The following is a 72,089-nucleotide window of genomic DNA, read 5'->3' as shown; positions in this document are numbered from 1 at the left end:
GCATTAGAATTCATTAGACTTCTAGAGACATTTGATTTGAAGCAGCACGTGGGCAGCTCTACCCACAATCTAGGTCACATCCTGGATCTGGTCATCACTAAAGGTTTAAAAACAAAGGTGTCTAAAATCTTGGATGTTTTCTTATCAGATCACTTCTGTATTTTCTTTCAAATCAATTTAGAAGTAAAGAAGAAAGTGCCTGAAAGTTACTTTAAAAAATGTTACATTGACTCAGAAACAGTTGAGAAGTTTAAAACTGTTTATAATAGTTCAGTGAATGCAGATACGACTCCTTCCTGTAATGATCTAGTCTCCGATCTAAGTGCTAGATTACAGGAAAGCCTTGACCTTCTCGCCCCAATAAAAAGGAAGAAAAGCTTGCGCACTCTTAAAAATCCATGGATGAATACGTAAATACGCCAGCTTAAGAGAAATTGTTGTAAATCAGAGCGCTTATGGAGGAAAACTAAACTGCAGGTACACTATGATATTCTCAAAGAGCAGATCTCAGTCTATAATAATGCTATGAAAATATCCAGACAGTCATATGTAATCAATAGACACAAAAATAATACCAAAATCCTTTTTTCCACTATAGACCGACTAATTAACCTTAACTTCTCTGCTAGTGCATTTAATGATGATTTATATTGTAATATCTGTGAAGAGTTTGCAATTCATTTCCAAAATAAAATAGACCTGATACGACAGGGTGTAGCTCAGCAGACGCAAACAAGCTCCTACAATGTTCCCGATAGATAAGCCACATCAGTAATGACATCCTTCTCCGTTATCAACTATGAGGAGCTCACAACTATTTTAAACAAACTAAGTTCATCCGCATGTGATCTTGATCCTGTTCCTACTTCATTCCTTAAAATGGTTTTTGATTGTGTTCACAATGATGTTTTAACTATTGTAAATTGTTCTCTGTCAACAGGTGTTTTTCCCAGATGCTTTCAAAACTGCCCTGGTGAAGCCTCTGCTAAAAAAGAGTAGCATGGATCCTTCCATACTAAATAATTTTAGACCAATTTCAAACCTACCTTTTCTAAGTAAAGTCTTAGAAAAAGTTGTTTTCAAACAACTAAATACGTATCTAATATCAAACAATTTATATGAGAAGTTTCAGTCAGGTTTTCGTTCTAACCATAGTACAGAGACAGCATTGATTCGCGTTATGAATGACCTCAGGCTCAGCGCTGATGCACAAAATCCTTCTATTTTGGTTTTATTAGATCTTAGTGCAGCCTTTGATACCGTTGACCACAAGATTTTACTCCAGCGTCTTGAATGCTGGGCCGGCCTCTCAGGCACAGTTTTAGAATGGTTTAAATCATATTTAGATAATAGGTAGTTCATGTTTTCACTTGGAAATCATTCATCAAAACGATTTGCCGTTTATTGTGGAGTCCCCCAAGGTTCAGTCTTAGGGCCTTTGCTTTTCTCTTTGTACATGCTACCTCTAGGTGATGTTATTAGGAAACATAGTATACATTTTCATAGCTATGCTGACGACACCCAGCTATACATTTCTATTCCTTCTGAAGATCAAGACTCTGTAGACAAAATTTTCTACCATCAAATCATGAAAAAACTGAATTACTGATTGTTGGTACAGAAACTCAGAGAAAAATGATTTTTGAGAAACTTGGTTCTTTAGCTTCATCTACCAAACCTGAAGTACGAAACCTGGGTGTGATCTCAGACTCTGAGCTCTGTTTTACCCCACATGTAAACACGGTCACTAAAGTAGCTTTTTATCATTTAAGAAATATCGCTAAAGTTCAGCCTTTTCTATCTCAGAGCGACGCAGAGAAACTTGTTGACTTGACTACTGTAATGCTGTTCTTGCTGGACTTCCTAAGAAAACTATACATCCCTTACAACTTGTACAAAATGCAGCATGGCGCATCCTAACAAAAACAAAAAAGAGAGATCACAACACTCCCGTTTTGAAAGAACTAGACTGGCTGCCTGTATCATTCAGGATAGATTTCAAGGTTCTGCTACTAGTCTTTAAAGCTCATAACAACCTAGTACCTACTTACATCACAGAGTGTCTGTCTGTTTACCTTCTGTAAAATACAGAAAACATGGAGAGGCATTCAGTTATTATGCTTCTAAACTGTGGAACTCACTTCCACCTTTTATTAGACAGTCAAGCTCAGTGCTCACTTTTAAGAAGCACCTAAAAATGTATCTCTTTAACTTAGTATTTAACTAAAACTGAATGATTCTTCTGATTCTAATTAGGTACTAATGATCTTTTCTATAACTATGTTTATCACCTGTCTGTAAAGCACTTTGAGCTGCCACTGACATGAAAAGTGCTATATAAATACAATTATTATTAAGTAGTATTATTATTATTAAAATGGAAAACTATCAACCTTGAAGCTATTGGAGGGGGTTTCCTTTTCAACTGCCCAAAAACCATCTTCTGGTTTATTTTCTTGTATATTGATCTGGTGAAATTTATGGTTTGCAAGTATGTTGAGTGTGACACTCTATTGATTGGCTGTTTCAATTTCTATTGCTGGGCTGAGTTTCAAATGAGTTGCAGGGTGGTTTATGTTACAACTAAAAGCAGCTTTAGGATGTAATAAGCATGGAGTTAAACAGAGCTAGCTAAAGTGCTATAATAATACAATAGCTATAGTATTAATATCTGTACTATTTACACAATAGCTATACTAGTGTCTTTACCATTTAGGCAAGAACCTGATTTATTGCATAGCTGTAATTGTAAGGAATTATGTTAAGCACATAGTCGTTGCTTAAATAATGACATTTACATTCAATTTACATTCTATACCAACAGGTTCAAGTCAGCACTTTTTTCATTTGTTTCATTGTGACCAAATGACAGTTGTGACAAAAATGTAACCGATTTTTCACTCTGCAAAGCAAGATTCTTTGCCCAACGATAACCATTCAAAATTACATGATCCAAAAATATCTCATCTTCTACTTAGGAACACAAATGTGGTACCTATTACAAAATTAGAATCCACATTTCCAATAAAATTCCTTGTTTCAGAGCTAGTGAGAAATCATTAATATACAACCATCCATCTTTTAAGCTGCTTATACTTCTGAGTTGTGGACGGTGCTGGAGCCTATCCCAGCATTCATCAAACATAAGGCAGGAAACACCCTGGACATGTCGCCAGGCCATCACAGTCATTAATATATATTTACAATCAAATAAAGATGCTAAAAAGATTTCATTAGATGATTAGAATTAGAAGCACCGTTTTTGTAAACAAGATTCGATTCTATGTATTATATGGATGTATCCCTGAACACATACATCCAAACCAAGATGCATTTCACTTTTAAGAGTGTAGCGCATGCTTTTGTTAAGGTACCTTAACTGCAAGGGTTCTAAGGATTACTCATGCTTCTTTTGTCCATTGCCTCTTCTACCTATTGCATGTCAACCATCATGCAAGATGCTACTGTCCACGCCAGAAGCCAGTGTTTTCCATAGCTTGGACTAGAAATATGTTCTTGAGCCCAGGATCTTAAATAGAGCAGAAAATGTCAAAGTAGTCTTAGAAGGGCAAGGGCATGCTCAAGAGTCACACACAAGTCAGAGTTCAAGATCAAACAGGTTCAAAAGACACTGAAATGGAGGGGACTCTCATGTACTTTGAGCTGTTAAAGAATTCAGAAAGAGCTTGAACATTTACCAAACATGTCACATCAGAGCAACCAAAGCTCTACAAAAGAGGCTGGTTTTGACAACTTAGTATGCAGCGCAGTCAGCCCATTTTGCATTATTTATCTCTTTAGAGGATACGCCAAGGAGGCCTGAAATACCCACTACCCCTCATAACCCACTTATACTGAGCAACAGAGGGGACTCAGAAGTGTACTTGCACACGGTAGATTTAAAAAATAAAGGTTACTCCTGGCCTTCTCGGATCCTGAGCATTGCTCCCTAACTACTTAAACACCTGCCTCAGGTGCTGACTGTACCAAAGCGGGAACTCATTTCCAGTCCCCAGATCCATAGTCCACATTTCCAGCCTCCATATAACTACCATTGCTCCCCGTTTTTTATTACTCCTCTTTTGTCCCAGACACACACCCACACTCATGTTTCTCACAGATGTGCCATCAAACCAGTCAACTGCATTCATTTAAACGGCTAAACCACTAGAATCGCTCAGCCTGAGCTCGATTGCATTTAATGGTAATTCACTTGAGTGAAGTGGAGCTTAGAAGGAGGCAGTCTTCTTCACCATGTGTGGCTGACACTCGCACACTGCCTGCTTCATGCTAAAGCCTCTCGTATATAATGTAGCATGTGAAATGTAATGATGTGTAAAATTTTGCATGTATAAAAGGTCCAGATTATGCGCAAGTCTTAATTAGCAGCGACAAGGTAGATCCAGTTGAAGAAACAGGCTAGAGCTTTGAACAGAAGTGCCAGCGAAGCACGCTCTAGGACCAAGAGGGTTTTTTATTTTTAAGGCATGACCCATTTAGATGTCATAAGAGGTTTTGTTATGGCCCTCAGACCTAAACATTTGACTGCTTTCCTCGCGTATCCTGGCCCTTGCCTCTAAATATCCACATGGCTGTGGCTAGGCGATGCATTTTTCAGTAACGCGAAAGGCCGAATTCTGAAAACATTAAACGCTGACAATAACCGTCTCTGACTCTCGCTCAGGCCTGCGGTGCGTTTCCATGGTGATGCTCTCACCTCTCTCCCGCTGTCACGGTTAGGCTGCTGAAACAGAAGTCATTCACATGTTTAGCATAGTTAAAGCTCGCAGGAACACAGCCCTGCCAGTACAGAGCCCAGCAGACAGAGGAGGCCAGGAAAAAAAAGCCGCTCCGGAACGAGACTTAATTTAATTGTAGACATCGTGCTCTACCCTCCCACTTGTTGAACTTTTCATTCCATTCTCCAACCAAATGTGCAACAACTCACGCAGGCTTTTTGAGGACTCACTGCATGGCTGAACTCCAAAGCATGCTCTTCTCCAGAATCGTGACTGGAGGAGTGAGATGGAGTCAGCAGAAAGAGTTTCTTTATTTCAGTTTCCTCCTTCATTTCTCTTTAGCTCTTAATTTACAAATTACATTGTTTAGATTTAAATTAATTTTCTAAATCAATGTTTGTCTTACTTCTATCTTTTTTTAATATTTCCCAGAATTTATATCCAACAGAAAGTCTAAGGATTATGTAAACAAGCCATGGAAATTGACGAGTAAAGCAATACAGAAAAAGAGTGTGGGGTGTGTGTGTATGTTACAGGATGTGTATAGGGGATGAGTCAAGGATGCCAAGTTTGCTGGAATGTATGCAATTGTAAATTAGCAGAAGAAATGTTTTTTCCATTGAAATGTACTTGATGTCAAAGTCGATCTGTTGTCTAATGTCGTTTTGCGACTTTGGCCACGCCTTCACCATCTGGTTGTGGTGTGAGAGGAGACTGTTTGAATGTAGGAAGGGAGAGAACACTGAGAACTTAGGCTGGAGTTGTCGGTTCTTTTGGCTAAGAAGACCCAATACCTTCACTTTTAAAGAGAACAAACATATTTTTATACTATTTAGGGAAGAAGAAGCCACTCAGGGTAAGATGTTCCCCTACCTTATTTTCTCCTCTGGTCAAATGATGGGGCCTAATATTATTCAGAACCACATGCACTGAATGTCTATGGTCTAATTAATTCTGAAAGCACTGCCTTGCTGGGATTTATTCACCCAGAATTTTTGGGGTCATTTGGTTTATTTTGTGTTATTGGATGCATTAATATTAAGTTATACAAGAAAAGTTGTTAAAAATATATGGGTTGTGGGGTAGGGGGGAGAAGAGAGCAGTACATTTGGTTTTTGAAGGATTTTTTTTTTTCTTTTTGAGGTGAAAAAGAAATCCCCCCAGACCTTTACAACACTGCCCCAAAATTATTTAGTTACATTTTTATCAGAAAGTCATAAAGTCACTGACTGTGGGCTGTGGGCTGGCAATCTAGCATTAACATTAACTTGCTAACTGCTTTGAATGTTACTGCTTTATTTAAATTGTTTTGCTACTATTGATGCAATACTACTACTACTGTCACTCCTAATAATAATAATAATAACAATAATAGACATTAAATACAAATACACATCAATATGTATTATGCATTATTAATTTAATCAGAATATCTCTTTAATTAATGAACAAAACAGACATTTCAAATGTTTTTATTTTACTGTCATTTGTCTTTTTTTAATTAAGCACAATTATTAAGACATAAATACATGAATTGAGGAATTAATTTTAAAATCTTACATTTTTAATGCTGTACTTCTGTTAATAACCCATCCATCCATCCATCCATCATCTAAACCGCTTATCTGTCTGGGTCGCGGTGGGGTGCTGGAGCCTATCCCAGCTGTCATTGGGCGGAAGGCTCTGTTAATAACACAGTTTCTAAAAAATGCGTGACTTAACAGGAGGGCTTCTTTCCCCCAGGTAGAGGGGCTTCTTTCCCTGTCTGACATATGTGTGGCTGTCTGTTGTTCCAGTTTATTTCTCCTAACTGTGCATAGGTTTATGCAGCAACATTCTGTACATGCTAAACTCATGTACAGGTATGATTAAGCTTTACAGTAAATGAAAGGGGCCATCTTCACTTCTTTTCCCTTGCTAAAATTCTAATTACTTCTCTTTACAATTTTTTACTTTTAAAAATTGTATTTTTTAAGTATTTTTCTTACAAAATATAGTGTAATGTAAAACTTGATTTGAAACTTACATACCTTCTTTATTTGCTGTTTTGTGTTTTTGGCCTTCGGCCCACCACAAGAAAAAAAAACATAAGCACCCCTGGTCTTAAGTAATGTTGTATAGTTATGCCTTGGATGAACATCCAACAGTATCCATTAAATATAATTGCTGTACTTTTATTCACAATCAAATTTTTATTTTCTATTCTTATGTAAACAACTGTTGTCCCATGAGGCCAGAAGACTAGATTTAATATGATAAATGAAGTGATAAAAACTCCCTTTTTAGCCGTCTGCTTTGATCTATTTGAAAAGATTCTTCAGATGCGAGGCAGGCTCAAAGAACATATGGACCAAAAGAAATTTAAAATTTTAGATATGAACATTAATGTGTTAAGCAAGATGGTCTTTTTGGCAATTGTCAGACAGAAAGAGTTTATATGGCATTCGGAACCGATAGATGAAAAAAACAAGCACGATCTGTCTGTTTACTGTAAAATAGCACTTCGCTTTGGCTCCTGCAGAGAAGCTCACACAGCAGAAAGCAGCGGCCTCCCACTAAGAGGCAAAAGGCAGTTCCCTGAGCGAGAAGAGGGCTCCTCAGCCAGGGACACAGAGCACTGAGGCGGAGAGCATTGAGCTGCACAGGGGTGGGCCTCTGCCTGAAAGAGTGGTCTCCAAACACCACGTCAACACACAGACAACGTCTGAGGCCCTGACATTTGCAAGCGAAGAAGCTCCAAATAAAAACCTATTGACATGCACGTCGGACCCCCGCGGGCCTGCCGTTGTCTTACAGCGGCCAGCAGGTACAGATGAAGTGTTTGACAAAGCTGTTGCTCCCTTTTCACTCATATTATTTATTTCATTTCAAGTGCCAATCACAGCACAGACAGTATTGGCAGGTGGACGAAGGTGGTGGGAGGCTATCAGGAGGCGTTCTCTGAGGTAGGAGGATACTGGATGCATCAGTGAGCAGAGCAGCAAAGAGGAACTGAGCTGTAGCCTCTTGGCTGGAAAGGGCTGATTTTTGAGGTTAAGCTCCACAGGATTGCGAGAATATGGGGCTGAGTTATTGTGAGGTCACCGGTGTGGTGTAAGCCATTCATATTTCATGCATTCTAAAGATATGATTCTCGAGCATGTTCACACTAGGCTCAAGTGTGAAGCTGTGAAACCAGGATACTTCTGTAAGCCTTTTTTGTCCTCCATTATGAATGAAGAAGAAGGCAGACGCCATAAACAAAAATGCAAGTACAGCCACAGGCCTCTTTCAACGGATCATTTCACTCATCATACACTCTTTTCAAAAAAGGTTCTTAATATGTGGCTATGGATGCAGTCATTTCAAACAGAAAATCTTTTTTTTTCCTAATGAATGGCTCCTTATCCACTCTCTCATCCTTCTCTCTCCAAGTTGGTAGCAGAAGCTACAGTGGCCATCAGGTTTTATGCCGTTGCCTGTCCCGATTTCGTTTTGCTTCTTCATGTTTTCGCTTCTTTGACGATGAGGATTTAACCTCCCTTGCTTTTTCTTGTGGTAAATAGTAAGTATAATCCTCCATATGTCAAAATTTGGCTCTCAAACTTCTCACAACACAAAATGGTTAGCGAGCACTGGCAGCCACCACCAATTCTTCTTCTGTATACATCTTTCAACCAGTGCTATAGCGCCACCAAATTCAAGCTGCTGCTTTGACATAAAACACACGAAAGACACTCTCTAGAGTCAGTGTTTGGTTTGTCCATTCTGGGCTACTGTAGAAACATGGTGGCCTGTGTTGGAAGAGAACCCGTTCACTATATAGATAGGAAGGCGTCATTCTAAACTATTCATAGTTACAGGTCATTATACACTAATATGTCTACTATATTCCATTTCTGCTAATAGAACCTTCTAAATCTTACACACTGCACCTTTACTGAAGACATAGAAGTGGTTTGAGCTGATGGATTACATTTTGGGTAATAAAGATGTTTTTCACCAAATTATTCCTTTAAAATCACAGCACACTGGCCCAACATTCATCAACAAGCCACAACATTCTAATGTTGACAGCTGGCTTTAATGGGGGAAAACATTCTGGAGTAGTGAGCATAGAGGGGAATATTCTAGAATGGTGACATTTAAAGGGAAAACATTCTGGATAAATGTGCATAGACAGAACATTCCAGAACAATATGAATACGGAGAACATGGAGGAGAGCATTCTCGAACAGTGTGAAAGGGTGTGAGAACATTCTAGAACAGCAAGAATGGATGGAACATTCAAGAACCATGTATATGGAAGGAGAAAAATTTAGAACAGTGTGAAAGAGGGTGAGAACATTCCAGAACAGCATGAATGAAGAGAACATTCAAGAGCAGTGTGAATGGAAAAGAGAACATTCTAGAACAGTCTTAATGGGAAGGATATTCTAGGACAGTGTGAATGAAGGGGAGGGAATGTTCTTGAACATTGTTAATGGGAGGGAGAACATTCAAGAACAGTATGAATGGGGATAGAACATTTTTGAACAGAATGAATGGGAGGTGAACTTTCCAGAACAGTATGAATAGAGGGTAGCAATCTAGAACAGTGAACGGGGAGAGAACATTCTAGGATAGTGTGAATGAAGAGAACATTCTAGAACAGTATGAATGAGGAGAGAACTTTCTAGTACAGTATGACTGGGGAGAGAACATTCTAGAACCGTTTGAATGGGGAGAACATTCTGGAACAGTGTGCATAGAGAGGAATATTCTAGAACAGTAACACTGGGAGGGAAAACATTCCAGAACAATGTGAATAGACAGAACATTCTAGGACAATACAAATGTGAAAAACATTCTAGTGGATAACATCATTCTAGAATAGTGTGAAAGGAACATTCTATAACGGTGTGAATGGGGATAGAACATTTTAGAACAGAATGAATGGAAGGTGAACTTTCTAGAACAGTATGACTGGAGGGCAGCAATCTAGGACAGTGTTAATGAGAAGCGAACATTCTAGGACAGTATGAATGGGAGGAGAACAGTCTAAAAAAGTTTGAATGGAAGGAGAACATTTAAGAACATTGGAGGTGAATGGAGGTGGGCATCCTAAAGCAGTGTGGATGGGGAGAACAGTGGAGAGAACATGCTCAGAGTAAATGGAGAGCAGTGTGATTGGAGGATTACATAAAGGGTAACATTCTAGCTCCAAAATGCTTATAAAACAGGACACCAAAACACATTTGCATAAAGAAGTGAGCTAAAGAGCTCTGATACATTTCTACTCTGAGTTTATCTTCTCAAGAGAGGCTGTAATAAGACGAGCTTGATGCAATCCCAGCAGACCCTCTGAGCAGGCCTGGGACAGGTTCTCTCAGTGGGGAGCAGCCACTTGCCCTTGTGTGTCACATTATGTGTGCAATCACATCACAGATAATTGGAAGTGTGGGGTGAATATAGAGTGTGATATTGAGGGCAAAAATGAGGAGGGAGGAGGAAACACAGCAGCTAAGCACCTCCTGTCAGAACAGCCTCTATTTTCTTAGCTTCAATTAACAAAGCATATGAAGGACTCCTGATGTTCTGTGGATACTGTTGCTCCCCTCAACTTATTGCATTCGTTGCAAGAAAAGCAGTGAAAGCCAAGGATTTTCAAGGAATTTAAAGGAATATACTCCATCGTTCTTCAACCTAATCTCTATCTGCATATGTTTGTTTAATATGGACTGCTGTACTAAGAAGAGAAGAAAAAAACTCTTAAAAAACTTGTCAAAAAAGACAAAGGGCAGTTGCTTCAGCACCTTCCCATTGGTTTCCATTATAAGTGTGTTTAGAGTCAATGCTTTATCAGTTTTTTGGTGGGACAGGGAAATTCATCAAAATTGTATTATGGTAATTGACTTTGTGCTATGAATTTTACAGACAGGCATTAAGTTGAAAAAGACAGAGTATTCCTTTAACCCAATATGAAAGAATTTTCCTTTAACTCATAATAAAAGCTTCTGTGTTGTGAAACGAGTTATTATGTAAGTGAATTCTCCCTTGGATTTCAGATATCACTTGTTATTTTCAATGGCTTTTAAACAGAATACATCAGGCTATAGAGAACAGAGAGCTGATTACACAGTTCACCGTCAGTCAAAAATGTCAGCAATACGCAATATCAACAACTGTATGTGCCTAGTAACTAACAGCTAAGGAGAAATTGGACAGGCTGTGAATAGGGGCATATGGGAGATGTCTCCTTGCATCATAGTTACTCGTGATAGGAATGCAGATCCAATGCCACATTGTACAACACTGCCATCTGCTGGTGTTGCACCATAGCATCACAAGTTTCCAAGGGTGTGAGGTGGGAAGAGGTTGTTGTTTTTTTTTTAAAGACATGAAAGAAGAAAGGGACATGCTGTATATCTCAATATATCACTTAAAGAGACAGGCCTGGAGATAGATCATGATTGCATCTTGCAGCAGAGCGGTGGTGGGATGCCTCTTGTCTCAGTGGGGTGTCCGTTTAAGGCTGCTGGAGGAGTCTTTTCTCAGGCAGCAGGATGCCACTGACAGACACTTGCAGCGTCAGATCAGTTTCTGTCTGTGTCACAGGCCATATACTGAACTGCATTAGATGCAAACAGTCCTCGGTGATAAAACCTGATGCATACTGAATATGCAGTGGGGTTGTACAATATATTGTTTGGTCATTGTTATCGTGATGCTAGGCCTTTGTCTAGTGATATTGCAAAAGGCTGCAATATGCAAATAAGCCAGTTAACCAATCCCAGCATGTTTTACTGTGTGCTGGGGGCATCTTCACCAATCACATCTCCAGATGAGAGTTTCTGTGCGTGTTCTGATGAATCAAGGTACTAATTTAATCCAAAAAAGTAGCTATCTTGTGGTCAAAAAAAGGGACACCAGTCTTTAACCATGTCACATAATTGATTCACCAGTGTATATATATATATATATATATATATATATATATATATATATATATCCCAAGGTGTATCACAATTGTAGTGTGTAGTACATATAAAACACCCCTAATATGCAACTGACAATCAATGAATGCAAATTACTTGCTTGCTTTTACTACAGCTCACAGAAAAGTGTTGGCTTTCATAAAGGGGTCATGAACAAAATATGAGAATGTATTATGTATGTGTCACACATGAAAGCCTATGAAACAGCTTCACTTTAACGACTACTGAAGATGTTTGTTTCTCTTGGCAAATTGCTAATCAGAGCATGGCCACTAGGTGGAAGGCTATGTATGCTGGATATGTGGGGCACGTTGCTACAGTATCACAGCTTGGCTGTAGACTTCAGCTGAATTACTAAAGCCACACACATGGATTTTAGCACAACAGAGTGGTAACCTTGTAAGCAGATTGACTGAATTTGGGATCATGTTCTCTGAAAATGAACAGTGAATGTGAGAATTAGCATCCAGTGCTAATTGCAACACTCTACAGTCTTAGCTCACACTGGAATTTTATGTGTTCTTGATTTACATACACTCTAGTGAGTCAAAAATTCCAGTTCCTGGCTGGGACAAATTGTTCTAGGAAGAACCTTTAGCGTGTTATGAGGAGGTTCTTCAAATTTCAACTGCTTAAACTCCCAGGAACCCTGGTCAAGTTAACCTGTATAGTTTTGTAGTAATTACCGAATAATGCAGTTTACTACATTGTACGTCTTAATGTTAATAAGTGAATAACAAGCCTGGAGTTTAAGAGGTTTAAAAGGTTCTTCACACTCCCCCATCTCATTAGGGCATTTTTCCACTGCACAAAGTGCTTTTCCATGCTTTTCTGAGGTTCCAGCACCAAAGGTTTGAGTTATATGGGTTTGGTACCTGCTCAAAAGTGTTACCAAAAGGGCCTAATGATACTCAAAGATTTTGTCCTTTGGCTTTAGTAATACTTGCAGCTGAAACCAACAACAATTCAACAAATTCTTTACTCTTCAAGGTGACGATAAAGATACCAAGCACTATTACATCACCAATAAATTCACCAGAATTGTGTGTTGATGTGTGGATTATGACGGTAGCATTTTTGTTCATATTTTCACACTGGACAGAGAAAAAATTGCTTTGCTTGATTCTACACATGATTCTGTTTAATTGTAGACATTTGTGTGAGTTCAGTACATCACTTCATAATAGCCTATAAGTTAAACTAACTACTATCCAACTTAGATACTTTAGACTACCCTAAAATGAAAAAAAAAAAATACAGTTATTAGAACAATGTTTTTTTGCTCAGGAAAACAATAAATATTACAATAAAAACAAATAACATTAAACCATTTGTAGCCATCATCCAATCTATAGTTTGGCTAATCAATACTTCAGTAAAGCTACACTGTGTAAAATCTGTGAATTTGGAGACCTCTGTGGTGGAATTGTGGAATTGCATGTACCATGTGGAAGAGCAGTTTGTAACAGTGCTGTGCTTCAGACCCCTTCCCTAAGTAGATAAATCCCATGATTGCTAGTGTGTTGAAAGAGTATTCAAAGAGAACTTGATGAAGGATGTGAATTAGTTATCTGCTATTGTTATCATCATATACTGAGTTATCATGACTTAAACATTAATCCAGACCTTTCTGAGTTTGTGCATGTGACAGTAATATGTAAAGACGTATGAAGTGGTCAGAAAAAGGACGACTCACAGCACTGCACACATGCCATTTTTATCCTCCTGACTAAGTAATGCTATTTTTTTCAATTTTAACAAAAGATCTTACAGAGTGCAGCTTTAAGTTAAAACGTGTGTGCTATCAATGGATTTGAACATGTACATGTCATGTCATGGCAGGGGATGTTGAGGTGAAATCTAGAACCGATCTTGTGTTCTTCTAACCAGATCATATCAGCTATTTTTTTTTAAAACAAGTCAAAGGATTTTAAGGTATTTGCTTCAGTTGCATAAGATTAGAATTAGAACTACAACCATAAGTTTAATTGGTTTGGATCAGTTCTTGTTTTTGAATGCGCAGTGGAAAAACAACTTTGGAGAACCAAAAGTGGTTCTTCTTGGGATGCTCTCTGTATAGGTAAATGTTAGACACAAACACTCTACAGTCTTAGCTCATACTGGAATTTTATTTGTACTTGATTTACATTCTAATAAGTCAAAAAATCCTAAATGGTTCTTGGTTGGGACAAATGGTTCTAGGAAGAACCTTTAATTGGTTACAAGGAGGTTCTTCAAACTTCAGCTCTTTAAACTCTCAGGAACCATGGTCAAGGTAACATGCATAGTTTGATAGTAATTACTGAATAATGTATGTTACTACATTGTAAGTCTAAACGTTCATAGGTTTATAATACGCCTAGAGTTTAAGGGGTTACAAAGGTTCTTCACACTCACCCATCTTATTAGGGCATTTTAGTACCATAAACTTTGGAACCGTAAGTTCCATTGGTTTGGGTGAGTTCTTTTTCTGGAATATGCAGTGGAAAAACAGCTTTGGAGAATCAAAAGTGGTTCTTCTATGGCATCACTCCAGGAAACCTTTTCTGGCATATTGAACAATGTGTAATTACACGTAGAAATCAGCTTCAGTCAAAAATGAAACTATCAATAATTCAATCAGTGGTAAATTGTGATAATTAATTTGTTAACTTTTGCTGCACTTTAGTCCATTAAAAAAGCAGCTCTCTGTATTACAAAACTCAGTGTAATTCCTTTGTATTAAATATTCCAGTGTTGTGAAGTCAATTAGAGAGGCAACTAAAAGTGCAGCCGATTTGTCTTCTACAGATTTGATCGTGCATCAAAAAGCGGCTATCAGAGACTGCAATTACTGTTTCTCGAACGTAATTGCATTAATTACACACAATTTGCTTTTACGATCGTACAGGACACAACATGAAAAAGGAAATTAATGGCATTTCATCTTTCCCTTCGAATTAATACATTTCAGCTGGATCAAAGAAGTAGGTCTAATAGGCTCCACTAAAGGCCAGATGTGGTTACACGTCGATCCGGAATTTGAAACGAGCGATCAATTAGTTATACAGATGATACAGTTCAAATTACTTTGAATCGATATTGCCTGAAAAAGTGCCTGCTCATACAGCACACGCTTCAAAGTGTGATTAATGAGAACAGCGCTGAAGAATTATCCTCGAGAGCCGGGTCCTTATGCCCATTCCTCTGCAGCGGACGCTGAAGACCCAGCGAGGCCTAAGATTTGTGGGTTGGACACATGCAGAATAGCCCCTTCCCTTTTATCGTGCCTGGATAATTGAAGCACTATATATGATACTTCCTGCCACAAATCTGCCATTGATTTTCCTTTTATCAACCCAGCACTGTAGCACTCTGTCTGATGAGACTGGCTGGCACACGGGCCTGGCACCGCGTTATTGGATGTGTGGGGACATCAAATTTGTATAATGTGCTATTGAAGATTCTCAATCAAATCACAATAGCCACAATGAATGACTAAATACAGGCCACTGCACAAATGACTGAACAGTCCTCATCACTCTTTCTCTTTCTCTCTGCCTTACACACACACACAAGCATCATCTGCCAATCTATATGTCAAGGAAGTGTTTAGATCTTCTCAGTGCTCTCCGGAACACATAAATTAGGATGTTAATGTGTGCTGTCTTACTTAAACGTTACACATCCCACATAAATTACAGCACGACACAAGAACGCTCTCGCTTATTACTGTACTAATGTAATCCAGCGGATACACGCAATTGATTTTGCACTCAAAGATCCGCAATTGATCCATTTGGTTTTAAATACAGTTGGCTTTCAATTAGCCTAATTATTTGCTTTTATGAAGCCAACCAACCTCTTAACAGAAGACATCAGTAGAATAAATGCATGCTGGGCTTTGACTGACATGATGACACGGCTGTTTGGTTAGGTTTATGAAAGAAAACATCCCAGTTAACTGAAATTCAACAGTATTTGTGCTGAGTAGAATGGATCAACTGCAAGTGTTTCCTTCTTGTTTACATGTTTTTCTATTGTGTGTGTAATATCGGGTGATAATTACAACCATATGTGCATCATTATTTCCAGCACGCCCATGTGTTTATTATAGTGCACAGTAATGAGCATCTTTTTGAATCTAAACATGAAACAGACCATTTTTACACACCAACATGCTGTGATTGTGTTTGTCTTTTATGACATGATGATGAATAACTCGTGCTTGAACATACATGAGCAGCATGCATTATCAACATCATGGGGTTTGTAGGCCAATAATAACAAAAAATGAGTGCATGCGTGAATTAAAAGAATGAGAATCTTTTAGAAGACTATACTAATTGTTCAAAAACAAAGCAGCTGCTAGCAAGAGCAAATTTAATTCACTTGTGTTTCCAGCACTCTTTGTTCTACCGTCTATTGGTGTCTTCAGCAATGTTTTTGATTCACAGCGTGACACACTTCATTTCCTAGATGGCATTACCATCAGGAAGACATTCACTTCCCTGACTGACTTTGAGTATTGATCACTTATCGACTTTTCAGTCAAGCTCAGTGTGTTCAATGAAATTTCATTTGCCTAATTTATCACATTTGAAGCCATCAAGTGATATGCATATTAAATCATAAATGCTTCATGCTATTTGTACATTTTATAAAACATGGGAAAAATTGATCTTGGATAAATTTGAACTTGTTAACATATTGTTGAGAAGCAATCAGAGCATGACTGAAAACACTCGCACACATGGATCGAACTCAGAGTCTTCATATATACATGTGTCTATACCCTGAGTAAAAGTTTGGGAAATTTAGATTTAAAAAGCTGTTTATCTGTGTAGTAAGCATTTATTTGCTCAGAAATACGACAATATTAGAATTAATACAAATACTATTAACACCATAGATAGTGACATCTCTTTGTGGCAGCCCAGTATTAACTGTAGTTATCATCCAATACCTATTTTGGTATCAAGTGTGCTGGTGATGGAATTTAACTCTATGAGGCTGAAGTCAAGTCGAGTCAATGTTTATTTATATAGTGCTTTTTACAACAGGCGTTAACACAAAGCAGCCCCCCACCATGAGCAAGCCAACGGTGACAGTGGCAAGGTAAAACTCCCTAAGAACAACCTTGAGAGGAACCAAGACTCAAAAGGGGAACCCATCCTCCTCTGATCATCACTGGATAGCAAAACAATAGCATAGAAGCAAAATGAGCAGATATTAAGGTTTGACTATTAATATAAAATATTAAATACAAAAAAGGGGAAAAACAGGTGAATCAATGGTAGTGAATAAAAGGAGAAATCTGTAACCAAGCTTCGTTCTGTAAACTAAATCACAACAAATCGACATTCTTGTTACTTTTACTATATTTATGTTTATGTGCATGTTTTCTAATGAGATATAGTATTTTACAAGTATAAAATTAATGCTGTGATAAATGGTTTAAAAAAAAAGTGCTTATATGCCTAATATTTTGCACACTAGTTTAGATAGTTATCATTTAATGCCTGCTATGAAATGTAAAGGGCAATGTAAAAGGCAGCTGGAGATTTCAAAGAAAATAAATAAATAAATAAACAAGGAGATTCATGGTTATATGGATACAACAACAATTTATTGTCTCCCAAAAAGAGGTTTTCAGTAACGTGAAGGTCTCAGCACACAAATATTTTCTTCAGTCCTGTTTGAAAAGTGTCTCAGGTGGCTCCTCATGCAGCTGCTTGAGAGAACAATAAAACAGTGTGTAAAGCTGCATCAAGGCAAAAGGAGGACTCATGTCTAAAAGCGTCTAAAACATCTAAAGACAGTTTGACACTTTTTGGTCTCCGAATAATTCCAGTTGTGTTATTTCATAGCTTTAATGCCTATAAAATAAAACAGTACAAATGAGGAAAACCGGTCTACCTGTAGGTGTGTCCAAATGTTTGACTGGTATTGTAAACACAAGGCACAGCAGTCCTTGGGTGATGCTTTCTCACACTGATTTGACTTGCTGACTTGCTCACCTAGTCACCCAATTCATGAAAAGAGCACACGGCCTGGGACAAAATCCTCTCAGAGTTTCTGGTAGACGTCCTGGTCATATTCAGAAAACATTTAGAATACATACACATTACAGTCCATGGGAAAACTGCTGAATAATTTTATCTATTTCACACTGTACTTCACTGTTCATGGTTGACAGGTTTCTTTATGTAATTCTACTGTTAATATGTTTTGTGAAAAATTCAATTATTTAAATAAATACAAAAATGTATACAAAATTCTCAACATTGTGTTGTCTCTCATGGCTTGCTTCAATCCACCACTTCTCCCATAATCCCACTCCTCTTTATGACCTAAGCCAACAATTTGCCACATCCCAATAACAAATGTTTGTAAATTTGACTATAAAGTGAGTAGCTGTGTGATTTTCACTTGACGGAATGCAATTAACTTGCCATGAAACACATGCACAAGTCCAGCACAACACCAAAGCTGAGCTTATCACTACTGAACATGTCCACTACTGAGGAGACTTCAGATCAGTCATCCCTCAAAAGAGTTTACAAACACTCAGAATACCTTACTCATCACTGTGGTTCATCAGTCCACTCAGGCTTTAGCAGGAACTGTTTGTAAAGAAGCTGTTTTTTGGGTTCTTCTTTAGAAGAATGTCTTTACGTGCTGTGTTGATTTTGAAATAGTAAAAGCATTAGTGGTATTTCTTTTAAATTAAGTTATATATAATTTGTTTTTAATTTAGCAGGCAAGTGTTGTAAAAGTGTTATCCTAGAATGTAAAAAGGTAACTGTATTCTGAATACTGCTTTATTAAAAAAACTTGGACTGAATACTGATCCTTAATTTCTGCATCCTGAATATGTATTCCAAATAGTTACATCCCAACCCTGATTATTACAGTCTGGCCAGAATAATGCAGCACTATCACATGCTCACATGCTTTACTCAGCATGGATTCCTTGCCAGAAAGTGATGCATTTTGTTAATTTCCTGCAGCAATGACAGTGAGGCTATGAGATTACAAACTGCACTGTGTGATGAGGCTGTGGTAAGAAAATCTCTTAAATATAGGAATTATAAACAAAAGGTATTAACACATGTTTACGTAAGAAATTACCACTGAAATGTTTACTTAAGAATTTTGTACAGCTCCACTCAGGGCATTTTCAAACGGTGGCGAGGTTTCTGTTACTACGAGGTTCTCTTACAGCGACGGGATGCAGATACTCGAGTGGGACACAGAATATGGAAGGTAGGGGACGCTGTTGCTCTTGTTTCCCCGAGCTGGAAAGCAGCGAACCTAACTTGGAGCCAAAAGCCAGAGTGAGTAATTCAGTAGCTTTGGGGGAAAGGAGAGTAAAGTGGCCCAGATGCTGTCCAGTCCCTGTGAAGCTGCTGCGTTAGTTCTGCCGGGACAGCTGAGGGAGCGCGCTGAGGGCTGAAGTGAGGATTAACTTACACCCGCCGGGACCGACTCGGATGTGGCAGCGTGTGTGACGTGTGCGTGCGTGAGAGTGAGTGAGTGAGCGCAGTTGAAGGGGAAAAGGGCTGTGACTGCTTTACTCAGAAACCCCAACACGGCCACACATCTGCCACAGCTGGGGAATGAGTTCATCCGCTGCGAGAGCAGATTTGTGCTGAGGACGGTGAGAGAAGCGCGCAGGAATGGCCACAATTACGCACGGGCTCTTGGCTGAGTTCTGCCTCCAGTTTTGCCGTGTTTAAAATCTGGGGACGCGCCATTTGTGTTCTCTTTCCCCCCCGGGGTGTGTCCAGCAGTGGAGAACAGGTTGTGTGGATGTACAGCAGCACCATGCTCGCTCCCTCGCTTCTGTCCGGCGCGCATTCAGCGCGCAGTGGATTTACGGGGAAAACGGGGATGCGTCGCGATTTCTAAGAAAAGTTGCTTTCCTGCTGCGTTAAAGGGACCCTAACAAAGTCACGATGCTCTTCTTAACTTTTTGGACCTTGTTTCCTCTTTTGGGTAAGTTGGAACGCATGTGGTCAAGGATTATTGCGCGTAAATGTACTTCACTCATAGCAAGGAGGCATTTAAAATGACTTCCAATATTGGCATATATGAGAGGTGCGAATGCTAAACCATGTCCACCCTATTTGTGTTGTAATTTAGCCCTTAGATGGTCAGTTTGTCCATTGCATGTGCCGTGCGTAATGCGTTTTTTGCGTTAATCCATGCGCAGATCATTAAACGCATTGCTTGAGATGTAGTGTGAATGACCTCTGCTTTTCTTGCCATCCACGTGACTGAATGTTTGCTCTTTGTCTTAAAAAGCACTGCCTGAATTGCAAAAGTTCCTAAGTTTCTTGCTTTCTTGTCCAGATGTGCTGTCCATCTCGGAGGCTGAGGAGTCTCGCGTGCTTCGTCTGGACTGTGTTAGGGCTCATGAACAGTGTTTGGGCAAGTACGGCTGCAGCACCAAGTACCGCACCATGAGGCAGTGCGTGGCCGGCAAGGCGAGCAACCTGAGCATGCTGGCCGAGCCCGAGGCGCAGGACGAGTGCAGGAGCGCCATCGAGGCTATGAAGCAGAGCCCCCTGTACAACTGCAAGTGCAGGAGAGGCATGAAGAAGGAGAAGAACTGCCTGCGCATCTTCTGGAGCATCTACCAGAGTCTTCAGGGTAGGCAGAAGGGGGAAAAAAAGCAACAGCTGCTTTCGAGTTTCCAAAAGCACAATAAAGTCCCTCCCTTTCCTATCAAGCGCTTTTTTGCTCAGTAAACATGCATGAGAGGGGGGCTCCCTGCGGGGGGCTGTACATATTAGATGTACGAAGTTAATTTCGACCTTGACTTTAACGACTTCTGAAAAGCAGCAGTGATAAGAGCAAGGCCGCTCTTGAGCAGCACATTTACATCTAAATCGGAGTTATGCACCTGCGAGCCGCATTCGTGTATGTAATGCCTGGAAGCACGCAATGCTATCTAAGCCGCTGAATCCTCTCCTGGTGCTGTTTTTCGAGTGCGCTAATTGAGTTGTTTGTTCTCATTTTCCAGGCAATGATTTGCTGGAGGACTCTCCGTATGAACCAGTGAACAGCCGTCTGTCTGACATATTCCGCCTGGCGCCCATCATATCAGGTAAGCCTGCTGTGGTTATCGCGTAGCCTGCTGAAACAGAAAGCCTTACAGAGACGACAACACTGATGAGGATGCTGAGTAGAACTGTGCTTTGTTCTGGGCCCATTCAACCTCATTAGATCACGCATATGACGGCCTCCATTTGGCTCTTTGCTTCTCCTCCACTGCTTCATCTTCTTAACTGGGCTTTATGATGGCACAAATCACTCCCTCACTACCAGCTCATTTATCATGGTCTGTGGTATATAATATGTGTGGTGGACCTCAAGCAATTAATTATCTTCTCAAAAGTGTGAACAGTTATCAGTAATAACAGGCTGTTTATCTTTGTACTTCATTTGGAAACGTAGCCGTCCAAAGGCAATGCTGGAGCTCTGTTTGAGAGGATAGTAATGCTCTGCAGATGGTGCTGTTCATCCCCTGGAACGCTGCTGCCTATATGAATAATAGGAGTGGAGGAGAATATGAGGACAACACTGACTGTAATCTGTCATATGTTCATTTATCTCTTCAACTCTCCACAGCTGCACTGGGCTCCTGGACCAGCTTTTAAATGGCCTACCCTCTCAAAAATAAAGGCTCCCAAAAGGTTTTTAGGGGCCATAGCACAGAGGAGCCACTTCTGGTTCCCTAAAGAACATAATGTGTAATTCAAAGTTTTGCTACACTCTCAGAAAAAAAGGTACTAAAGTGCCTCTAGGGCAGTACCCCTCTTGTCACTCAAAAGCACACCTCAGTACCCTTAATCAGAGAATATAATCATACTATAATCCTTTTAAATAATATTTTGTATTGACTCCACACACTCTGTCTCATCTCCAGGTTTAAAGCCACTGTTGTACCTTTGAGGGTATATTAATATTATTTGTATCTTTATGAACCTTGCTGTACAGAACCTTTATTTCTAACAGTGTAGGCCAAGAATCATTTTAGAACCTTTCTTTTTAGGAGTGTAGGCCCAGCATGTTAAAAACATCTACAGTCTGATTAAATTAAATGAATACTTCAGCTTAAGCCTGGGAGCTTAGTGTAAAGACTTTACAGGGGTTTGTCTAAGCCATGATCCATTTAGTAAATGTTCTTTTAAACAGTGTAGGTCTAGCATGGACAAAATCATGGACTAATGAACTTACAAAGAATTCTTCAGTAAAGCCTAAAGAACATAATGTAAAGGTTCTACACCAATTCAAGTTTTTGCCTAGGCCAAGAACCATTTATTTTTTGGACGCTTTATTTTTAAGAGTTTAGGTCCAGTATGATCATCACTTGTGGACTGAAAGTTATGTTACATGAAAAAGGGGAGAGCAGAACATGGCCTAACATATTTTATTTCTTTTGCTTAATAATTTAAACAGAATTGGAGCAAGATTAAGAGTTTTTATGAAAGCAACATACACATCTCTGCAACAAAGACAAACATAAAATTTGTTTCCAGCACCCACCATTTGTGAACACTTCAGCTGAAAGCAGAGTGAGGGCAAACATTACAACCGACCCCTTTGGCAGGGTTTATTGTAACCAACTGAACTAGTTTTAACAGTCACAAAAAAGTCTAGTAAATCAATGCAAAGCACAATTAATTCAATATATGTTTATGTTGAATAGTATAAAATGCATAAAAGCATAAATGTTATTACATATATTTTTATCTTATTTTATGATGCCTACAGTACATTTTTGATGAATTTTTGCATACAAACTTCCAAAAACTGGACTGAATTTATATGGGGGATGTGGAATTCTTTGCCTGGTCCCATTGTTTCCCTTGGAAGGCTTAGTTGCAACATCTAACCGCACTGTGTGGTGGGTATACTTTAGCCTGGATAGCTCTGTGAGTTATCTGCATGCTTAAAAAATAATGCCATATTGCAGCCACCAAGAGAGTAATTAAACTAATATAGATATGACTTCTCTGACTTATGCACACATCTCAGTAATCAGAGAAGACCCATGATGAATAAAGTTACTTTTATGGTCTTCAAGGTGAATCTGGAAAAATGTGTTCAAGGTTGCAGATGACGTTGCTATGGGAATACGGGATTATTACTAAAAGCACATTCAGCTTGAACCTGTTTAACCATATAAAATATCCCTGTTACATTTTACCTCGCATTAGTTTCTGTGCTGCTTTCCACTGCTTCAGTTTAAGCCTGAGCCTGAGGAGTGTTTATGAACAACACACATTGCTCCTCATACCCTTTTCAATCAATAGACATTTAAGTGAAAGAGCAGCTTAGGTAGCAATCAATGCAGGCAAAAGTTCACGAAAAAAATAAAGTGTAAAACTGGACTTTTAACTGCCTTGTGCTTGTAGGTTTTCGAAATGCATTACCTCTGTAAGAGCATCAGGAGATGACTCTTTAGAGAGATTTCGCAAAACCTTAACAGCCGTTCATCTTTGTAGTAGCTTTCTGTCATACTTGGTGCAGAACCCTGTGGATTCAAGAAGCGCAGCTGTAAATGGTCATGTGTCTAATTAGCATTTGGCCCACTGGTGGAAAATAAATGACAGAACATCATAAATGAGCTGCTGTTGTGCTCTCAGGCCTTAGTACTGTTACAATCATACAGCCTGTGTAGCAGTGGACTGCAGGTGCAGTAAATCAGCGGAGTTTTAGAGAGTGAGGCAGAGAAAGGGAATGCACTTAGCAGAATTATCTCCATATTTGGAAGCACTGCGCAGAGGCATATTAATCTAGAGCCAAACCCAATCATGGGGCTGTTTGCTTATCCCTCTAAAGTCTAGCATGATTTTCAGTGAATAAAAGGCTGCAGAAAAGGGGTGCAGCGGGCTTGGCTGATCGCTGCATCCTTCAGTAATGGTTCGCAGCTGGTCCATGCAGGAGCAAGCGGCATTTTTTATGGCTGTTGCCATCACGGCTTCAATAAAAGATTGATTTGGTTTAGAGGCACATATCTCTGCTCAGAGTCCATCTGCCAGAGCTGAACGTGGCTGCAGCAGCGAGACGCTTATCCACAGCCCTCTCACCACAGAGGAGGAGGAATTTGACACTTTCACTATAGAACCGAAATAGGCAGGCAGGGTGTTTGAAAGGGTACTTGAAACTCTGGAGAGTCCTCAAGCTAAAACAGATAACAGAAAAAGATGGTTAATAACGAGAATAAAAAGTTCCTATCCCTGTTCAGTACTGCGCAAAAGACAGATACCACTCTTTCATTTTTTTCTTTTTAATTTTCAGTCAAAGTGGCCATGAAGTACAAGTTAATCATTTTTCAGCATCATTTTTTCAGTATTTAGTCTGTCCATGCCTTATTACAGCTTCCATTCTGTTTGGGAGACTTACTTTTAGTTTTTTACAGAAATCTGCAGGGATATTTTTCCACACCTCCAAAGTTTAGTCTTAAAAGTTGGTTCTATTTTCTGCTTCTCACAATTCAAGTAATCTCAAACAAATTTAGCGGATGTTGAGGTCTGGACTCTGGGGTGGTCAGTCCACTGTTCTGAGAACAGTAGCTTCTTTGTTTTCTTCTTTCTGTCTGTTTCATTTTTTATGTAACGGCTTCTTGACAGCTGCACATCCTTTCAGGATCATAATGTAGAGTTGTCTTCTTACACTGGAAGAATGGACAAACACACCTGTGGATTTTTTCAGATCTGAAGCAAGAGTAGAGCTTGACTTTCTTCTCTCTCTCAAAGATGAAAGCTGTAAGTTCTGTTTATCTGTTGGGGACAGTTTTGGTGGTCTACCAGGTCTTGCACGGTTGTTAGACATCTCATTTTCTCTGTATCTTTTAATAATTTTTTTAAATCCAGTTTTGGAAACTCCTGTTTTTTCCTGTTTTTTCACTTATTTTCTTATTTTGACTTTCTCCTTCCTTATGCAAGTGGATTATCTAATGGCTAGCCTCCTCACAAATACTCTAAATAATGAATAACCTGTATTTAATAGTCATTTTGATGAGATATTAAATAAATGGTGGTCTCTCTTTGCACAATGCTCTTTAACACAAGGATGCTTTCAATATTATATCCGGTAAACATTAAACATAATAAACATATTAGTGAAACAAATCTCTTAATTGGAGCTGAGCAATACTAAAGAGGAAAAAATCACATATTTTAGTTTTTTGTAATAAGTATTGGGGCATTAACCCCATTTAGTTTCATCTCTGCTGCTTTATTTTCTAAACTAAAATTAATTATTAATTATTAAAATGGCATAGATCATGGCATAATCATTTATCATGTGGTCTTTGGTATGTATGTGACCTAAATCAATAACTAATATAACACAATGGAATATTTTAGTTTTTTTAGCAGTGTTGCAATATTTGAACAAAGAAGGACTATTTACACAGAGAAAAACTATTGCCAAATGAAGCTAATTATCACTCTAGCAATTATGTTAATACTTACTAGAGTTGCATGATATGCACAAAATGCCATATAGCAATTACTGGACTTAGGCAGCCATAAAAATTGTTTAAACCATTTATTTTGACAATAAGCATCTTAATACCACTAAAAAATAGTATAAAACATTAGAATAAACACAAATAAACATAAGTACAGTAAAAAGTAACAAAAAATGTAATATGTTGGTTAGAAAAAATACAGTTAGAAGAGCACAAGTTTGTTTTCTGCCTTCTCTTTGCACTTCAGTCATTGTATGGATCCCATTAGCAGCTCACCTGATTTCATTTAATGAAGGATAAATTAGGTATTGGATGGTAACTGTAAATACTGGTCTTCTTTGGGGAGAACTTTGAAAATGGTTAAGCTAACAGATATCACAGTGTATTATTTATTTGTATTTATTCTGTTCATGTTTTTCAAAAAATGAAATGCTTACTGTCCAGATGAATGTCTTTAAACATCACTTTCTCAGCTGTCCTAAGACTTTTGCACAATACAGCATAGTTCTACGTGTAATTTAATATGTATTGAAAGATACTGGTGAACCTTTGATAACATGATTAAAGATCGGCCTGCATTGTTTTTGACCAGAATAATTGGCTTTTGTTGGATCATATGGACGGCTTGATTCTCCAATAAAAACATGTATAGAAACTCACCTGGAACACCTGAGGTGATATATTGTGCATTGTGTGGCTCTACTCTACATGCTTAATATCCATTTCCTACTTAATTCCACCCACCTGAAGAGCAGATGGGTTCATGAAGCACAAAGGGTAACTGATCCTAATCCCCCTACTCTCAGTCCACCCCTTGTGGGACATATCTTCAAGCATCTATGGCAATGTATCCCTGTAAAATGAAGCATGCATTGTAACACAGGTCAGTGCAGCAGATGTTTAGAAAAAACCTGTCCACTTCCGCCAACTCTTTTTTTGTACGTGTGATCAACAGAAATGCCTTTTTCATCTAATTGCTACAGTGAAAGGCCTTGATGTAAAAAAAAAAACATTATTTCAGTAAATGTGTTCAAGTTACACTTCCTTCAATGAAAGCTACAAGATGGGATCAATACAAATAGCTGCATTAAGAATCAGCTTATTGCTGAGCAAGACAATTAACTTATATAGCACAACAGAGAAAAGTCTAACAAACCTAATGTCCTCCCTACATATTCATCACAGAAAATAATAGGCTGTGATAAATTGTGATGGAGATCATTCCTCCTTTATAGCTCGCTAATAAAAGGATGCGATATAGACCAGCACTGTGGAGAAGTGGCTCAGATATCACCGTATATACAGAGCCAAGTCAGTGAGCTCAGAGGAGCCGCACTTGCTGTAGTAGCGGCAGTGTCAGAGCCCGCGCTGTATCTCCACTTTCTGCTCTTTGATGTGACGCCACCCCCGCCAGCTCTACATGGCTTTTGTCAGCATTAGGTTTTAGTAACAGAGCCCCCTCAGTCAGAAGAATGAAGGGAGAAAATAAGCTGAGGAAGAGAGAGAGAGAGAGAGAAACAGCGAGCAAGACAAGCTTCATGTTCAGCTAGAACAGCCGCTCTGAGCCGAGAGCAAAAATTCTCTTAAAAGTGAATTGAAATGTGCGGTTGTTGCCAGTGGGTTGTCCAATTATAGACAATTACAAGGCTGAGGGTTTCTGTGGTACAGTGCTGTAAGGTATTATATGTCTGCCTCTGTTTGCACTGCATTGCCATGGACCTGGGCAGGAAGAAAAGAGGGTATGTCCGACTAACCGTGTCCACCCCTAATAGCTTGTGAGAGGCTGTGTTGGTGTAGCTGGTCACTTGTTTTCCCTCCCCGCTGTGTAAACTCTCTGTGACTTTGCCACGGCTCGGGCCGTTCCTCAGATGTGTTTATTACACCATTAATCCAAACCGAGAAGCGAGTGACACCGCAGACCAATAACCGCTGGAATAAATTCACAAGGAAGTGTTTGAATTAAAAGACGCCTCCCTCATAAATCAATGGAGGAGCTGGCCTTGAAGGAAGAGGAATGATCACACTGTCACCATCTGATCTGAGTCGCACTGTCATTCTGACACACACAATCACTCACCACCTGACCGGAGAGAGAGAGAGAAGCGGGGGGGGGGCAGAAAAGAAGAGTGGTAGAAAGAAAGAGGGAAAGAGAGAGAGAAAGAAAGATAAAGAGACAGAGTTAGGGGAAGAGAGGGAGAAAAAAGAGAATGATAGAGGGAGAGAGAGCAAGAGAAAGAAAGAGAAATAGAGAGAATGAGAGATAAATAGAGAGAAAGGTAGTGTGTGAGAGAGACAGGGGGACAGGAAAAGAGAGGAATAGAAAGAAAGAGGGAGAGAGACAGTGAATGGAAAAAGAGGGAGAGTGAGAGAGAAGAGAGAGAGAAGGGGAACATAAGAGTGTGAGAAATAAAGAAATAGAGCGAGGGACAGAGAGGTAGAGAGAAAAAGACAATAAAAGAGAAATAGGGAGAAGGAGTGAGAAAGAGAGAGAGAGAGAGGAGAGAGAGAGCAATAGAGAAAAAAGAAGTATGAGAGAGAGAGGCAGAAAAAGAGGGACAGAAAGACAGAGGGAGAGAAACAAATAGTGAGTGAAAGAAAAGGAGAAAGAGGGCAGGAGAAGAGAGAGAAAGAGAGAAAAAGAGTGAAAGAGAGAAAAAGAAAGAGACAAAGCAAGGGACAGAGGGAAAAAAAATAAAAAGAGAAATTGAGAGAGTGAGAGAGAAATGGAAAGAAAGGGAGTGTGAGAGAAACAAAGGGGGCAGGAGAAGAGGGAAAAGAAAAAGAAAGAAAGAAAGAAAGAAAGAAAGAAAGAAAGAAAATATGTGAGAAAGAGAAAAAGAGATGGAGATAAGACAGAAAGAGAAGTGAAACCTGAGAGATAGAGAAATAGAGGCACAGAGAGAGAGGTAGAGAGAAAAAGGCAGAATAAAAGAGAAAATAGAGAGAAAGAATGAAAGAGAGACAGACAGTGAGGAATAGAAAGAAAGAGGAAGAGAGAGGTGGAAAAAGAAAAGAAGGGGAGAGACAGAGAGAGATTGGAAAGAAGAAGGAGAGAGAAAGAGAGAAGAAAGAGATGGCAGAGAAAGTGTGTAAGAAAGGGGAAAAAGTAAAGGGGAGAGAGACAAAAGAAAGAGAGGCAGAGCATAATGAGAGAGAGGAATAGATAAAGAGAGAGGGACAGAGAGAGAGGTAGAAAGAGAAATAGAAAGTGGAGGAGTGTAAGATAGAAAGAGAGAAGGACAAAAGGAGAACGAGAGTGAAGATCAGCGTTTGCAGGTCAGATGATTAAAGTAATTTCACATAAACAGACGCTGTGCAGCTCTCTGTCTGAGTAGATGGACTGAGGGGTGAAGAAGGAGTGGCATGCAGAATGAAAGAACCCTGTTTACCAGCTGACCGTTCTCGGCTGCTGAGACCTTGATGAATCTCATGACAAGCCTTGTTAATTGATTTTCTGGTGTCTGTGCTGTGGGCCAGTAATGGAGCAGACACAAAGCAGCATTAATTTGTTCTACCAACCTGAACCTCCTCCAGGCTGCTTACGCCTCCATCAGTAAGTGTGTGTCAGGGTGTTACACCTTTAAAGCCTGATCCCCCAAATACCCAAACCAGCAGCTTTCAAAGAGAGGAGAAAAACTTTCAGTCCAGCTCTATTTGTGTGGTCCTCTGTAGATGAATTTCAGATGTTTAAATTAAGAACAGATCAACTGGTGAAACCAATTCAGCTGTTAGGATTAGAGCCAGGTGTAGGGACAGGATTAGGTTCTGGTCTGAGTGTAAAGTTGGGGTTAGAGTTTCATTTAAGGGAATAGTCAAAATGAAGTTATTTAGTTAAATGTTATTTAATGCTGAGTTAATTATCTGCAAAGCATGTAGTGGATCATCTAAATAACCCTTACCTAGTTACCTTACCATCTTTGCAGCATGAATTTCTTAATTTCTTACTGTTCTTGTTGCTGTTTAATTATAGATCGTATAAGCTGAGATGTCAGAATAAAGACAGTTCAATTAAATGTAGAATTAATGAGAAATATTGCAATCTGAAAGATCTTATTAATCTCCTAAAGAAACCTCCTAAAGATTTTCTGCCAGGCAAAGGTCAGCATTCATCTGGCTCTGCAGATACTCATTCTGTTTCATGAGGAGCAAAGGATGAGTGACCCTGATAGGACTATTTTTGAACCTATTATAAAACATTATGAGCTACTATTTGAGAATTTGTTTTTTATTTATTACAACACTGTACAAACATCAGAGATCATGCTTTATTTATATGATTTCAAGTCAAAACTGGCATTAAGTACAGGTGATTCATTTTTTAGCATCAGGAAAACTAGGATAAAATACATATTTAACAGAAAATTACACACAACCCTCAAAACCTAAATAATATACACACTTTTTCAGTATTTAGTGTGTCACTTTACCTTTATTAAAGCTTCTTTTCTTCTTCAGGAGACTTCCTTGCAGGTTTTTCAAAGAAACCTGCAAGGATATTTCTCCATACCTCCAAAGTTCAGTCTTAGACGTTGGTTGCATTTTCTGCTTCTAAAAATCCAAGTAATCCCACACATTCAGTGATGTTGAGGTCTGAACTCTGGGATGGTCAGTCCATTTTCTGAGAACCCCAGCAGCTTCTTTGTTTGCCTTTTTCTTCTTTTTGTCTATTTTTGTGTTCCAGATCTGAATTAAGAGTGGAGCTTGACTTTCTCCTCTCTCTCAAAGATGAAAGCTTTGAGTTGTGTTTATCTGATGGGGACAGTTTTCGTGTCTACCGGGTCTTGCAGGGTTGTTAGGCATCTTATTTTCTCTACATCTTTTAATAATTTTTTGAACTCCAGTATTGGAAACTCCTGTTTTTCACTTATCTTTCCCCTCCTTATGCAAGTGGATTACCTTATAGCTAACCTCCTTAGAAATATCTCCTGAAAAATAGATAACTTGTACTTAATGAGTATTTTGACTGGAAATTAAATAAATAAATATGCTCTTTTGCACATTCTTTCCATCATAATCATGAATAACATCCTCAAGATGCTCTTTTGTTCTCTGGGAAAATGTACTAGTACTGTACATGCACTAATATTTCAAAAGCTAGCAATTACAGCCATGCATTTATTTTTATAGCCTAATTAGCAACTAATTAACTATATAACTGAAATAAAGAATAATACCGTGAATGATATTCATGTTTTTGTGCTCAGAATATTAGTTAATAAAACTGCGCACCACATTTTTGCATGGTGAAATATGGTGTTTGCGCTACATGTTATGTGAGATATAGTTCTTCATCTATTAAAAATCTGATAATATAATGCATTAATATTCATATATAGTTTATATATATATATTTATTTTCATAGTGCTTTATGTCAAAGGTCATGGCCTCAACTGCACACACTGAGTTATATATGTGTGATACATGAGTATTTTTTTTCTTTTACACTTATGATTTAAAACAGTTTATGCTCATACAAGCTTTTTGTGTTGGTTTAAAGTACATTTTGATCACAGGACAAAATGGCTGTTTAATGCACTGAACGTCTTTAAATTCCATGTAGGGAGGATGCATAATACAGAGCTACACTGTAAGGATAATATTTGAACACAACTCATACCACTATTTTAACCCTTTGGGGTGGACGAACATGCCCCCATTTGTATATATGTTTCTCTACCTTTGTGATAATACAGCACAGAAATACAGTTCAAACAGTTCCTGAATCTGTAAAGTCACCATTTCCATTGCATCTTATTGCGAGATCGTTCGTGACTCATGTCCAGAGTTATGAGCCTCTAAAGAGGGCTGAGATACATGTCATCTGCCTCTCACCATGTGTAATTCATTGATTCATGTGTCCATCTACATTTTGTGTGAAACTGACCAATGAACACTCAGGAAATCACTAAGGACTTACACATCATGTCATAAACCCTTCATTCTTCATTCAGTTGACATCAGGGACACTTGAAATGGAGTGCAAAGAATTTACAGCTGCTGACGTTGCTGCAGCAGTTTTGGAAAGTAGTGCCAAAGATAACAGAGCATTTTGATATGCAAGTTCCTTTGAATGCAAATTTGACCTCAGAGGGTTAACACCTTAAAGAATAACTACACCCTAAGACCTTTTTTCCATTAACAGCTGAAATGCATTGCTATGTAATAATAAAATATTCCACACTTGCTTGAAATGTGAACACATCTTTCCAAACTGTAAAAATATCATTTTCATCATGGTCAGTTCCGCTTCTGCAGCGCCCCTCTGGTTCAACTCTGCTATAGACGCGGATGATGTGTCTTCATACCAAAGTACAATGACACGTCACAGTATGCAAATCAGTCAACCAATGTTACCGCCCATTGACGATGCCCTACTCGTGCTCTTGCGTCTCAGTTGCAAAAATGCTGTTTGATTCTGTCACTCGCTATATTTTCTGGTAGCTAATGTTAGCTATAAAAACACAGCAGCCCAGCCCGCCCGGTTTCCCTCGCAGCCCCACCTCCAAACCCATAGATCACTGCCGTGCCCTTCCCATTTTTGAGCATTTTTTAAAGTTGAGCTAGGGCTGGAGTTAGCTGAAAATAGTGAGGTGTAGTTACTCTTTAAATGGCCAAGGCCCACTGGGGGGCCCAAAGTTCTATTACATACGTCTATAACCTTCAATAAAGAGCCTGTCCGAGCTGTAGATGTGGTCATCATGTGAATGCTGATGTAGGTGTCCATGTTCGAAACCTCACATTCTGTGCATTCAAATATCTTATCTTCAGTATTGTAAACCATATCACAGATGACTCTAAGTCCAAAATGACTTCATTATTACAGTCTACATCATTTAATTAACATACGTAACAGTTTGTTTTATTCTCTGATAAAGTTACTATTTTGGAGATGTGAGGTTTTATTATGACAGTAGTGATATACTATATGTGTCATACGGAGCAGCCTCCACACTGCTGGGCTTTCTGGGTCAGCTGTAAACAGTGTTTCTTGGAAAACATGGCTTTCTGACCCCTTTACTTCTGAAAAGAAGAGCAGAAAAATGAAAAACATAAAAAGCAGCATGCATATTCTCTTAAGAGTAAAGCTCAGGGCGCGCTGGCCTGATGAATAATTCACATCCTCAGGCCGGACCACAACACAGTAACAAGTCCCACAAGACCTTTCTCTCTTATGTAAAGTGAGCGAGTGAGCATCCAGAGCATGACCAGGCCATTTCTAATGCCAAACGCTTCCCTTTTGTCTGAACATCCACAATTAAACCAGATGTGATTAGCGTGGAACTGTCACTCAGACCTAGACAAACGCACTCGAACCAGCCTGAACAAATAATGAGAAGAGCAATGAGGAGATTAATAAAAACTACTCAATGAGGGTGATAGCCTGAGAGAATATGAGTATGAACTTTAAGGTCTTTTCGTTTTCATTTCATGTTAAAAAGCTATTGATGCGTCTTTAATTTAATTCTGGATTCTAATACGTTTAGAGTGCCTTTTGTTGCCTTTATTCATTGTCTCTCCTAAAGCTATAACTCAGTACTCAGGACGCTCAGAATTAATTCCTCCATTGTCTTAAACGTTTGGCTGGATCTAAATCACATTTCAAATGTAATATTGAGTAGAATTGGCACAGTTTGTTTGAAGGAAATCTATTCAAGCTTCTCTGGTATTGGCATGAATCTCAGCACAGCTCTAAGAGGGAAAGATTTTATTAAATATGAAAATATGGCCCTGTCAGCAGTTATCGTTCGGAAGTGCAATTTGATTTCCAGTCTCATTTCACATCATTGATATGGACACCAGGCCTGCACTGTTCATGAATGCCAACCAGCCAGCCAGCTGCCACAGGCCTGAGAGAGAGAGAGAGAGAGAGAAAGAGAGAGAGAGAGAGAGAGAGAGGAGGAAAAGAGAAAGAAAGAGGGGGAGAGAGACAAGGAGAGACAGCAAGAGAGAAAGAGAGGGGAGAAAGAGGGGGAGAAAAAAGGAGAACAATAAAGAGACTTCGACTTTTAACCCCCTTTTTATTGAAGCATTAATAATTAAAGAATTTTACATCCTATGATAAAGAGCTAATAGTTATATTAATAATAATGAGGATCCCCAAAGAGAATCCACCCATCCACAAAGATTCACCAATGAAATGATATCACACCCAGATCACTGACAGATACGATACTTTCACCAGCACACCACTTTCTCTCAAAACAGGAAATGTTCTGAGTACTTTGGTAAAAAACAAACTCAACTCTAATGCGTGACTCTACTAGAGCTCGGAACAGTTTCAGAACATCCACCTCCTGCCCTTCAGACACCAACCTGAAGGACTTCCACACTGATAACTTCGCTTGTCCCACTAAAAAATTAGCCAAGGTACATTTATAACGCTGAGCTTTAGAATATTTACAGCCAAAGATAAACAGAGTCCGGGTGAACAGAAACCCCAGCCCTCTGAGCGCCCTGTCCAGGAGTTTGAAAAGAGGAATCAGTCTTTGACAGTCGGAAAAAGCATGAAAAACAGTATCAGGGTTATTACAGAAAATGCAAAGTGGTTGAACAGCCGGGTTAAATTTTGACACAAACCCATTTGTGGGTACAGCACAGTGAAGGATCCTCCACTGGAGGTCTCCTGACCGTTTGGGCAAGGGGCTTTTGTACAAGAGCCTCCATGAAGGCCGCAGACCCTCAGGGACAGAGAGATGGGCTCTCCATTTGGAGTCACATCTCCCCTTCAGCTCATGAAAGTGCAAGTTTTTAACACAGCTCTGGTACAAAGCCTTCTTTCCAGCTGTTGAGAAAGGCAACTTCTGTAACCCACTCAGAGAGAGAAGCTGCCCCTCAGTAATCTCAGGCTCGGAAACAGAGGGGCTGACAAATAACTCTGGAAATAGCATTTCGGCCAATCCACCAGCCAGAGCACCAGCCACAAAAGCCTTCAGAGGTGGAGGCAAGGAAGCTTTAAAAGTATTGATTAGACCCCCAATCACTCTGTCTGATTTAAAACCAACGAGCTGCGTTAAAACCACAGCTGATCGCCACTCTCCCTCCCCCAAATCAATCAGATGTCGAATTCGTGTTACTCCTGCCTTCGTAAAGGCGGTAGCGATTGTGCTGAACTGGTGAACTTGCTGAAGCAGAAAGGGGTTAGAAAATAAAGGCTCGTCCAGACCATAATGTGCATCATTGTCCCTCGTCACTTTAAACAGCCCCCATGCCTTTAAAACTGAACCATAAAACCCACAACCAGCTATTCGCCTTACAATATTCCATGGCATGAGAAAAAGCTGTTTGTCATAACCCAGTCCACCGAAGTTCCGGAGCAATGCCAAAGCAAAATGAATCCAAGGGGTGCTGTCCTCCCCAAAAAGCAGTTTTTGTGCTGTCTGTAGTCACATGGCCGTCACTCTGGCCAACCCCTGTATCAGCCCTTGACCTCCTTCCGCCAGGGGCAGATACAGTACCGCAGGTGGAAGCCAGTGATACCCATCCCAGAAGAAGTCTACAAAGGCCTTCTGAACACGATTTAGTAAATCCACTGGGGGGTCCAAAACAGTTAGCCTGTGCCACACCATTGAAGCTGCAAGATTATTAATCACCAGCACCCTTCCCCGGTATGATAACTGAGGCAGAGCCCATTTCCACCTCTGGAGTCTCCCCAGAATCTGTTCTCTCAGCCCTTCCCAGTTCTTCTGCATATATGCATCTGTCCCAAAGAAGACACCCAGCACTTTAAAGCCCTCCAGGTTCCAGGAGCACTGCTGGGGGAGCCGAGGTGGGCTCTCCTGAAGCCACTGTCCTAATAACAATGCTGTACTTTTGCTCCAGTTTATCCGCGCTGATGTGGCTTCCTGGAATTTTTCAAGGCACTCACTTACCCTCTTTACATCGCTCTCATCTCTAACAACAACTGTTACATCGTCAGCGTACGCTGTCAGTTTCACTGTTACACCCTTCTCTGTACTGGGCTTTTGGGCTGAGACCCCACGGAGCCGCTTACGGAGAGCCACTAGCAGTGGCTCAATAGCAATGGCATACAGCAGTCCAGAGAGACCACAGCCTTGACGTATCCCCCTGGTTACAGGGAAAGGCCTAGTGAGGCTCCCATTTATTTTCAACAAACTATACACATCAGCATACAACAGTTTAATCTGTGAAACAAATTTTTGGCCGAATCCAAAAGCCTCGAGTGTCCTGAAGAGAAAGGTGTGGTCTACCCTGTCAAAAGCTTTCTCTTGGTCTAGAGAAATCAGACCCATGTTGAGTTCCTGCTCTTTTGTATAAGCAAGTAAGTCTCTGATTAAAAACAAATTATCAAAAATGGATCTCTTCGGCACACAGAAAGACTGATCCGCATGGATTATCGAACCCAAGCACTTCTTCAAACGGTTTGTCAGTGCTTTGGACAGAATTTTATAATCCACTCCAAGGAGCGAGACTGGCCGCCAATTCCTTAACAACTCAGGATCACCCTTCTTGGGCAGCAGAGTTATTACGGCCCGTCGGCAACTGAGTGGAAGGAAACCAGAGTCTGTGCACTCCTGGAAAACAGAAAATAAATCTGGACCAATTAAATGCCAAAAAGTTTTATAAAATTCTACCGTTAATCCATCTAACCCTGGGGCTTTGCCTTCAGACTGCTCTTGAACAGAGACAGTCAGCTCGTTAAAGGACACAGTACGTTCTAGCTCAGATCTGTCTTTCTCAGATACGCGGGGTAAATCCTGTAAGAAAAATTCTGCTGCTGCCTGATCACAGGGCTCAGCACTGTATAACTTCTCGAAAAAGGACAGTGCATATCCACGAATCTCTTGCTTATCTGAGGTCTCTGTCCCATCTGGCAATCTCAAGCAGTTCAGAGCTTTCTTTTCTCCGTGTTGTTTCTCTAACGCAAAGAAAAAGGATGTTGGTGCATCCATATCGTTAAACTGCACGTAACGTGCTCGAACCAGTGCTCCATGGCCTCTTTCCTCTAGCAGGTTCCTTAACAGCAGCCTGTTCCTCTCAAGGTCTCCAGCAGCATTTGCGCCATCCGCTTCAGTCCCACAGCTGCTTATCCTTAAAATCTCCTTCTCCAGAAGCTTCATCTTGTCCTTAAGCAACCTTGTATTATGTGCAGTATATTGTTGACAGAAGCTTTTGATTTGAGCTTTACTGATGTCCCACCATTGGCTGAGGGACTTCAACTGAAACTTTCTCTCTCTCCAAGCCTCCCAAAATAGGGTGAAGGAGTGCACAAAGCAGTGGTCCTGTACTAATCTGCTATTGAAATGCCAATATGACTGTTGCCCTATGATCTGTGTGCAAGAAATTGAGACTGAAACATAGTGATGGTCAGACAGTGGGAAAGGGACAATACGACTATGAGAGAACCTGCCTCTATTACACTTCTGAACATAAACCCTATCAAGCCGGGCTCCAGAAATCATGTTTGAATTAGTTTTTATCCAAGTGTACTGTCTATCTGCGGGGAAGGCCTCCCTCCATACATCAACCAAATCATGATAATTAACTACAGACCTAAATGTATCTGCAGAGCGAGGATGCGGCTCTCCATGGTTTCTGTCCAGCTGGGGTTCAAGGGTGCAGTTAAAATCTCCAGCTAATACAATAATTCTATCCTGAGAGCAGTTTTTCAAGGCCTCATGCAATTTCTCGAAAAAAGTAATGCGTTCTAGCCCCACATTTGGGGCATAGATGTTAAACAAAGAAAGACATAACCCATGAATGTCCACATCCACACGCAGCATCCTTCCCGGTAAAAGCTCTATAGCATTAGCCTGCTGTCCCTGAAACTCAGATGACAGCAGTATAGCTACTCCAGCACTTACGCTAGAGCCGTGGCTGAGAAAAACCTGACCTTTCCATTCACTCTGCCACTGAGTGTGATTTCTAGCATCAGTATGTGTTTCTTGCAAAAAGAGTACACTAGCTTTCTTTAATGCTACATACTCAAAAAGAGTCGACCTTTTCACCGCATCACGGCATCCATTGATGTTCAGGGAACTAAGAGTTAAAAAAGCCATGGTGCTAATGAACTGGAATACAAACACATCGAAATTCAGAGGGCTACATGCCGAGGTCATGAATAAACTATTTATGGTGTAACCTGCTTCTAACAGTACCCATAACTTTTTTCAGTCTGTACCGTTTTGGTTTATCCAGCTCATCCAAGGTTGCCTTTCTCATTGCGGTTGCACAAGATGTCAGAAATAATCTAAGATCAGGGAAGAAGTGCTCGATAATGGGTTTACGCTGCCCTTTGGTGTTATCAAGGAACTGGTTAATTTGTCTGAGAGAGTAGAGTTTTGTCCTACCTCCACTAGAACTTAACTCCACCGAGGCTTGAGAGTCTGCTCCATCAAACTCATCCGGCAAGCTCTCCATATCCTCGTAATCATTGTCTGACTCGTCAGCGAGCGACCTGGCGTCTTGCTCGGCCGGGGCTACAGGGGGGTTCCCTTCAGTGCACTGGCTCGGCTCGGAATTTCCGCCCTCCAAGTTCCCATCAGTGCGTACACTCTCGCCGCTGGGTTGGCCATCGGCACCACCGGCCTGCGGCGCTTCCTCATCATAAACGTTTGGCGTCTAAACGACATAACATGTTTAATTTCCGGACTTTTGCAGCCAAGTGGAATCATTTTAATCGGCCCAACTATTTTCCCATAACGCTCTAAAATTCTCTCTAAAAGCTCGTTTGGAATAAAGGGGGGAATATTGGACAACACCACCTTTTTTGACGGGCTGGATAAAGGCATTACCGGCACAAACTCGTCCTTAATGTTTAGACCATTCTCGATTAAGTTATCAACCATTTCAGTTTCTTTAAGGAAGATCACTATAGCTTTATTCATTCTGGATGCAGATATTATATTAGCTGGCCCTGCCTCCCTACTAACAGCCAGTAAGCAGTCCTCTACTGTAACAGAGGGGTCTGGGACACATTTACAGCCATGCCTGAGAGTCAGGCGGGAAAAATCCCCGCCTGCAGACGCCATGGCGGCGCTCCTGCTGACCGAAAAACCGCGCGGGAAATATGAAAACAGTCCAAACAGTGCTCACAATAATCAGAAAGAATAACTTTATCTTCTTCGCAAAGAAAAGGAGAAGAAAACCTCAGAGAAACCTCAGAGAACCTCACAGAATCCTCCTTCTACCTGCTACCTCCTACTGTCACCACCGGCACTCCTCCCCACTACCCACAATGCCAGAGAGAGAGAGAGAGAGAGAAAAGAGAAAGAAAGAGAGGGTGAGAATATGAAGGAGGAAGAGAAAGGGGGAAGAGAAGAGAGACCAACAAGAGAGAAAGAGAGAGAAATAGAAAAGAGAGAATGACAAAAATTAGAAAGAAAAGGGGGGAAGAGAGAGGGAGAAAGAAAATGTGGAGAAACAACAAGAGAAAAGAGAGAAAGCACAAGAGAGAAAGACAGTGGAAGAGAGAAAGAGAAGAGGAAGAAAGCGAGAGAGAATGAGGTAGAGAGAGAAAAAAGACAATGATGAGAGAGAGAGAGAGGAGGGAAAGAGAAAGAAAGGGGATGAGACGAGAGACAGCAAGAGAGAAAGAGATGGAGGGGGAGAAAAAAGGGAGAACAATAAAAAGAGAAAGAGAAAGGAAAAAAGAAAGAAAGAGGGTTGAGAAAGAGAGGAAGAGAAAGGGGAGAAGAGAAGAAAGAGAACAACAAGAGAGAAAGAGGGAGAAATAGAAAAGAGAATGAAATTGAAAGAAAAAAGGGGGAAGAGAGAGAGAGAGAAAGAGCGGGTGCACAAGAAAGAAAAGGTGAGAAACTGAGAGAGATAGAAGAAAAAATAATAAAGGGGAAATGAGAGAGAGAGAGCATGAGAGAGATAGAGAAAAACAGAGTGAGAGAGAAAGAAAATGGGGAGAAAGGGAGAGAGAAAAAGAGAAAAGAGAGAAAGCACAAGAGAGAAAGAAAGAGGGGAGGAGAGAAAGAATTGGGTGAGAAAGAGAGAATGAGGTGGAGAGAGACAAAAGGCAAGAGATACGGAGAGAGAGAGAGAGAGAGAGAGAGAGAGAGAGGAGGAAAAGAGAAAGAAAGAGGGGGAGAGAGACAAGGAGAGACAGCAAGAGAGAGCACCTTTATTTAACATACCATAACAAAAACATAACACAAAAAACCTGATTAAACCGTTAACAAAACATGAATCTTCCAAACACACCACAAACTCTCTTTTCTCTCTTTTCAATGGGCCTTTTGTACAGAGACTGCCAGCTACCTTTAGGTGATGAGTCTGCCCCCACAACCTCAGTCCATTTGGTTTCCTGCAGATCCATGAGAGACCGAAAATTCAAGACTTTAGTGCAGGCAAAATATAATATCCACAGCTGCTGAGTAAAAAGGAGTCAAACCTCATAAGTCCACTATTCCCAATGAAAAGGAGAAACGAGAGAGAGAGAGAGAGGAAAAGAAAGAAAGAAAGAAAGAAAGAAAGAAAGAAAGAAAGTGCATAGCAAGCAGTCAGTTTATGCATCACAGCTGCTGAGAAAAGAAACGTAAAGGACCCATATAATGGAACATCCTGCCTGTTCCTCCTACATCAGTTTAGCCCCCCTTATTCACACTGAAGTTATAAGCAGTGGAACAGCATGGACTTCACTTTGAATAGGGCACAATACAGAGCAGCCAATATAAACAGAGCTTATTTACATATATCAGTCTTGAAGGTACAGTAACAAAACAGCCTACTTAATCAAAATAGTTGAAAAATGGTCATGTAAAAATGAAATGTGACTCCTTTTGGTATATAAACCCACACAGATATCATAGACAGACCTCATGAGAAAAAAAATAAATAAATACAAAAGAAAATCTGTTTACGCTTGGGAGCCCTTTAAGTATGATAGCTGTGTAACTTGTACTCTGTTGAGTTTATTAGTGTAGTATAAAAACAAATGGTGTAAGATGAACTCTCTGAACCTTCTCTTCCCACTGCTCAGAGTATCACATCAGGACAGCACTGCTTCGGACTCTGACCCCTGACCCCATAGCACTACACACACGATCATCACACGAGACGTCAGAGCACGTTCAGCTTATGTGGAGCAGTGCGTTCAGCGTAGCTTTAACCACAAGGACATTCCTTGACATCATGTTTCTTCCAGGAATCTCCTGATGTGTGCCTTGAGCATTACTCACTATGCTGTGCTTTGTTTCACAAGTGCAAAACTCTAAAAGCACCCTCCACAGCTCATTCTGCTGCTTCATATATTATTATGAAACATGGCTTTATCTGTCATATTTGTATCATTCTTTAAACATTCTAAGGAACTCATGGTGGTAAAAAAGAAGTTCATGTTTAAATTGTGTAAATAGGGTGGTCAAAGAGGAAAACATCACCTACCATTTCCTGTTAAAAAGAAAAGCAGTAGAAACAGTCTGCAGTAGAAACAGTCTTCTTGTCATTTCAGAAACCTCACGTTCTGTGCATTCTGCACTGTGTAGTTAAATATCTTATCTTCAGTATCATAAACCACTTAGTCACTGTCATACTGAAGCCTCATGATTCTTTTATATTGCTCTGCTCTTTATATATTAAGAACAGTTTATGCTGCTTGGACCTAAAGATATGGTCCAAAATTACTTAAATGCTTTTCATAAAATGAAATTGATACCTGTGTATGAAATTATTTCAGAGAAAAATTAAAAATTTGAATTCAAACTGAAATAAAATATTGTTTCTGATTTCAGATTTTGTTTCAGATTTTAGTGCACAATTTAACATTAAAACATAAAATACAAAATATGCCATAACTTTTGCACAGTCCACATTTTGTTAGTAAACTGTAATTGGGCATTAAATGTGAAGACTCAGTGCAGTGTGTTCTCTGAAGAGGATATGTACTTATTTTCACTTTTAAAAGTAACAATATATATATATATATATATATCGCTGCTGTTGGAAGAAAACCTCGAATCTCCATTTTTGTTGTTTTCTAGTTTTTCACATAGTTTGAAAATACCTGTTGCCCTTTATATTGTATGTAAATTTCATGCCCGAAAGGACCAAAAGAAATGACCCAAAAGTATTTGGAAAAGTCTGGTTCCATTGACTTACATTAAAAGTAAAGTAGGTTTTTTCCTTTTCCTGTAAAGTCATTTTGGAGATACAAGGTTTTCTTCTGACAACAGCGATTATTTGGAAAAAAGATACAGCAGCATAGAGTATAGATCGATTACATATATGCATATAAATAATGTATTCATAGATAAGTAGGTCAAATCCACCTCAGAGTCGTCTGATCACGAGCTTCAAGGAAAGACATAAGACTCAAAAACATCTGGAAACCCCTTCTAGTGTGTGTCCAAACTTTTGACTGGCCCCACACAAATTGCTGTGCTTGAAAATTAAACTAGCTGTTAATTGAATTACTTTCACTGTGACTTATTTGCACAGACTGATTTACTATTGGTTTTCTTTCTGCTGGATGTTTTACCCTATTTTCATAGATTTTCTTTTGTGCCACATACTCAAGTAACAAGTACAAGGTATATGTAATTAAGTGTAATCAGTCTTCACGACTAGCCCAATCAAAAAGGAGTATTTTTATTCTGCTGTTTCTGACTCATCCAATCTATCTGTATGTGAAATGACCAGCTTGTTCAGAGTCCTTATCTATTGTCTTAGGGCCACTGGCATCACTCTTGATGAGATGTAGTTAAATTGTTTATTGCTGTATATCTGTAAGTGTCTACTGTAAGGCAGTGACATAAAACAGGTCATGGTAGCGTACAAGAGTAGCTCATAACTCAGAGAGTTATACTAATGTCATTAACCTCACCATAACAAAGACATGAGTGATTATTTCATAGCTCTATTAACACAATTCACACTGAGCTATGAGTGATACTGACTAACCACCAGTGGGGACCCTTGTCTTGGCTCTCGGAGAAGACCTAATGATTCTGTAAAACAAAAAAAAAAAATACATGTGTGTACTGATTTTTAGTTCATGTTTATTTGGTGCAATCAGCATACTGGTTGCATTTAAACAATCCAAATATTCAAGTACTATTCTAATTTCAGTGTTAAGTTTTAAGTTGGAAATAAAAAGTTAAATTCTTGAAACGGCCAATGAAAAAAGATCCAATCCAAAAAAAAACAAGGCCTAATTTGTCAGATTAACCACTAACATAATTAGAACGAGACAGAGAAATCAACCAATCATGTTTTGGTTTACAATAGATGGGACCAATTTTGTCAGGAAATGCGTCACTTTTGCTCAGTTTCGTGGGGAACTGAAGGCAGGGGACCAGTACAGTTTGGTGATTTCTCTGCTCTAGCACATCAACTACACTCAGTAATTATCCAATGAGTTAAATCAGGTGTGCTTGAGCAGGAAAGTCACCAAACTGTGTAGGAATAAGACTCTTCAGGACTGGAGTTCCACACCCCTGCTCTGGGCCTTCTGGAAGTCCTAGATATCTCACTGATGGTGATATGAGCAGTAGCCTGACCAGTGTGTTTTAGTCAAATGTTAGATATGGAAAACAGAAGCGGGCTCTCTAATGTGCTTTTTGGTAGAGGTGTTTTCTTTGAAGGTCTAGATGTAATAGTCTGTGGTTCACCACATAACTACATATACATTTTAGCAGCACTCTCTGAAGGCTTTCACACTGCTGAGGACTGACAATGCATCACCACATGATGCTGATGTTTAGCACAGTGTCCATCATAATTACTCCCATTGCCTTACTGAGTGAGTCTGCAGAGTCATGCTGCTAAAGTCACTGTGACCTCTGGTTTATAAAAAGATTAAGGACAGACCAAAGCCATATTGGAAGTGTGTTTATGTATGTTCTCAAACACACACACACACACAGACACACACACTTGTTTTTATACCTTGGTAATACTTGGGGTCATGCATATACCCTGTTTATTACTACTTACACAGTACTGTGCAAAAATCACCCTTCATTTATTTAATTTACAGCGAAAACAAATTTTAGGTACAAATTATTCATTTTTAGCGCTAGGAAAAAAAGCAGAAAAAATCACAGAAAATTACACAACCCTAAACAATTAAATATAATATACATATTTCCAGTATTTAGTCTGTCCACTCTTTGCCAAAGTTCAGTCTTTGAAGTTGGTTGTATTTTCTGATTCTCACAATCTAAGCAATACCAAACACATTCAGTGATGTTGGGGTCTGGACTCTGAGGTGGTCAGTCCATTGTTCTAAAAATACCAGCAGCTTCTTTGGTTTGTACATTTTCCTTTCTCAGTAATGGCTTCTTGTCAGCTACACATTCTTTCAGACTCATAATGTTGAGTTGTCTTTTCACAGTAGAAGAATGGACAGAAACACCTCTGGATTGTTTCAGATCTGAAGAAAGAGCGGAGCTTGATTCTCTTGTCTCTCTCAAAGCTTTAAGTGCTGTTTATCTGATGTTGACAGTTTTGGTGGTCTTGTACTTGTTAGGAGTCCCTATTTTTCCTTCTCTAGTTTTAGAAACACAGTATTGTTATTCATTTACCTCTGGTCCTTATGCAAGCAGCTTATTTTAAATCTAATCTAATCAGAAATATCTCCCAAAAAATGAATAATGTGTATTTAATATCCTTTTGACTGGAAATTAAATAAATGAACGGTGATCTCTGACTTTTGCTCTAATAAGATATAGTAAAAGGTTTTCTAAACGTAACCTTAATCCTAACAACCAAAACCTAAAATGAAATGGATTTGCACTTTTGCACATGTAACTTTGCAAAGTCAGGACCATTTTGGTGTATTATTGCATAGTATTAGTATACATCTTATATTTATCTGTTAGCACTGTTTTCTCTATTTCTTTCTATTACAAAAGACATTTTTGTCCTGACACTGATGAAAACACACACATGTACGCACACACATTCAGGGATTACTGACCAGGCCAGAGGGGCCAGTAGCAAGTGGCCTCTAACTGTCAGCAGCCTCGGGGAGCCTCAGACCACAAGGCCCAAGGGGGTCTCAAATGCTTGAACAATCCAAATCTAAACTTTACATAGATGAACAAATAGCAATTTATGTGCAGATGATTAAATAATGAAAATAAAAGAATAAATAAAATTTCACCACACATTTTATATTATTGACTCATGGGATTTTGTTGTTGCCATTCAATTGGGATGTTTGAGACGGTGTGCGAAAGCAGTGCTTGTAGGACTACTTCTGTTTTTATATTATGACTCGATTTGGCTGAACAAAAAATCAAGAGAAATCAAGATTCAAGTTTGTCTTTACACATACAAATCTTACACAAACAGCACAATCTGTTACAATAAAGGCACAATATAATATTGCACATAATTGTACAATCTTGAAATTATGTTCAAAACAAAAAAGAAACAAATTTGTTTAAAGTGCACATAGACATGAATGTGGACTGTTGTTTAATCTTACCTTTCAGTGTTTATTTATTTATTTACTTACTTTCTTACTTATGTGCTATTGTTAGGGTTCGCCTCTAAAGATGCTTGTGGCCTCACAAAACTATGACTCGATCCCTGTGTAGAGTGGTGTGTGAGAAGCGAGTGAATGTACATTCTTCTCGCAGTGTGTGAGAGAACTGACTGTCACACAGATCTAATGCATGTCATTAAGAATATGGCTTGAAATCTAGCTGAAGGAAGGAGAGAGCAAATTTGTTTTTTGATGGGCAGAGCTGACAGTGACAGCCCTGAGGACTGATCCCACTCTGTATATGTGAGAGAAAAAGAGAAACAGTAAAGGGGGGTGACATCTGCAATAATCAAGACCCTCAAATGAATCTTAGATTCTGTAAACAACAACAGTGTACAGTAACTGCATAAACTGCACAGTAAGAAGTAGCATATTGATTGTCAAGCCAAAATGACATTAATTTATTCTATTTTTTTATTTTTAGCTGTTTGTTACACCACTTCTGGGATAGGCTCCAGCACCCCCTGTGACCCAGAAGGATAAGCAGCTTAGATAATGAGTGTATGTGTCTGTGTTACACCTTGCACATCTCAGAAAACCTAAATATCATGTATTATGAAAATGTCTTCAAGTATTGTGAAAGTATATTTTGGCTTGTCACACTTATATAATTATATCACACTTTTTAATCATTGTTCATCAATTATATTTTATCTGTATTATACACCTGCATATATACTGTATCACCAAGCATAAAACACATCGCTCAGTATAAGACACTTCTATAGTTCCACTCTCACTGTGATGCTGAGTGCTTGAGTGGAAAGTACCTCTTAGTGAGGAGCTTCACAGCCATTAGTTCAGTATCCATTTTTGCACATTTCTCTTGTGGCATATTGAGACATTTAAGACATTGCTATAATAACAGGAGCACTGGGATACCACCATTAGGAAAGAGCTTAGTCAGTAGTGTGGCTGTATTTCATTCTCATTCTGCTAATGGCCTGGTCTTGGCTTCATTTTTTGCTGATTAACAAATACTAGCTCATATGTTCCACTACTAATGCAAGGAAATTGAAGGCGGGAACCCATGGGTAAAAAATGGCTTGACAGCCACCGGTGGTCAAACAGTAAATGACACAAGAGCTGATTAAACATTGATTTTGCTCAGTAATGAAAACCATCTACATTAGATGCTTTTTAATCACACAAATTAGACCTGAAGTGATGTAACTCCATGTTTGTGGGTCATTGAGATGATTTTTGTGTCTAAATCCATTATTTTCCTATGAAATAACTAAATAAATGCATAACATATATCACATTATTTTACTGTGCATATGTTATGTGAATTTTTTTCATTGCATGAAATATCATGATTATATCATGTGTGAGTTACTGGAACAGCTTTGAGATGGTTCTACTCCTACTATACAAGGAGGCAGCATTTTGTCACTCTGGGCACCTCTGGTTCTACTGTTGCTCTTTTGTTACCCCCAGGGATCAGCATTAGGGCCTTTACTTTTTTATATCAATATGTTACCATTTCTATGTCCATTCCAATCCTACTGACCTTCCAGCTCCAGCTGTTTTAGCCTGCCCCCAAGAGTTAAAAAAAACATGGATAAGTGGTTTTTACACAGACCTTATACCTCTGGTCCCTTCTCTTAAGAAATTGGGTTATTCAAGTATGCATTTTGATGGACCCACCCTACATGCTGCTAGTGTGACTCAGAACCTTAGGCTTTTATTTGACAACAAGCTACAAACAGTATTATACATAAATAATATTACTAAAACAGCCTTTTCCACCATATGAACATTGCCCTATACTGACTATATCAGCAGCTAAACAGTTTTACATGCATTTGTTTTTTCCTTGCTTTGATTATTGTAATGACCTCCTGTTTTCCAGATAAATTAATTCATGTTCCATATGCATGGCCTGAGTATGTGTATGAAAGGGAGACACACACACACAAAAGGAACCAAATCCACCTCCGTCTCTGTAAGAGAATAGTATGAGTTCATGCTGGATAGGCTCCTCATTCCTTCTATACAGTCTTGGCCTCTAGTCACCTCAGATCCATGATTACTGCAGGCTCCAGACACACACTGATATGATATCCTCAGTGTTCTTTTTTACTCTCTTCTTCTTTCTGACAAACACACACACACTGTAGCTGGGGGCACTGACCCAACACCCACCACTCTGACACAATGTCACAATGGAAACTCCCCAGCAGGGTAGATCTTGAAGCTGTCACTTGAAGTCCATCACACTGCTCAAGTATCAATGACCAAATAGCTTTGAGCCTCTGTTAATTATATGGGACCAGCCTTAAGTCAGGAACCTACAGTAGCCTCATGGGGTCATTATATGAACCTGCTATAGATCAGCAGTTTCCATTTCCAAGTGTACATTGTAGGTAGATCCTTCTCACAGTATCTATACCAGCATTTCTGAATAACAACTACTGATAACAAGAACTGCTAAAAATGTCATTAATACACCTCCATGGTTATGATTTTGAGCTAACCATTTCAACTCCTTGAGACCACCGGTGGTTCTAAAACGCACTCTGTCATATTCTTTATAACTTTCATATTTCATAAGCTACATTCAAAAAGTGGGTCTCATATGAGAGCTGAAACTGTCTTCTTTCCAGTCAAATAGATGGGTAATGTCATTTTAAACCCTTATAATAAAAGAAGCTGAACTCACTATTTTTTTGTCTACTGAAAGTCGACCCATTTTTCCACAAATCTGGGCTATAAACTATAAACAGATGGCGTCTCTTCAGTGATCTGCTCTTTAAAAATTATTTTTTATAAAATAATACAAAGAGCGTCTTAGATTTTTGGCTTTCAGCAGTAAATTGTAAGCACATAGCAATATGTGTATGATCATGAAATACATGTTCTGTTAATCTGAGGGGAGCTTTTACAAAAAAATAAATAAATAAATAAAATAAAAATTTACATTTATTTCATGCAGTTACTGAATGGAAAAACATTCAGATGGAAAAACCAAAATATACCCTGGAGAATAAGAGGTTAAAGGCAAAAGTTATTACCTTTGTTTGGTTATGCTATTTGAATGTAATTACATATTTACTTACAAATTTCACCACAAATTGCATTTGCCTTTGATTTACATTTTGTATGGACAACGTCAAGTTTGCATGTTCAACTTTTTCTGTTTATGATGCAATAAATGCCAAAAATATGGCAAAATATCTCCTCTTCTACACTACAATTATGGTATCAACTGAATGTGTACCATTTGCTTGTTTCAATGAGTTGAAATCCTTCATTTTCTAAGCCACTTATCCTTCTGGGTCATGGGCGGCACTGGAGCCTATCCCATTAGTCACTGGGCAGAGGGTAGGAAACACCCTGGACAGGCTGCCAGTCCATCACAGGGCAGAGAAACAGATATACATTCACACTACTTAAACAAATCTAGGGGCAATTTAGTAGCTCCAGTTCACCTGACTGCATGTCTTTGGACTGTGGGAGGAAACCCACGCAGACATGGGGAGAACATGCAAACTCCACACAAAAAGGACTCTGGTCACCTGGCCAAATCAAATCCACTGCGCCACCATGCTGCCCTGAGCTGAAATCATTAATGTCATATTTCAATGAGCTGAAATGATTAATATCATATTTCAGTGAATGAGAAATAATTATGCTGTGTTAAATTACTGGGAATGACAGACCTCTGACTAGGAAAAAACAAGGAAAATGCTCGATTAACTGAGAATTCCTACTCAGATAATGGAAACATGTCCTCAGGGTGTCCAAGCTCAGCATTAGATGTCATACTAACATGAGCTTACAGTAGTACAAACACAGTAATTGGTTAAATTGGTAATAATACGGACCACAAATTTCACTGTTTTCAGAAGCTATAAAACACCATGGACTTGCACTCTATTAATGAAGACTTGCCTTGAGACTGTAAATCTTAGTCTTGTGTTGGTCTTGATATCATTTGGACGTCTGGGTTTGGGGTAATGTTCATTGGTTTAAAAATTCAAACATTTCCTGAGGGCAGATCAGAATGTTACTATGATTTCATTTAATAATAAACATGGATGTATGTCATTTGGTTTATGTTCAGTTGACTTTAGGTGGTGATTCTGAAGTGTTAGCTTTAATTTAGTCATACTAATTAATTTTTTTTAGGCTGTTTTATTTTACTAAAAGTATCATAACATACATCTATTAATTTATACCATGTATAATGAATAATGACGAATGTACAAAGAACTACACACTATTGTCAGTTTTTTTATTTTTAGATCCTGAATAATCTTAATCTGGTCTCGGTCCTGACTAGGACTGGACAATTACAAAGTTCTTGTTCTTGGCTTGGACTCAGGCTCACCTCTAATGGTCTTTCTACAACACTACCATGGGTGTTAAAAATCACTCATATCACTAATGTTAGCTAACTAGCTTGTTGCTAAGAATACTGGCTTTCATGGAGCCATCTAAGATTTTCCCACTTCATAGCTCAAGTGTATTTTTTTGCCAGTGGTATCAGTGGCTTCTTCGCTTGATTCCACTGTTTTTGATTAAAAATCATCCTGAGTTCATACCAAACATATAGATTCATCACAGCTGTAAACATCCATATAACAGAGTGCTTTTGACGAAAAGACATATGTCAATAAATCAGTAGACTCTCCTCATGCTCCAGATATATTCAGATATCAATTGGAAAGGCTAATTCCTTTAATAAGCTCTCCAAAGCTTAGCCATTGGCAGGGATCGCTCCAGAGGTCCATTAAACGTCCCTGGGCTGTTGTTTATTGGGAATGGTCATTTGCACAGAGTTGATCCATCGGCAGCCTTGAGCACACAGCCTGTTTAACTAGCGGAGCCTCTTCATTAGAGCATCGAAGAGACGGTCAGAGCGAGTTCGTCTCATAACAAGCCTGGATGTGCTGAAACAGCACTCTCGCTGATTGATGGAGACCTGAAGGCATATCGACTCGATTGCTGTAATTCTTTTTCTCACAAGATTGTCTGTGTATTTTCAGCTGCCTGCTGGTATGTGAGAGAGAAACTAATGAAGAAAGAGGGGTGAATGAGTGGAGAAGGAGAGGAGACAGCGAAGTGGAAAAGAAAAATAGACAGGCACTGAGTGCTAGAGAGAGCAGAGCGACAGCAGGCGAGAGAGAGAGAGAGAGAGCGTCAGATCAATTATGGAGGTCGAGTCCTTGTATGATTTGATTTGCCGCAGTGGCGTGTGTTTTTATTTCAGAGGGGCAGAGTTGGGGATAAGCAGTGAGATTATTAAGTGGCAGCCACGAGAGTTCGAGGTGCCCTCCATCAGCACTTTCTACATCCGCTGCACTCTCAGCCCACTCAAGAAGCCAGCTGTGGAGTGCACTTATTAGTTTAAACCCTCAGCGCAACTAACGGCACAGCTTTCTACAGCCTGAGCACATGACCATCTAGCCAACTGTAGCAACACAGTGCCAAACACACACACACACACACACCTTTTTTTTTTATATACAAAGTCAGGACCCCCGGTTACACATATGTCCCATATGTATTAAATATGACCCCCCACCAACCTATATTCATACCAACCTATAACCTATACCAGTATTTATTTACATATTTATTTAGTATGTTTGATCATTTGTGCACAGTGATTCACTTTTACATCTACAGTATTGTGCAAAAGTCATTTATTTCATTTCCAGTCAAAATAAGGACGTTATCAATTTTTCAGTGTCTTGAAAAAAGCAGAAAATTAACAGAAAAACTAAAAAAACTAAAACTAAAATTTTTCAGTGTTTAGTGTGTCCATTTTATTAAAGTTTCCATTCTTTTCGGAAGACTTGCTTTCAGTTTTTCAAAGAAATCTAAAGTGATATTTTTCCACATCTCCAAAGTTCAGTCTTAGAAGTTGTTTGCATTTTCTTTTTCTCACAATCCAAATAATCCCAAAACCACTGTTCTGGAACACCACCACCTTCTTTGTTTGATTCTTCTTTTTTGTCTATTATCTTTTCTCAGTAAAGGCTTCTTGACAGCTGCACAACGCTACACTTTCAGACTCATAGGTGGACAGAAATACTTCTGTGTTTTTCAGATTTTCCTACAAACAGAGGACATTTTTTTGCCCTGAAAATGTACGAACAAATACACAATCACATACACAGATTGCAGCATGGCTTATTATTTCAGGTTGGAGTGCTTTTCTCTTAGTGGCACATGATCAGACAACCACTCTAGCTGTCAGTACACTGAGCATGGCAGAGAAAATCAGCACAGGAGCAGAAATAACCAGGAGGACAGAACCTCTGTATTTCTACAATAGCAGATGCATTAAGCATACATTTTCAAAGAATCTGTCATAATTAGTGCCTTTGGCCCTCTCGACCTTCTATTTACTGTCAACTTTGTTTAGCTTTTACATATATATCTGTGTTATAGATAGTAAGAACACAGTCCATATCATAATGCACAAATACTGTAAGATAGATAGAAGGACATATAGACAGGCATACAGACAAACAGACAGACAGACAGACAGACAGATAGATAGATAGATAAATAGATAGATAGATAGATAGATAGATAGATAGATAGATAGAGATAGATAGATGTGAATATTTTATATGATATAGCTTAAGATCGTCATTCATCACATTTAAAATGCATATAAATATTCATATTCAAAGTATTCATTTTAGTTGAATAAAACCAGCTAAACTGCCTGTTGCCATATGAAGTGCATTTTAAGGTTGAATGGACAAACCTTTTTTTTTTTTAACAGTGTGCCTAAATGTATCCAGACATCCCTTCTAATTAGTGAATTCACACACAGCTTATTTACTCTCCATAGAAAGCAATGCCAATACAATGAGATGTTCTGAAGCAGGGAGACATGAGCCTAAGGTCACTCTATCTGAAGCAAAGCATCAGCCAGAGGGGTATAAAGCCTCCCCCCAGCATTGAGCTGCGGAGTGGTGGAACTGCATTCTCTGGAGTGATGGACCTTTGTGAACGAGAGCTAATCATCCAACATCAGTAGCTGACCTCACTAATGCTCAAGTGGTTGAATGCAATCAAATCCTCTCAGCTATGTTCCAACATCTAGTGTAAAGCCTTCCCAGAGGAGAGGCTAAGGGGGGATAATACCCTTCACTTGAGAGGAAACTTGGATGACCAGGTGTCTACTAACTGTTGGACATACAATTGCAAAAGTCTGGGCACCCCTGCATACAACTCTGTAGTGTATGTATGTATTGTTGTCTGTATCTGTTTTGACATAATGCAGAAAACAACACTACTGTAACTAATGATGTTCTAGATAAAGTGCAGACTATTAATCAATGAAGTGTCTGTGTTGCGCAGCAGAGTTGTTTGGTATGACAGTCACTCTTATATATAACCATTAATAATACCTGACATAATAATGAACACATTGTATACAATAAGCATTCCTGTAGTAATCGTTAAACCAACCTTTATGATCTTGTCAGATGTAAGTAATGTTTTTTGTAATATGTGATTAACCTCTGGTTCAGGATGGTATTTGCATTTAATCATGTCTAACTCCATTAAGCATGAAAGGCCACAATAAGCTTAAATTCCACATCAAAAAGCATAATAACAGAACGCAGCGTTCCATGCACAGGCAGGAGCTGCGGCTCGTCTGTGAATTAGTGAAGCGGTAAGCACTTCCGCTAAAAAGAGACAATAATGGAGCGCTCTGAGTCATCCTCAGCCTCATACAGGTAGGCTGAGAGCACGGGGATAACAGCCAATTAGGGCTGCCGCGATTACGCGATTAAACTCCATTAGTCGATTTTAAAAGTACTGATTAAAATGTACTTTTTAAATGAATTGACAATGATTAATTGGTAATTGTGCACAATAATGCATATAGTTTGTTTTATTAGTCTCGTTTTTGATCTTTTGAAAATGCCAGCTGCTTTACGTTCTGTGACCACTTCATAATGAAAGGTCCATTACTTGGAGGTCCATTACTTGGAGGAATTCTCATTACATTAAAGTTTAAAATGTTTTTTTGTTTTCCAATGACAATTTCATTTTTGAGGTACAAGTTTTATTAATCCAACCACAATATGCCTTATTCCATGTTTTTTCATTTTTTTCAAAGGCATTTTTCAGCATTTTTTGGAATCTTTGAGGCTGCATGGTTGCATGCATGGTTTATTATTGCCCATTTTTATTGTTTAGCCTTTTAATAAAAATCTGATTATTTGATTAACTGTCAAAATAATTTGTTTAATAGATTACTTGATTACTAATACAACCCAATTCCAAAAAATTGGGATGCTGTGTAAGATGTAAATAAAGATAAATGAAAACATAATGCAATGATTTGCAAATCTCATAGACCCATATTTTATTCACAAAACACAGAACACATATCAGATGTTGAAAGTGAGACATTTTACCATTTCATGAAAAATATTAACTCATTTAGAATTTGATGGCAGCAACACATCTCAAAAAAAGTTGGGACAGGGCCATGTTTTAACAACAGTCTATAAATGTCTGGGAAGTGAGGAGACCAATAGCTGGAGTTTTGGGAGAGGAATGTTGTCCCATTCTTGTCTGATGTAGGATTCTAAATGAGTTAATATTTTTCATGAAATGGTAAAATGTCTCACTTTCAACATCTGATATGTGCTCTATGTTCTATTGTGAATAAAATGTGGGTCTATGAGATTTGCAAATCATTGCATTCTGCTTTTATTTACATTAATTTATATTTTACACAGCATCCCAACTTTTTTGGAATTGGGGTTGTAAAATTAATAGAGAAAGCCCAGGCCTGCGGCCTTTAACAGTAACAGCTGACCGAATAGCAGGTCTAGTGTGAATGAACTGCTGCTGGCTGGACGTTCAGCAGAAGGAATTAGGATTGTTGATCACGTTTATGTGTTTGAGACAAACAGCGAGGTTGTGTGGGGCAGCGAACCGATCCATATGAGCGATGGCACATAACTCACCTGAGGTTGTTTGATCAGAGAGCGGTGGCAAGATTGAGTAGAGAGAGAGGAAGAGCGAGAGAGAGAGAGAGGAAGAGAGAGAGAGGGAGGAAATGAAAGAAAAATAAAAAAGAGAGTGAGAGAAAGGGGAGAGAGGGGAGGGGAAAGAGAGAAAGAGGGAAGAAAAAATAGAATAATAAAGAGAGAAAATAGAGGAAAAGAGAAAGAAAGAGCAGGAGAAAGAGAAGGTGGAGGAAGAGAGTGATGGAGAGGGGGGAAGAAAGAGAGAAGGAGAAAAGAGCAAGAAAAAGAAAGCAATAAAGAAAAGAGGCAAAGAGGGAGAAAGTGATGTAGAGAGAAAAAAGAATGATACAAAGACAGAGTGAGTGTGAGATGAAAAATGTGACAGAAAAAGAGAAAGAGGGAAGGATGACAGAAAGGGAAAGAGAAAAATAAAAAGCATGAAAGAGAGAAAAATGGGGAGAAAGAACAAGAGGTAGAGAATAAAAAGAGTGGTAGAAATAGAGAGAAGGAGAGAAAGAGAGAGAGAGAGAGTGAGAAAGAAAAGGAAGAGAAAGAGGAAGAGAGAAAAAGAATGAGAGGGAGAAGCACAAGATGGAAAAAGAGGGAGAGAGAAAAGAGAGAGAGAAGAAAAAAGAGTGAGGGAAAAATAGAAAGAGTGACAGAAAGGGGAGAGAGGAGGAGGAGAAAGTGAGAAAGAGGTGAAAGAGGTGAAGAAAAATAGAACAATAAAGAGAGAAAAACATAGAGGAAAAGAGAAAGAAAGAGCAGAACAAATAGAAGAGGGAGGAAGAGAGTGATGGAGAGATAGAGAGAGGGGAAAAAAGAGAAAAGAAGAAAAGAGAGCAAGAAAAAGAGAAAGCAACAAATAAAGAAAAGAGGCAGAGATAAGGAGAAAGTGATGTAGAGAGAAAAAAAGAATCATTTAGAGAGAGAGTGAGAGGAAAAATGTGATAGAAAGGAGAAAGGAGGGATAGAGTGACAGTATGAAAGAGAGAAAAAAGGGGTAGATAGAACAAGAGAGAGGGAATAAAAGGAATGGTAGAGAGAGAGAAGGAAAGAATAAAAAAGAGAGAGAGAGAGAAAGTGTGTGTGAGACAGAAAAGGGAGAGAGAAAAAACAGAATGAGAGAGAGAGAGAGAGAGAGAGAGAGAGAGAGACAGAGAGACAGAGGGAGCAAGCACACACAAGTCCTGGGCAAAATAATGCAGAGCCATATAGATATTTTATACAGATACTTTTTTTTACATGTTGCTTTATATTTGTTCAGTCTGTCAGGGAGTTTACAGTAAAGTGCCTGAGGAGGAGAAATGAGGAGATTTCGATATTTTCTGAAGGATCTATCAGCCAACAGCTACTGCAGAAAGCTCACTGTGAGAGAGGGAGAAACACAGCCATGTTTGCAGCTGCACTAAACAAACCAAATCTGACATGCAAACCAATTCTGTTGGGAGGCATTTAGGTTAGTAAATGTCAGTTAAATCATTATTTACATGCATACAGAAGCAGATTCATTTGTTTCCATGCATGTGTGAGGTTACGAGCACATGATTTATTCATCCACTCGTGTAGACACTATGTGGAGACACTCATAGCCTCGTGTGCTGAAAACACTACAGAAACCTGAGCTAGAGGACATTGTACTGAGTTCAGAAAGGTCAGCGAAATGCCCCTTTCTACAGTACTGCTCTGTGACATTTGCAGAGACACAAATATAAGCATCAGTAAGATCAGGCATGACTGCTTCTCATGACTCTTGCATTAAAGCTCTCCTCCACTCTCTGCTTCCTGCGCAGGTGAAGCGGCATTTACCAAGGACAACAACTGCCTGAGCGCGGCCAAAGCCTGCAATCTGAACGACACGTGTAAGAAATACCGCTCTGCCTACATCAGCCCCTGCACCAGCAGGGTCTCCACCACTGAGGTCTGCAACAAGCGCAAGTGCCACAAGGCCCTGCGGCAGTTCTTCGACAAGGTGCCGGCCAGGCACAGCTACGGCATGCTCTTCTGCTCGTGTCCATCCGGGGACCACTCGGCCTGCTCTGAGCGCAGGCGCCAGACCATCGTTCCGGCCTGCTCTTATGAGGACAAGGACAAACCCAACTGCCTGAACCTGCAAGCCTCCTGCAAGTCTAACTACATCTGCAGGTAGGACAGGACAAAGCTTGAGGATTTTCTGCACTAAGAGGACAAATGCTGTGTCTTAGTTTGGGCTCTACATTCATACACTATACACTGTGTCCCTCACTATCTACAGCAGGAGTGTCAGACACTACAGCACTGCAGAGTTAGGCAGTCTACCTCGCTTTACAGACCCCTCAACTCATCAGCTAATTAGAGAAGACTTCCTTTAGTTTAATTCACAGCATTAAAAGAAGGAAAATGTATACAGGGTTGAGGCTTTTGGAAACTGAGTGTGACACCCCAACATAGTGCCTGAAGTCACGTACACAGGAAGTAAAATGTAAAAAGAGAGAAAGAGAATGAAAAGAGAAAGAAAAGGGGAGAGAGCAGAAGAGCGAGTGATACAGAAAGAGAATGGGGAGAAAGAGGGGAGAAAGGAAGAAGAATGATTAAGAGAGAGAGAGAGAGAGAGAGAGAGAGAGAGAGAGAGAGAGAGCGTGAGAACGAAATTTAAAGAGATATTAGGGGAGAAAGAGAGAAAGAGGGAGAGAGAAAAAAGTGACAAAGAGAGAGAGAATGAGAGCAAGAGAGAGACAGTGAGAGAGATATTAGGGGGAGAAAGTATTACGCTGGACATCAAGATTCTAAAGGGGTGCTGACATGCTTTCATGGAACAAACAAACAGCCTGGCAGTGACAATATCTTTCTTAATTTATTTGGTGAAAACCACTGCAAGTAGTTTGAAATGTTAAAGTTTTGTTTTCAGTTCATCATCCAGTTTAAGTTGTCTTTGCATGACTGTTCAGTGATAATTGTGTGAGTTCAGTGTTAATTGCGTGTGAAAATTCACCTTCAAGGGTAATAACGGCTAGATAGGTATTATTATACATTTTTAAGTGGGTTTTGTTCAAATTGTAGTGGTTTCCTAGCATACACATGACATACCTGTACATCACCGCTAATTAACAGTCCATTACTTTCCATTGCATTTCCGAGTGTGATAACAGGTGGTAATGTCACTGGAAGTCGAGGGGAACAGGTCAATTATCATGTTGCCCATGAAAGCCCTTCTCTCTAGACTGTGTCTGTGTGTAGGAGTGTATGAAAGAAGATGAGATGATACCTTGTCACTTATAGACTATGTTCAGCACCTGTGAATTGAAGTAATTTAAAAAGAACTTTTGCCCATTCTCATTGTGCTACCTAGATCTCGCCTGGCCGACTTCTTCACCAACTGCCAGCCGGAGGCTCGTTCAGTATCGGGCTGTCTGAAGGAGAGCTATGCTGACTGCCTGCTGGCTTACTCTGGTCTCATAGGTGAGTTACAGCTACAGAGAGAGCATATAACTGAGTACAGATTTATGCTGCCACAGCTGTCTGTGCTACAGTATAAACTATTTAACACTATAACACTGTTAACTACACCTTCTTACTGCCCTCATCAAACAACACATCTTCCTGTACAGTAAGAGACTTGGACATTCAAGGAAAAAGTACTTATGAAGTCTACAGATCCCTTTTAATGATAACAAAATAACATTAAAATTAAGTAACATTAAAATTAAAAATATAAAAATAAATAATATTTAACTGCAATTTATCTTATGGTTGATTTCCACAGACAGTAAATTAGTCACATTGTCCTTTACTTAATTCCAGTTTGCTTTCCTTAAAGTTTAAGGTATTCATGCCCAGTCAGTAAAATCTCCAACCACACCACTACATGGATAACATTTTACCACAACATTTACCACATTTTACTCCAGAAGAAATAGCCTCATTCCTGAAAGAATTATACAAATTTGCAACATAGCCTCTTTCAGCAGACCCCCTAGTGGCCATTCTGCTGGCAAAATGGAAATCAACTTGGATATTTTTGAATAATATAATGAAATAAAATATTTTTCCCTGCAACTCTGTTTTTGGATTATCTAGGACACTGTTGGTTCTCTGTGTGTGAAATGAGGTGGCTCAGTGTTGAGCTTCTAGCGAGTAGTGATGGGTGATAGGTGAAATAGGAGGGGTAAGTACCCCCTGTTGTGAAAACAATTCACACCACTCCACAAAGATGGCCCTGCAAAATAAAATGGTCATCACAGCTGTAGCTTTCTTCATATCCAAAAGATATGCACAACTGCCCCAATAAATAAAATAGCATTTAAACACAATAAAAATACTTTTATAAATGTTGCTTGCTCACTTTAGAAGACGGAAATCCAGTGTGCTTCCATTCCACAAATGTGCTTGTAAATCATACACATTTCCATTGAAATATTGCTGCTGTGCATTTTTTTTCGACAGCCGACCTTTACATTGTGTGATGATTGGACGAATAGAAATAATCAAAATCAAAATATTTTGCCATTTTGAAGAAGACTTTTTTTTTGGACGGCGATGATATATTCTTTCAGTGTTACTGAAGGAAAAGTGCTTAGCTAAACTGAGGGACCTCTATAACAGGTGGAAATTGCATTTTATGGCCACTGAAAAGTGTTCTACAAAATATGTTTTGCACATTTACTGACAGAATTTAGCAACTTCCCAATGGCATCCATAATAAGTGAGTTTCAAGTTAACTGATTTTCTCTTCTTTTCTAAGTACAGCATACTTTAAATCATGCTTTGTGGGAATCAATGGTTTACTACAGCGGTGGATGGAGTTAAAGTTGAAAAAACACTGAAGTTTTTCTTTAGTTCTACAACTGAGTTCATTTGAGTTGACTGGTTTGCACTGTGTTTTTGCGGCACAGGTACAGTGATGACCCCAAACTACCTTCGCTCCCCCAGCATCAGCGTGTCTCCCTGGTGTGACTGTAGCAGCAGCGGCAACGGCAAGCCAGAGTGTGACAAGTTCTCCGAATTCTTCACTAACAACCGCTGCCTCCGTGAGTTCCCCTGCTCTTGTTAATTCTGCACATCAGCAGGCTCCTACGCGTCCACTCCTGTTTGATTGACGGCTCACTCAGGGTCTGGCAGTTGTACCTCACAGTGCATTGACTGACAGGACTACACTGGGAAGTGCAGTGTGGAAGTCTGCTTTATTGCATCCTGGTGATTATTCATTATCCACACCTGTAAATCTAAAGCCTGAGCATTGTGTAAATGCTCTGCATTCGTGAGGGACAGTCAGACAGCAGCGAGACAGAGAAATCATGCTTAAGTGGGGCGAGTCAGGGAGGCTTTGACATAAAAAGGCAATAAAGTATTACTCAGGTGTCGGAGCTGGGGAAAAGTGGAAAACAGGTATTATTTTGTCAGGTAGATGGAGCGGATGCGAGGGGAGATGGGCAGGGAGGAGATGAGATGGAGGAGGTGTGTTTATGAGGCGCAAGCCTTCAGGAGAACAGCCGTGGACTTCTGTCACACTGGAAAATAACAGCGCGGTGCGGTCATTAACACACTTTACATACCGTAGTCATTAAGAAAAGGAGTTAGGACTGCACAAAGCTTAGTTATAGCAGACAATAGTGAAACACTGCTTTCTGTCTTAAAGCAGAAGTTCAGAAAAAAATAAAATTGGTAAACGTTCTGTAAATACCACATCTATAAGAATCTATAACATGTTATAACATTGTAATGCATATAGCATAATTTATAAAAATGCATGGCCATGCTTATTATACATTATGAAGTCCTAGCTTTGTATAGTGCATAACGACTAACAAACCTGCAGAGTCATAAAGACATGCTGAGCCATGCTGTGAATTCTTTTAGCAACTTATGAATTATAAATATCTGAAGTAATATATCATTGTAATTTTAACATATTTTAAAAGATCTTTTCAAGATATAAGTGACAGAATATGTCGATACAAGTGTGGATTATTATTGATAGACCGATGATATTTTAATTTAGTTAAAAGAACTTGTATTTTTATTGTATTTGTGAGCCATGAGTAAAGCAAGACATATTGAAGATCCAATCTTCCAATCTTTTACTTCTCACATGGCTGTCATTTGGGGTGGGCCTTCAATGCCAACCCCAAATGATTTGTCCATACCAGATTAGCTTTCACTTCAGACATTACATTACATTGCAGCAACTTAAGTACTCATCAGGCCCCTCCTCAAGACCCCCTTTGACATCATAGTGAGCACAAAGCTATTGTGGAGCGACAGCAGTGTGGAAAGTTAGTAGACAGCCATTATCATTATTTACTCCCTGACTGGTTCTAACATTGACCACCAGAAACCTTTGCTTTGTAAGGAGCCTTCTTTTTTGCTAGCACATCTATTTTAATTGCAGTAAGTTACATCAAGCTATCAGTGGTGTAAACTGACTTTCCCAGGTAGGGTAGTATACCCATGGCACCACTAGTTTGAACTCTGACATTTGAGTTTGATCTGAGGTTTTAGTTTGTATGTTGCATTTTTTCAGTAAATCCTTTAGTAAAAACACTTAAAACTTAACTTATTATTAGAGGAAACTGTAAATAGACTATTAAAAGAAATTATAGTGTGGCTCAGTGTTTATGACAAGACAGGTTTATTAGTGCACCATGCAAGCTAGGACTGAGATTCCTTGACATTGACAATCTAATAGTTATGTAATATAATAATACTTTTCCTAATAGTAATAATACATTATGCTAAGAATTCAAAACACATAATAAACATATAAAAGTTTTAAAGTGTGATGTATTTTATAAATATTTATAGCCACATTTATTCTGTCTAAGGTAGCTAACAAGTAATGTAAGCTTACACAACACCACTTAGCATTAAACAGCGTCAAGTTGTTGAGTAATCTCCAGTAGACTTATTTATGTGGTTTCTGACTGTATGATGTTGTTCTCCATAAAAATGGACAAAATGTCACAAAGTTAACAAACACAAAATTGTAAGTTCTTTTGTCCATTCTCATAGATAACAATGTCAGAAACCCTATGAGCGAGCCAATTTGAGATAATATAATAGCTCCACAAAGTTTGAGGCAAGTGTGATGATTTAGACACACAATTTATATAATGCTCTGGTGACTAAAAGCTTTCATTACTTGTTAGCCTTGTAGTTCCAGTGCAAACTTCAGGCCTATTCATCAAAAACTGTCAATACAGAATGTAAACTGAATAAAAATGGAAAGAATTACATAATTATTAATTAAGTAGAAATTTAAATAGTTAAATAGTATGTTATAATCATTGCAAAGCAATTCTAACAACTGCAGTGGAAAATCAATGTATGACAAAACAACAATAATAATGAATCCTGAGTCTTAAACTCTCAGGTTTACAGTGAGCCTTTAACCTTAGATGGGGAGCAGGTGAAGAATTGCTATTACAGTACGTGGTATGACTGTTAAAATCTTTCCCTCACTGTAAAAAGAAATATGAAGGTAACATTCAAGCAAAAATGCAGGGAAATGCAGGGAGATGCTCTGGCTAATCCACATTACATCATTTAGCCCTCTCGCCTCCATAATATCCCCGAAATGACACCACTAACTTTACTTATAAGATTTATGATAATATAAGACTTATAAGATAACCGGAAAGCTGTGCCAAGGGAATAGAGTGCACAGATACAGATCGATGGACTATTGTGCTGAGAGGCAGACATTACACTTACAGAGCCAGTGATGCACAATGATGAAGCACAATAGAGCCAAAAGGCTTACGTGGCATAGCGTCTATCGACGTCGTCAGTGCTGTACCTTAGGTCAGAAGAGCCACCCGCTCAGAGTTTGGAAAGCTCTCACTCCTTTGTACCAATCAGTGGCACCCCCACCACCACCATCTCCCCAGACTCAGAGCTGTTGCAAAAGAGAGGCTGCACAAAGTATTAAATGGAGAGATGCCAATAATTGTGGCATAGACAGATTTGAGAAAGATATTTATTTCATGATAAGATACTTAAAATAAAGGTTAGATTTTTGTTAATGTCTTGAATGAAAGATCAAAAGGATAAGCAATGAAGAATGTTTTTACAGACTGTTTTGCTCATGTTCACTGAGGGTGCCAATATTTGTGAAGGACACTGTATGTAAGTAACCTCTGCTCTGATTGGCTGCCCTGTATTGTTCCTCATTCAAAAAGCAGTTCAGGCTGAAACACTCATGCCTTAATGGGAAGTATGTAAATTAGTTTTCATGACATCATAAAAATGAATTAATTATCACGAGGGCTGCTTTTCCAGCTTAGTTTCTATATACTGACAGGGGAGTGAATGATACATTTTAAAATTCTACCAATGTTCATATACTCCACTGAACTCTAGTTTTCTGTGATAGGGGCCCTTTAAATTAAATCAAGTGTGCTGGTGGTGGACTTCAACAAATCAGTGTGATGGCTAACGGCATCCAGGAGACATCCGGATTTGTGTTCTCCTAACTAGCTCATAAAATAACAATTACATTTTTAATGTAATTCATGATACTTTTTAATGTATTTGTGTTATTTGTACTTATTCTAGTAGTACAAAAACAGTGGAATGTTTCTATATTTAGTAAGAATAAGCCCCGCACTGATGTTGGTTAGACCTGTTTTTCTGAGATTTTTCTAGAAAATCAGGATATGTGTACGTGTGGATACACTTGCAGCGTCTTGTATGTCCTTTATCCTTTTACACAGACTAAACAAACAGAGAGGAAGAGGGAAGAATGTCCTTTCAAGGTGGTTTAAAGAATGAAGTTGTTTTAAAAGAGGCATCTCTGTTATAATGATCCTCCATTTTATCACCCAAAAATTGTACAGCTCTCCTGAGGCCTGTATGTTGGAATAGTAATGCCCCTGTATGGAGACTCTACGCAGCGTGAGGATCTTTATCAGCTTATCGGCTCTGGCACTGAATGGAGTGGACCAAACCTATTAATATTAGCTCCACACAAAACAAACAGAGATGAATGTAATTCCTCTGTCAGCACAGTAGCTGTGCGTGTGCAGCGTGTTAATATGCACCTGTGGCTCTGTGTGTACCTCCTGTAGGTAATGCCATCCAGGCGTTTGGTAATGGTACAGATGTTGGGGTGTGGCAACCCCAGCCTCCAATCCCACCCACTGCCCCCCACCCCAACACCCCTCAGAGAGGACGGGACAGGATGTCTAACGCGTTGGATGACCAAACACTCTCCAATGACCTGGACCCCAGCAATGACCACCTCTACAGCTTCTGTGGAAGCCTGCAGGTAAGAGGAGCATGACAAGTGCAATGATTTGCATTTCACTTCGAGAATGTGAAATTGTCACATGATTTATTTTTGATATTTTATGACAGAAAGTCAAAGACAAATAAATGAAAGAGCAGGAGTTTCCAAAACTAGAGTTCAATACTTTTTAAAAATAGAACTCCTATCAATGGTGCAAGACCAGGTAGACCACCAAAACTGACACCATCAGATAAACAGCACTTAAAGCTTTCTGAGAGAGAGGAGAAAATCAAGCTCCACTTTTACTCCAGATCTGAAAAAAATCCACAGGTGTTTCTGTCCAACCTTCCACTGTTAGAAGACTACTCAACACTATGAGTCTGAAAGGATGTGTAGGTGTCAATCAGCTGGGAAAAAAAAAGAAAATTTTCACTAGAGCAGCTGAACTTGCCATGTTAAATGTGGAGTAAGATTTTTTTGATGAGTGTGAATTTATCATTGAGACTACTTAGACTGTAAAATTACAAGTGACTTTGGTTTCTGTATAATTAATTCTGTATAAATATCTACTAAATAGGTTTTCTGAAATTGAATGACTTGTACTTTATTGCAGATTTGACTGTATTTACAGTAATGTTTGACAAGTTGTCTGCCTTGAGATTTTATCACTGCTTATGAAACATGAGGCTTTCTGTTTTAACTTTAACTTAATTTTGGATGCCTTTTCAATCATTTTAGAATCTTCTAAATTTCTGTGCATCATTCTGATTGGTTGATTGTTTGTTTGTTTAATTTATTTATTTATTTATTTACAACTTCCTAGTTTTCTCCCACTTCTGTGAGAGCTGTAAAGTTCCACACGACTAGCATATTAGAATCGTTAAATACAGTCATGCAAAAGTTTGGGCAACCTGGTCCAATGGCATTTTTTATTTTATAACTGAAAATTAGTGAACACATCCTCTATAGAGAACACACTTTTAATGCACTATTACTGTTTACTTTATTTGACATACTGGAATAAACAAAACATTGTGGGGCCTATGCAAAAGTTATGGCACATTTTATAGTTTTTGTTTTTTTTCCAGTTTGTTAAACTCCGAAATTAAAAGGGAACTATGCACCCAAAAAATGCAGTAAAGGCAGTCTTTAAGTTTGTTCACTCCAGAGGATGTATTAACATTTTTTTTCTTTCTTTCTCCAATTTTCTCCTCAATTTTGTCTTCTCCAATTCCACCCACTAGTTAGGACTCCCCCAGTCACACCATACTACCAATGTTAGGAGGACGAAGGCCAACACAGGCTTCCTCCGAGACCTGTGAAGCGCCACCGCGTCTTTTCAAACTGCCGCTCACGCAGCGTCACTGGACAGCAGAATGCGCTCGGAGGAAAGCGCCAACTGCCAGATCTGTTACGTCAACTAACAGACGCCTGCGCTGACTAGCAGCGCGTTGAGCAATGGGGGAAGAGGGGGTGATAGGGCCAACTCTTAGATGATTGCGCCACCCAGGAGCCCCCCAACAAGTAGTAACTTATTTTTTGACACAGAAAATCAACAAAACATGTCATTTGAGTGTTCAAACTTCTGCATATGACTGTCTGCAACCAAAGCAGCTTTATATTGATTCCAATATAATAATTAGCCATTGTAGCTAAGAGGGTTTAAAGTTTAAATGAGTGGCTAGAACCTTTATTTATTCTGTCTACAGTGGGATCAGTCTGTGTGAAGACACCTCAGTGACTTTCACACAGCCTATGTTCTTGCAAGTCGTGACACACAATTAGTAATAACTGTTGATTAGGCCAAGCTGAGTGAGCGACACTGACTGCTAGCACAGTTCAGAGCTTTTTTCCTGGATGCTTCACTCTGTGAAGCACTGACTGAGTTGTGCCAGTCAGGAGATGCCACACGCAGCACACAGTGCCACTCACACACACAGCAGTGCCCCTTCACAGCCGGTGCGTGACCTGTGTTGACTTTACAAACAGCTGGGAGCCTGTTTACAGATGAAGTTTTGCATGTGATGCCTTTCACTCAACGTGAGACATTGGCTCACTTTTGATTGATGGGTCTGGGCCGGCACATTGATAACACACACATACTCTCACACACACAGAAGCCCTGTGGGTAGAAATAAGATACATCAAACTGCCAGAGCTGCCATGTCACGCCTAATTGGCTGTCGCATTAACATAAGGAAAACCCTTAAGCAGGAGCTACCCAACCATAACATTTCTCCCTTCACACCAGCAGCACTGAGACTCCACTGAGGATAGCATATCTTCCCCCCTCATCTGCCTCGTCTGACTCTGCCAGGCCTGGCAGGCAGCTTCAGACAGGCTTGAGAAACACATACCCAGACTCAGAGAAGACTCCGTTTATTACCATGTGGCTCGCTCATATATCAAGATTTCAGAACTTCCAAAGATGATTAAAAAGCAGGGATGCAGAATGATATGGGAATCATATCAATGTCAGCAGATAATTCTTTAAAAAAAAATCCAGCAACAGACAGATTTGAGAGATCTTTTCAAAACCGGTATTTGATGAAGCATTTACTGTTTTCCAGAAGAGCAGAATGTTTAGGTGATGCAGGGCTACTGTGCTAAAATGTCTGCTTAATGCATTTGTCTACAAATATATTAGGGGAGAGCAGCAAAAACTAATGTTAGGTAAAATGTGAAAACGTTTTGCAGTATTCCAATACAATGTGCATCCTGAAGTCTGAAGTCATGAGTCTGTAGTCGGTGTCATGTTAGGAACTCTGGGACAAAGCTGATTTTTTCAATGACAGTTTTTATTAAATCACCACTGTCGCGCCCTGTGTTACACAAAAACATTCAAAGGCCAATGGATTTCTGACATTTTTCCTCCAAACGTCATCAGATCCTCTGAATTACATGGTCAATAAGGTAAAATGTGTCTATTGCTACACGCAAGCTATCAATGCTGTGCACTGGACTGACCTTATATGATTGGAAACCACACTAAAATACCCCACACTAACCAGTTTTTTAAAGTGTGGTAGTTTAGTGGCTCTTTAGTTGTAGCCTGAATTTGAGTAGCTGGTGTTTGTATATAATAGTGTTTATTAGTTGACTTTTTTATGCAACATCATTTCAGTGTGAAGTGGTGTTTGCTTGCTTAATATTACTTGTATTCTGACTGCTAAAAGACCTTGTAATTCCAAGCACCCAGTGACCCAATGAAAAATGTACAGAGGACAAAGTATCAGCTTTGATTATGATTTTTGAAAGTGCCATTCATTTTTTCATATACGGGAACAAATTATTTAGTTTTTTAACTCATAAAGGAAGTTACCTGGCTTCTAATGGGAAGTGTGTGTTTTACATTTTGTTAACTCACAATTAGAAGTTCAGCGAAGTGAAAATTTTAAGTCAACCAGGTTACTAAACTGGTTAAAACATTGAATCAGTTTCTACATAGTAGAGAAAACCAGGTTAGACACAGAGTTCCTAATATAGGCATGACTCCAAATACAGAATTTCTTAATACGTTTCTTGCTTTTGTACCACATAAGTAATCTCAGTTGGTGGCTTAAATGTAGCGCTGTTTTGAAGCATGTAACTCACAGTCAGAGCAAGCTAGGCTAAAGTAGAGCCTCCACAAGAAGACGATAGTTTTAACTTAGCCATTCAAAGTAAACAATGAGAGTTCTCCATTACCCCCATATAAATTCAAAGCAGTTTATTTTTAGGAACATTTTATTCACAGATCCATTAAATATGTATTATAGTTGTAAAATGGCCTGTAGAAATTAAAGCAGGGACCCTCATCCCCACCTCCACCCCGCGCTTTGCATTTTGGACCTGCAGTTTTTTATCACACAGGTTTGAAAGCTCACCTTATTTAAGCAATAAAGGGCTGTAACTAAGTAATTGTGCCTGCATTCATATAATAGCAATAATATTTGTAATAATTTTCCAGCAAATGTTACAAATAGCTCCTCAGTCAGTTACAATGAAGAGGTTATATAATAAGTGATACTAAGTTGTAATGTCGCCACTCGTGGCACTTTCAGCAGAATTTTTAAAAATAGTGGGTGCTGGAAACAAAATTTCCATTTTCATTTGAAGTAGATGATAATAATAGATAATATTTTTGTATAAAAAATATAGATTGTGCTCAAATTTTTTTTATTTTTTTGCAAAAAAAAAAAATGTATTAGGTTGTGGCTCCTGCAGTATCAGTACAGACACTGACATATGTACATGGAAACTAATGGATACTGGAATACTGGCAGAGAATTCCCAAATTGGTGCACCCCTCTCACAACATTTTTGAGTAAGCCTATGCTTACGCACTTTCCAAATGTGGAGACCTTTACAGCCAAATCCGATCGCCTTAGATATACTCTTATACCTTTAGCACAACTATTCATCATATTGTTTTAATACTGATAATATGATTTATTAGTGGGCGCAGTCTCTTCAGCAGGATAGACCTCCGGGAAGGCCATTAATCATTCTTTCCCACAATCCTATTCCCATAGAATTAGTTCCATTCTCTCTATTGTGCAGCAGGTTTATTATGTTCTAAACTCTCTATGGAATCACTTTATCATGCCACCAAATCCCATCTCTCTGCGTGTGTGTGTACGGAAAGTGAAAAGCACAGCAAAGTTTCATAAAACTGGCTATTATAATGTATTGGTCTGTCACACACACTAATGCAGTCAGTGCTACCGGAAAACAAGCACACACAGCAGCGGATCGATCTGTGAGCAATAGGCCCAGCGAGAGTTCACTGCAGTCAGTGCAGCCTATAGCGCTCATTATGGTAACATTACACTTCTTTAGAGGAGCACTACTCTGAGGGCTCACTGACCACTGGGAAGAGCAGACTATTACCCTGTCGGCCTGAGCCAGAGGAGGCCAAACTCTTTCACACTGAAAGGCTATGAGTCCCTGCAGCTAGACCAAATAGAACAACTTCTATCATCTCCATCACTCAAACGTAATGGGTCTCTCTGTTAATGCACATTTCATTCACTTTCTTTTGGTCTTCTTCCTTTCTCTCCAGGCTCAGAAACTAAAGGCCAATGTCACAATAGATGTTCTGTGCATGGTGAGTTCAACTCATGTTTAAACATCTTTTAACATTTTGTATTCAAATTTACATACACAGAATACAGTAGTGGTCACATCTTTGAACTAAGCTACAGGATAAACAGTCCACTCTATAATTAATGGCTCCCTCAGTGCTGATGGGTAGAAAAAGGTAATGAAAAACTCTTTTTGTGGTTAACTACACTAAAACACATCTCACACTTAAAATATGAGAGAAATCTAACCTTTAATTTAAGTAGATGCCACCCTATAACAATTATCAATCATAATTATTGGCACTCCTGCATGTACTAGTTTGTGCAGCCTCTCTTTGCCAACATAACAGCAAGAGTCTTCTCTTATAATGCTTAATGAGATTGGAGAATACAGAGCAGGAGACTCTTCTTTAATACAGAATCTCTTAAAATCCTCTCTTTTTCAGTGGGGTTTAGATCGGTGGACTGAGATGGCCATGTCAAAAGCTTGATTATGTGCTCATTGAACCAATTTTCTGTGGATTTGGATGTATATTTTGGATCATTCTCCTGCTGGAAGATCCAACTAGGACCCAGTTTATCTTTTTGGCAGAGGCAGCCAGATTTTCATTTATAATCACTCCTGGCACTTCATGGAGTCCATGATGCCATATGTTTTAACAAGGTTCTCGGGGCCTTTGGAGAAAAAACAAGCTTAAAACACTTAGATCCTCCAACATACTTAACAGTGGAGATCATTTTCTTTTTTTATACTAAACCTACTGAGCGTCTGTTGCCAAAATGTTCTATTTTTGTCTCCTCTGATCATAGAGCCCAGTTCCAGTCTAGATTTTAGTAGTGTATAGCAAACTTCAAGTGCTTACATTATTGGTTAGATTATTTAAAAAGTTTTCTTTTTTACATTGCAAATAGTTCCTTTTGCATGGAGGATTCTAATTGTAGATTTGGACATATGGTGACCCTGAAATTCTCTGCAAATCTCCAACTGTGGTCCTTGAAGAAATTCTTGCTTCTCTAAACATCCTCCTCACTGTGTGATGGGGACAAAATAAACATGCATCCTGTTAAACTTATTAATTATGGCCCTAACAGTGGATATGGGCATCTTCAGACATCAGTTGTTCTTTTACAGCTATTTTTTTTTTTGCAGCCTCTGTCTGGTTTGTGAAGGTCAATGCACTTTTGTCTCATTTAGTTTGTGCATTCTCTAATCTTCCACTTGGTGGTGAATGACTAAGGGAAGAGAACAGGGGACATGTGGTTGTGGCACAGTTTTGTTAACAAATATTTTGAAAAAGCGTTTCTTAGACTAGATTTATTTCAATTAAAGGTTAGATTCCTCTCATATTTTCAATGTGAGATTAAGCTAATTACTTACAAAGCCATTTTTATTTTAACCCATCTTTACTAAAGTTGCCAGTAATTATGGAACTGGCTGTACATCAAAAGCTTGGGGACACCTATTGTCTTAAACTGTTTTAACTATAAATAAGCACTGTGTAAGTTGTCATTGTCATATCAGAACCATAAATGGTTTTTAACCATTTGAAAACACTAGTTATCCTTTACATTATGTGAACATTTCATGATGAATAAACTGAAAGAAACATAGTACAAAATTACTTGGAATAAAAATCTTGTTGCATTGACTTACATTAAGATTTGGGACTTTTATGAAGTTACCATTTTGGACGTGTAATAATTTGTTATAGCAGCAGCAAAATATTTATGACAATATTTGTGACAGTGCTACCAAACCACTGCCAAAATGGTTTCTGCTCCAAAACTATCAAATTATTAGGCATAACCTTCCCTTCATACTTATCACACATACATTATATAATTGAATAGCAACAGCAAAAGAAAGCATAGTATCCCCAAACTTTTGACAGGCGGTGTAGAATACTAAGTAAAAACCAACAAATCAGCAATGAAAACGGCAGTGTCTACGTCGATTAAAACATGAGCTCTTACCTTCCTGTGTTCCATAGGACCCTCCTCTGGCTGACCCCAGCAGCTTTAACGCTATAGCAGGGAGCTCAGCCAGCCTTGTCCACTCTGCGGCCGTCCACGTGTTGCTGCTGGCTTCGCTCTCCGCTCTCCAGCTCCACAAGGCCCTGCTTTTGTAGCCCATCCCCAAGTCGGACTGCTCTGTATCATATTCACCACTCTGTCGTATTTGATCTTCTCCTGCAAGTGATGCTGTACGAGGTGTGATGTCTACTTGTGCTAAAGCTGCTTTTTCTTTCTGAAAAATGGATTTTTCTCCTTTCAAATGGAGGACCAGTGCCGATAGACAGAGACGGAGGTGGAGTTGTTGATGTGCAAATGAAGAGTCACTAATCAACTTCTTTTGTGAAACTGGACTCCCAGTCTTCTATACTGTGTTGGAAATGATATGTTTTTCTTCAGCCATCAGGACAAGAACTTTGTTGTCCATAAGGGACGTTGAAAAAGAGTCACAATGAAAATTGGGGATCACGAAAGACGACAAGATGACCCTCCACTTTTTGGGCAACGGGAGCAGACTACAACATGAACAGACATTAATTTCCTCTTTCCGTGATATTAGAGAAAAGTGTGTGAACGTTTGGGCTAAGCTGCACTCAAAGTCCCACATCTCTCAGAAAAGTATCTGCCAACTAATCCTGTCCACTGCCTCTTTTATGATGAGTACTGTCTCTTCTATCTGGCTCTAGTATGACTGATACATACAGAGCCACAGGATACAAGGTGTGGACACACATTGCAAGACAGAAAGGCAGACGGACAGGCGAACGAAGTCTTTTGGAACCTTCAGAATTGACCTATTCATGCTCACACAAATATGTTCTTTGGTAGCAACTGTTGCTGGCTTTATAGACTGTTGGCAAAAGACCAATTCAACTCAGTTACCTAAATTTAAAGTGTTTTTAATTTTGAAATTTGTGGTTCCCTGGCCAGGCAATCAGGGTTCTTTCTGTGTGGAATTGGCATGTTCTCCCTGTGTCTGTGTGGGTTTCCTCCAGGTGCTCTAGTTTCCTCCCAGAGTCCAAAGACACACAGTCCTGCCAACTGGATATGCTAAATTGCCCCTGTGATTGTGTGGGTGAATGTATATGTCTGTATGTCCAGGGTGTTTCCTGCCTTCCGCCCAATGACCACCGGGATAGGCTCCAGGACCCCCAGCAACCCAGAAGGATAAGCGGCTTAGAAAATGTGTGTGTGTGTGTGGGTATCAGTCTACTTTTGACAAGCTACAACAACACAGTCTAGCTCAGTAGTATAGCACTTAAAACTGGAAATCAAATTTTATGTAATGAATCTAAACTCTGGCCCAAATTCTTTAAGTTGAATGGGTTTTTTGCCAACATTCTGTAAAGAATGTCCAACCTCGCAATAGTAGCAATGACAGAATGCATTAGAGGGCAGAGCATAGAGAGATCAATTCTCTTATCATTATGGACTTCTGATTCATTCACTGTCATCTAAGGTACACTTTCTTTTATGAGAAGAATGTTTATCATGCAGTTTTTGAGAAGAAAAAAATATTAGTCTGATCATCCGCTTGTATAATACCGGCCTTTGTTTATGATGCCGCCTAATTTCTGTTCTTACAAATTTAGCACATTTATGCCATTCTATCAGAACTGCTGTGTACAATATCATCTGATGTGTTTTAACCGTGTACATGAGTGTTGAGTCACAGAAAAGTGTACAAAGGTTGATGATTCAATCTAGTGTACCCATATGTAAAACGTGCTGTACAGTAAGTGAACATGGTTTCTCTCTCGCTCTCTTTTCAATGAGGTGCCCTAAAAGCATTTCAGCATTGTTGTGGTACTGTTAACTGTAAGAGTAAACAAATAAATAAATACACATGTATAACAGGGCTGTAAGAACTGAAAGGGGGCTGAAGAACACATTAAATAAGGCAGAGAAGTCCCTTTAATCTCTGTGATGTCTTTTAAATCCCACTCGCTCATTCAAAACACATACATTGGCATCAAACAAAGCCATATCAAGCCTATATAATTTTAACAAAAAACGTCACGTTGCCGCTGTCGATTGTATCTCCATTTTTGTCATTTTGTGCTTTTATACAGAACTTGAAAAGGCAAGCTGACCTTTACAATGTGCCAAAAGTTCATAATGAATGAACCAATAGAAATGCAATAGAAGTGCTTGGAAAAATCTAGTTCCATTAACTTCGATTCAAAGTTAAGAATGTTTTTTCTTTCTCCTGTAAAGTC

The 72,089-nt window shown here is 39.2% G+C and overlaps 1 protein-coding gene across 1 annotated transcript; it reads left to right on the top strand.

Moving 5' to 3' along the window:
- The first annotated feature begins 19,043 nt into the window (after positions 1-19,043).
- gfra1b (gdnf family receptor alpha 1b) lies at positions 19,044-71,788 on the top strand. Its single transcript, XM_036572754.1, has 9 exons — positions 19,044-19,675; positions 20,033-20,332; positions 20,706-20,789; positions 55,380-55,731; positions 56,915-57,024; positions 58,458-58,592; positions 62,631-62,830; positions 67,836-67,880; positions 69,849-71,788. Exons 1-9 carry the CDS (start codon positions 19,636-19,638, stop codon positions 69,984-69,986), a joined length of 1,404 nt encoding a protein of 467 aa, XP_036428647.1. The 5' UTR covers positions 19,044-19,635; the 3' UTR covers positions 69,987-71,788.
- Positions 71,789-72,089: the final 301 nt, after the last annotated feature.

Source organism: Colossoma macropomum, unplaced genomic scaffold (genome assembly GCF_904425465.1).
Source record: "Colossoma macropomum unplaced genomic scaffold, Colossoma_macropomum, whole genome shotgun sequence".
Classification (NCBI taxonomy): domain Eukaryota; kingdom Metazoa; phylum Chordata; class Actinopteri; order Characiformes; family Serrasalmidae; genus Colossoma; species Colossoma macropomum.
The sequence above is the reverse complement of the archived record's forward strand: the minus strand, read 5'-3'. Positions and strand labels throughout refer to the sequence as shown.

What these genes read in the sequence shown, in the direction of transcription:
- gfra1b (XM_036572754.1), top strand. Translation starts at nt 19,636, where the DNA reads ATGCTCTTCTTAACTTTTTGGACCTTGTTTCCTCTTTTGG. An exon ending in CATCTACCAGAGTCTTCAGG is followed by an intron (nt 20,333 to 20,705) that starts GTAGGCAGAAGG and finishes CTCATTTTCCAG; the next exon opens with GCAATGATTTGCTGGAGGAC. An exon ending in GCTTCTGTGGAAGCCTGCAG is followed by an intron (nt 62,831 to 67,835) that starts GTAAGAGGAGCA and finishes CTTTCTCTCCAG; the next exon opens with GCTCAGAAACTAAAGGCCAA.